The sequence below is a fragment of the Enhydra lutris genome, unplaced genomic scaffold (genome assembly GCF_002288905.1).
Source record: "Enhydra lutris kenyoni isolate GAN:26980312 unplaced genomic scaffold, ASM228890v2 scaffoldscaffold63, whole genome shotgun sequence".
Lineage (NCBI taxonomy): Eukaryota > Metazoa > Chordata > Mammalia > Carnivora > Mustelidae > Enhydra > Enhydra lutris.
Window position 1 is genome coordinate 8,279,278 of NW_019154147.1, and position 72,089 is coordinate 8,351,366.

At 41.0% G+C, this 72,089-nt stretch overlaps 1 protein-coding gene across 1 annotated transcript; it reads left to right on the forward strand.

The window, feature by feature from the left end:
- Nucleotides 1–29,265: 29,265 nt before the first annotated feature.
- On the forward strand, nucleotides 29,266–56,469 carry LOC111158827 (tektin 3). Its single transcript, XM_022521108.1, has 7 exons — nucleotides 29,266–29,844; nucleotides 32,349–32,432; nucleotides 37,940–38,010; nucleotides 42,062–42,205; nucleotides 44,967–45,189; nucleotides 48,046–48,200; nucleotides 56,147–56,469. Exons 1-7 carry the CDS (start codon nucleotides 29,266–29,268, stop codon nucleotides 56,361–56,363), a joined length of 1,473 nt encoding a protein of 490 aa, XP_022376816.1. The 3' UTR covers nucleotides 56,364–56,469.
- Nucleotides 56,470–72,089: the final 15,620 nt, after the last annotated feature.

The following is a 72,089-nucleotide window of genomic DNA, read 5'->3' on the forward strand; positions in this document are numbered from 1 at the left end:
TCAAAGATTTAGACTTGCTCATCTTTGTGGTGATTGGCTAGAGTCTGACCTTGAGACAAACCAGGGTTAATTTTCACAAAGAAATAAACCTGCAGAATTATGTATTTTTAGAGTGATAAATAAAACTCAGACACGAATTAGTTTTTTCTTCTTTGTGAAGATGAAGAAATTAAGGCCCTGTCACCCACTGGGCCCCACCAGCTGGTGCATGAGGAAATCTCAGGTCTAGATCCCATGACTTCCATTCAGGATTTCCATTAGCATACTGTCTCCCTAGAGCTGATGGAACAAATCCTACCTTCTTGGAAAAAAAGAAAGCTAGGGTGTCCTAGCTAGGGCAGACATGAAGACAGTAGGTTGTCCCCCATCCATCTTCTCTACTCTCCCCAGAGGTGGTCAGCATTTAAGACATCTAAGCTTGGTGAATGCCTGAGTGGCCAAACAATGCACCATTAATCTAGCCAACCACCTTCTGAATGCTTGAGATTAGTACCAAATGAGACTAAAAATGTATGCCTCAGTGCAAATCCTTCCAAGCTGGAAGAATCTTTCAAAGCATATCTCCCTGATCTGGGATAGGTTCTTACTCTGTGGCCCTTGAAGTAATTAAAATACGTCCATTTACTGATTACTAAGTACCAGGTACTGTGCTGAGTATGCCACATTTCCCATCATTTAGTGCTACTGAAGTTCTATGATTGCAACACTATCAGCATCCTGCCGTATAGTTGAGGAAAGTAAAGCACAGGGATGCGTTCATCTTGTAGCTGATGGGTGATTAAAGAGGGCAAATTTGGAGACAGGTGACACACTGCTGTGCCAGTATTTCCTTTCAGCAGCATGGTGTTCTGGATCTGGTATCCAGGAATGTAGGTAGATGAATCTGGCCTTGTAGTTAAACCTCATCTAGCTACTTAACCTCTTGGATCTTCAGTATTCTCTTGGGGATAATAATACCTACCCAGAGAGCAAGCTGTGCCAGGTATGTCTGTAATTAGAACCGTGTAACACAGTTTTAGGATTACCTAGTGGTGAATCAAAATGGTCCAACACTTATTTCTATGTGTGCATGAGGGAACTGGAGGTGGGCATGGGGCGGAGGGAAGAGAGGAAAGATGTCTTTGGGTGGCTGCATGTATATGCTATTAATGAAATAACCCTCCCAGCTTTCTAGAGATCGAGTGATCGTAAGTCCTTGATCATAAAGTCAACTCTTCTGAAAGTGGCACCTTTTCTTGAGAGGGTGTTTGCTTTCCTCCTCCTTTGACAGACCACGCTCCATGAATTCCCAGAATAGTTTCACTATAAAAGCCAAGATCTGGGACATCTACAATCGACTTTCTGGACTGTGCCTGCGTCCACTCCCACTGGCTGGAATTTTTTATGGGGAGTTGGGACAAAGGCCATTTTGTGGCGACTCCCTCTGCCCCCTGCCCAGAACTGGCTCTCCCGGAATGTACTAATTGCTGCTGAACAAAAGGACGCCTATGTCCCTCTCTACTCGGCGGCAGTGCATTGATTCTTTATGGTGTTGGTATCAAAACAGCCAGTGTTTCCACTCCAGGGGCTTTTCGCAGCGGCAGAACACAGCACCTTGGTATCCTGCGCTCCCAGGGAAGTGAGTGTGAGGCTGTTGTGGGCAAGAAACGACAGGCTCCGTTTACCTACCAGCCGGTGGAGAAAAACACCTTTGGCTGGTCACAAGGGTCTCTTTTGTCTCTATGGGCATGGGTAGCTGTGACAGACTCTGCGGCCCAACCCTGGTGTGGAAAATCTGTCAAACGTACTATTGAAACGTATTAAAACCATTCAAACATATCAAATCCGCCAGATGGATGTGGACCTATGAAAGAAACATGGGTCTCCCCAGGGAGGCTTTTAAAAAGAAGAACAAATGAAGGGCATGGAAACGGGGTAGACTGAACTCCTTCGTGAAAGTTTCTTGAAGTCGTAACTCCGTAACAGCACGCAAAAAAGAAGATTGCGTTCCATTAGTCAGTAAGGATGGAGGGCTGTTCTTGAAGACGGAGGGCAAGACGAAACAGCAGAAAAGCCACCCAGAGGATATTCTGGTGAAAGGCTGCAGATGTACCGAAGGGTGGAAGCCCTGTGCCCGGTCTTCTATTAAAAACTCAGGCACAGATAGGACTCCTGGGCTCTCTTTGGGGGCATAACTTGAGAGCTGCCTTTGGAAGGCGAGGCAGCCCCTTCACCCAACTCCTACTTCCAGAAGCAATGACTCTTGCATCCTGACTCAGATAGTGAGAGTGAGCACTGGGTGCTAAGAGAGAAGGAGGTGCCCCCAGAGGCTATTGAAACTGAAAAAGAGGGGCGCCTGGGTGGCTCAGTGGGTTAAAGCCTCTGCCTTTGGCTCAGGTCATGATCCTAGGGTCCTGGGATTGGCCAGCATCGGGCTCTCTGCTCAGCAGGGAGCCTGCTTCCCTTCCTCTCTCTGCCTACCTCTCTGCCTGCTTGTGATCTCTGTCAAATAAATAAATAAAATCTTAAAAAAAAAAAAAAAAAAGAAACTGAAAAAGAATGGAGACCTGCCCACAGCAGAAAACCCTACCTTATAATCACCAAGAGCAAAGTGAAGTGAAAGTAAGCCCCATCCACAGACAGACACGGAGGGAATCCTCAGTATGAAAAGAAGCATAAGAATGACCATTCCAGACAGACAAACTTCAGAAGGAGAACCACTGAGCATAACAGGATGTGTGTGTGGGGGAAATCATCCTCCAAGGAAATTGTGAAAAACAGAAAAATACTTCAAGATGAAGATTAATTAATTAATGTCTGATGATGGGTTAATTGGATGGTCAGTAGAAGAATAGCTGATATAAAAAAAGACCTGAGTAGAAATCCTATAAATTTGAAAGATGATTTTTAAAACTTTTATACTTAGAATAAATATGTGAAAAATAAATCTATGATTCAAACGGTTGAACCAAGAAATTCTCCTGATTTAAAAGAATTTGGGGGACACCAGGGTGGCTCAGTTGGTTAAGCATCTGACTCCTGATTTCAGCTCAGGTCTTCATCTCAGGGTGGTGAAATTGAGCCTTGCATCAGCCTCTGTAGTCAGCACAGAGCATGCTTGAAATTCTCTCTCTCCTTCTCCTTTCCCCCCTCTCATGCACATGCTCTCACTCTCTGAAATAAAATAAATAAAATCTTAAAAAAATAAAATCTTAAAAAAATAATTAAATTTAAAAAATATGGTAAAAACATATTCAGCGGGGTTGGGAAATGTTTCCTGGGGTCAGAGCACCTTAGTTCCCGTCCAGGTTCTTCCAGCAGTATGACTTTGGCCAACTCACTGAAACTCCCTGGGCTTCATTTTGATTTCCTTGTTTGTGAAGAAATGAGACCGAACTGTATAATTTTTGAGTTTCCTTAGATTTCTAATATTCTTTGCAGAGTGAGAGGAAGAGGTCAGTGATGAACTTTTTCCAGAAGAAAAGTACAAGTATATATACTTTTCACTTCCTGTGGAACAAAATGTTGGTTCCAGAATAAGATAGAAAGAAAAATAGAGCCACTTGACATTTCTTCGAGTCCTAAATTCTACTATTTCTTTATTTGTGTAACCGTCGAAGTTAAATTTGGGGTAGTCTATATGTGTGGCTACTGTGAAACTGAAGTAAGCCAAGTAAAAATGCACTAATTGTCACCTTTCTTGAGGTCTTGTGTTGGCCTGAGCCCCTTCTGGTGGACCTAGGAGAGCCTGAGGCATCTCTAACAAACATACCACTCATTAAATATTAGCTTATATTTTAGTTTATATTTAAACCCAAGAACACATTCTTAAATCTCACAGTTATTTTTAATTAAACAAACATCTGAGTGGAAAACAGGTAAAGCCTCCCCTTTGACCCAGTAGCTTCAAGCTCTGGGTTATGTGATATTTCATAATATACCCTAGTCCTTCTTGACTGCTGTCATCACTTGAAGTCCCATGTAAAGAGTCCACAATAATCCATATTGGCTGTTCTGGTTTCCAGACAGAGGATGATGGCGTGCTTTCTCTTGCCACACCTGATGTCATGCCTGATGGATCGCACCAAGATTTAAGAGCCAAGCATCCCCAGACAGCTAACACTAAGTAAAAACCAGGTTTCTTATGAAGAAGCAAACCGGTAAGTATCCGAGAAGGATAGAATCAAATTCTAGCATCATCATATAGTAACTGCTTTACTCTGTACAGACTAATTTAGCTCTAAAATATCATTTTTTCCCTCCTCTTTAAAATGGGGTTAATAATACTGCCCCTTTGTACAGGGTCTTTGAATTTCAGTGACATAATAGAGGTGAAGTACACCGTCCTGTGTGGGACATAGGACCACTCAATATATACTTGCTATTTTGTAGCATTTGTCTTAAGCAAATTCAAGTTTCTTAAGGGACTCAGTAAAATTTTATAGATGGAAAATTTTGCAGTCAGTGTGCAAACAAAGTAATTCTCTCATCCATTGCCAAATCCAAGGTTGTAAAAATTTACTACTATGCTTTCTTCTAAGAGGCTTATGGTTTTGCTTTTGTATTTAGGTCGTTGGACCATTTTGGTTAATTTTTGTATACGAAATGAGGTAGGTGTCCAACTTCATTCTTTTGCCTGTAGATACCCAGTGGACCCAGGACAGTTTGTGGAGGAGACTGTTTTCTTTCCCATCAAATGATCTTGGCACACCTGTTGAAAATCCACTGCCCATAGATATCTGAGATTATTTCTGGACTCCCAGTTCTATTTCATAGAGTGTATTTTTCCTTATGTCTTGATTACTGTTGCTATGCAGTAAGTTTTGAAATCGAGGAGTGTGAGTCTTCTAAAGTTCTGCATTTTTACTTTTATTTGGCTATTTTGGGCTCCTGGGAATTCCACGTAAATTTGAGGACTGGCTTTTGCATTTCTGCAAAAAAGACCATTGGAATTTTGAAAGGGATTGCATTGACTCTGTAAATCACTTTGGATAGTGCTGCCATCTTAACAATAACCAGTCCAGGAATGTGTTTGCTTTCTATTCATTTAGGTCTTGTTTCATTTCTTTCAGTAATACTTAGCGGCTTTCAACTCACAGCTCTTCCACCTCCTTGGTTAAAATTATGCCTATGTATTTTATATTTTTGGGTGCTGTTGTAAATGGAATTATTTTATTAATTATCTTTTCAGGTTGTTCATTGTTGGTGTATGAAATCACAAACGATTTTTGGGTGTTGATCTTGTGCCCTACAACTTTGCTGACTTCATTTGTTGCTCTAGAAGTTTTTCTTTGGGTTCTTTGGGATTTTCTGAATATAGGGTCATGTCACTTGTGAATAGAGGTAGTTTTACTTCTTCCTCTCTTATCTGGACACATTTTATCTCTTTTTATTGCCTACCTGCTCTGGTTAGAACTTCTAGTACAATGTTGTGTAGCAACAGTGAAAGTGGACATCCTTGTCTTGTACTCTATATTAAGAGGAAAACATGCAGTCTTTCACCATTGAGTGTGATGTTAGTTACAGTAAATGCTCTTTATCCTGTTGAGAAAGTTACTTTCTACTACCAGTTTTCTCAGTGTTTTTTTTTTTTCTTTTTAACCAGTGCAGGGTGTTAGATTTTGTCAAATATTTTTATGCATCAATGGAGATGATCATGTGTTTTTCCCCCCTTTGTTCTATTAATGTAGTGATTTACATCAGTTGCTTCTTAAATATTGAATCACACTTGAATTTCAGGGATGAATTTCTCGATCATGCCGTATAGTATTTTTGATAAGCTGTCACATTTGGATTGCTAGCATTTTGTTGAGGAACCTTGCATCTATATTCATAAGGGATATTGGTGTGTGGTTTCCTTTTCTTGTGTTGTGCCCATACATCATACTCTTACAGTTTACCAAAAATCCAAGCTGTCCAGACACTAGAAACAAAATTTTTGTCCAATTGGTATATTATTATGCAAAACCCCAGGAAAGATGACAGCCAAGATCTGGTTTCCCTGATCACTGTTGTTTCTCAGTGACAATTCTCAAGAAAGATACTGGTTTGTGCAGTGAACATCAAGCATTCAACCCTCATCTCGTCTATTGAGTTATGTTGAGAATAGCTGTACCATGTTGTCAAGTGCTTCTCAAACTTTAGTGCACATACAGCTCACCTAGATGTTCCGTAAAACTTCGGATTCTGTCCATCTGTCATAAAGGCATACTCTTAGGCTCTGCATTTCTTATAACCTCTCAGGGGATACTGTAGCTGGTGGTCTACAGACCACACTTGGAGCAGCAAGTCTGCGGCCATGGGTTAGGTGGGGGTGAGCCCATGCTTGCTTTGATTACTAATTACCTGTGAACAAAATCCTCCCATCATGAAGGCAGCCATGCTAAAGCAAAAATTCTTCAGAGGGTGCTCCAGGACTATGCCTGTGTAAGAAGAGCAAGGATTTTGTAATGTGGTATACTTGTGACATTCACATGATCTAAGCCATTGGTCTGTACAGTTCTATTTGTTTCTTCTAGCCCATTGACAACAAACAAGATCAGGCCATAGCAGCACTGTGCAGCTGATGAAGCCTTCCTACAACATGTTTAGCTTCTGCTTCTGGTGGTCTATTTTGGAAAATCAAGGCCCCTCCCTGATCTCATGGGGCTCAGTGCCTCCTGCTGCTACTTCCTGCTCATATCTCAACATTGGGATGAATCTGTTACAAGTCAGTTGCATTCACTCCAATGTCCACTTTTGGTAGGAGCTAATCAGGTTGACTCATGGTGACACTGGTAAGGGGCAGGCTCATCTGCAAGTCCTGAGAACCCTGAGCATGGGTAGGAGAGGGATTTGTGCTTAGCAGCTGTCCTGGCATGTTTCCCTTCATATCCTTTCTCTGCTCTCTCCCTTCTAGTTCCTGCCCAAGCACAGGCGGGGGCCACCATGCCTCCCCCTTCTTCCAGAGTAATCTTTCCTTCCATCCCAGTTGTAGTTTGTGTTTATCAGGAGCTGCTCTTACTGTAGCTAGTTTTGGATAACACTTTTGTCACTTCCTTTATCTCAAGGTTAGGTCCTGAAAAGGGTACCACAACCTTTCATATTATTTCTACGTTTTGTAGAAAAATATCGACTAAAAAGTAGAATACCAGAATGTGTCTTCTTCATGAACAGATCATTACAAGCCTATCCCTGGGTGACAGGACAGTGATGAGCAACTTTGGGTTTGAATGCTAAAATGTGGGCAGGAATTCCTTGGGAGGAAGGGATAGGAGAAGACAAATCAACACCATCTGGGCACATTAGAGCCACAGTCTTCAAAATATGGAGCTCATGTAAACTTAAACATTTTTTGGAAAAACTTTGTACTCTCTTGCACTTTTTAAAGTTGATGTGCAAAAAACCCCTATAAGTTTAAGTAGTTTCAAAGAAATAATTTTTACATACTGTCAGTATTGATAAAGTTGTTATATCATTGTTTTTATTTTATTTATTTATTTTTTTTAAAGATTTTATTTATTTGACAGAGAGAGATCACAAGTAGACGGAGGCAGGCAGAGAGAGAGAGAGAGGGAAGCAGGCACCCTGCTGAGCAGAGAGCCCGATGCGGGACTCGATCCCAGAACCCTGAGATCATGACCTGAGCCGAAGGCAGCGGCTTAATCCACTGAGCCACCCAGGTGCCCCTATATCACTGTTTTTAATATATCCTTAAATACATAATGAATGATATCCACCATCACCCATTTAAAAATAAACAAGATTATCTTTTTTTAAAAAAGATTTAATTTGAGAACAAGCTTATCTTAATGGTCAGAAATTTTACATCAATTCTTTGAGATCATGTTCCTATTCCACTTCCTTCACAGAAATGGATTTTAATGTAATGTGTATTTAGGCTTGAAAAATCTCCCATTGACCACCCTCTTGTGTGTCTCTCCCAAAATTTGTATATAAATGAAACAAAAAGAAAATATAAACAAAATAGAAATATGTATATAAGTGAAATTTAATGATTTTTAAATCTTTATAACTTATTAAATAAGGCTCCAAATAGAAAAATGTCAAACTTTTAATTACTGGTGTACTATTCACCTAAAAAACAGAAATTTATCCCATTATTAGACTCTCAAAGCAACATTTTACTGGAAATGCACACTTCCATGAGATGGATGGGACATGATTTACTTATTTTACTATTAGCACACATAGCACAGCTAAACTGAGCTGAATTTCACTGTTATTTCTGTGCTAATGTCTCATTTTTAATGGATGCGGATATTGAGAAATTTTGTTCACACAAATTAGATGGGACTATAAGGAGAATGCTTATATCAGTGTTACTCAATTTAAAATATAACTCCTTCTGAGTGATATGTCCCAATTAACAAGGTCATCAATCATCAAAAATTATTTGATGGATAGACAACTGTTTAGTTCTTCCTTCAATTTTGTAGGAAATGAACTAAAAACCACTAGATTGGCAAAATTATTCATTATCTAATTATTACAGTGATATGTTTTCTGAACCACTGCCAAGTCTTTGGGATTTACCTTCATTTGGTACCCTGGATTGTTTCACACCTGAGGCCAATACACTATTGAAAGTAAGAAGGGTCTTAGTGAAAGGGTGAGGGAACCAGGAGGACCCCTTGACCCTGCTCCCCTCAAGGCAATCAGTTGTAGGAATTAGTTGTAGGAAGCCAAAGACTGGAAATTGATGCTTAGTGCTGACATGCCCCCTTGGAAAGTATCCCAATGCCTCCAGTAGGCTTGTCTACTAGTCTAGAAGTCTCCACTCGGCTGGAGAAAGCTGCTGTGTTGCACCTCAGCTGGTGACCCAGACCCAGCAGACACTCCTGTCCTTCTCAATTCTCTGCGTTTTCTGAGAATGACCCTCACACTCACTGTGACCCCGTCCTCTGCAGTCTCTTCTTGGCTCTCTTAGATAGCCTCCCCAAAAGAGTGCAGCACCCAATGAGTTATTTAAACTTCCTGGAAGTGCGCTTCAGTTATATATTTCCATTGTTATTTCTAAGTTGTGTGCTTGGAAGTGCACAAGAACTCCAGGGATAGAGAACCAGGGAAGAAAGATCAGCTCTAGCACTCATAAGAAACCCTGATCTAAATTAGGCCTTGGGCCAATCTGCCTTAAACTGAGAGGAGAGAGAAAACATTTTTTTAAGAAAGTCTAGTTATTTAAAAATAGTTGTCACCTTTCAAGAAGCCTTGGTCATTTTCTGTAAGAACTGATGACTTCATCCAATGTTGTGGCTAACTTGCAGCCACATATAATTAAATTCTGTCTTGCCATGTTTCTGCTGCAAGATAATGCGATGCTTCTTTTCCTGCTAAGCTGCTGTGGGAGGGGGAGGCCAGGAGAAAATAGCCACCATGTGTGGCTCTGGAGGTTCAGGAATCTTCCACTGTCACACTTCCCTTGTTCTGCAGGAACAGTGATGTACTCCTCTGAGGAAAAGGGGAGCTCTTATTTCACCTGTGTTCCCCTTTATTTTGCATAACCATCTGTGAAGGTGGTTATGACTTGGTCATTGTCATGCACCAGTGGAGGGCAAAACCAAGACTGCTTGTTGGGTCTGTCTTATTACCGGGGCTGTATTCTTACCAAGAGGGATGGGGCCACCTTAGGTAGAAAACATCTCCCTAACTGTGCTCACTGCCCTGGATGGGGGTGTGGGAAGCCACCATGGTAGATGATTGTGGTCTTCAGAAATGCCTAGCAGATGTGTGTCTAGAGCAGTGTTTCCCAACCATTTCTGCACCACAGCCTGTAGAGAAGAGGAAAGCAGGCATTTGGGTTACACAGAAGCATTCCAAGCTAGAGGCAAAAGGCCAAACATCCTCCCAGCTGCTGAAGGCAGCACATTTCTGACCCATCTAGAGCATGGCTGTCTGACCCACAGTGCACAAGTGCAACTCAAACGCTGTCCTTGAGGACCAGCCACCATGGCAGTGGGGTCTCTGTGGAGCTGCATTCCTTCACAGGATAAGCAATAGATGATCCCTTTTTGAATTCATGGTCACAGCCTTGTGTTCTCAGAGCATTGGCGATTTTGAATGGTAGGGTGGAAGAAAACAGGAGGACACGTGTTTCTTGGGCCGCTGTAATACCTCTTGTCCCTGAGGGAGGACAGGTGGCCTGAGACAGGTGGCCCGAGACCGCTCACAGATCATAAAGTTGCTCACTGTCTTTCTCCTTTTCTTTTAACTGATTGGCAATTCAATCAATTGAAAGAAAAGGAGAATGTTGTTCTGAATGAAGTGAGAAGAAATAATACAGTGTAGAGTTGATGATTCTCACTTTAGACTCAAATGATTCCTAACGGAGTAGAGAATACATAGGTGTATGTATGTATATGTGTAGGTATGTGCACACACACATATGACAGACAGACAGAGATAGAGAGATAAGAGAGAATATACAGGTATATATTCTCAGCAGATGTGTGTAAGCAGGCTCCAGGTATTTATGCAAATGAGAATATATCAGAGTATCTTGAGCCATGATGAAATTTGTTTTTTGGTTCTAACTATTATCTTGAAAATTCTTTTGTAGGGAAACCTTAAAGCAGTGAGGGATGGATGCTTTGTAGCCAGGGTCTGATCAAGCAGAGGGAAGATGGAACTACCTAGGTAGGCTTTGTTGAGAGGTAATATGTCCATCCCTGCTCAGTTTGCCTGGATGAACTATTTGCAGAAGACTAGAAATAAAACTCCAGGGAGAATGCTCATACCAGGCCTCTTGGGCGTAGGGGAGACATTCAAGGACGTTGGTGATGGTTCTCCCAAATCTGGGGAGGGAGAAACAGAAGAGACATAAAAATTCTTCCTGTGGTGGGAATGCAAGCTGGTGCAGCCACTCTGGAAAACAGCATGGAGTTTCCTCAAAAAGTTGAAAATAGAGTTACCCTACAACCCAGCAATCACACTACTGGGTGTTTACCCTAAAGATAAAAATATAGTCATCTGAAGGGGCACATGCACCCAAATGTTTATAGCAGCAATGTCCACAATAGCCAAACTATGGAAAGAAGCCAGATATCCATCAACAGATGAGTAGATAAATAAGATGTGGTATATATACACAATGGAATACTATGCAGCCATCAAAAGAAATGAAATCTTGCCATTTGCAATGACATGGATGGAACTAAAGGGTGTTATGTTGAGCAAAGTAAGTCAATCAGAGAAAGACAATTATCATATGCTCTCCCGGATATGAGGAATTTGAGAGGCAAGGTGGGGGACTTAGGGGGTAGGGAAGGAAGAAATGAAACAAGATGGGATCAGGAGGGAGACAAGCCATAAGAGACTCCTAATCTTGCAAAACAAACTGAGGGTTGCTGGGGGGAGGGTGTATGAAGAGGGTGGTTGGGTTATGGACATTGGGGAGGGTATGTGATATGGTGAGTGCTGTGAAATGCATAAGCCTGATGATTCACAGATCTGTACCCTGGGGCAAATAATACATTATATGTTAATAAAAATAATAAAAAAATTCCTCCTGGATATACTTAAGAAAAAAATCAAACTTAATTTGAATTAGAAATATAAGTAAATATTTTTAAAAATCCCATTCACAAGCAGGAAAAGCAATAACTTATTTACCATGTAGGTTAAGTTTAGAAATACCTATGTCAAACAAAGGAAATCAAAAGACAGAATGTGTTCTTCGCCTTTAAAAATCCCCTGATTATACCGTACACCCGAAACTAATAAAACACTATACGTTAGTTGTACTTCAATTAAAAAAGATCCCCAAGATTAAAATAAGGGTCATTTAAACAAAATTTTTTTATTGCTCAAATCCAGGCAAACTCCTTTGCAGTAAAGTTTGTATGGATTCCCAGACCCCACCCTAGATTTACTGAATCAGATCCTCTTGGGATGAGACCCTGAAATCTGCATTTTAAAAGCTCTCTGGGCAATTCTGATGTGTCATGCTCAGTACTTGGGAATGTTCTAGCAGAGGAAAGACGTCTATGCATTGTGACTCAGATGAGCTAATTATCGGCTTATGAAGAGCATTGGTATTTTTATGAGCACTCTAGAGAAGTGTGGGGTGGGGGAGGAGAGAGAATGTTGATTCCAGGCAAGCTTGAATTCTGTTGGTTTGCATTTGGTTGCATCTGTAAAATTCTGGCCTTCCATTCTGACATGAAAGGCTGTAGTGTAGGTACCACTCATCTCCATGTCCTACCTGGCCTGATACGTCAAAGGTCATCCAACTTCCATTTCTGAACAAAGATGTCTGCCCAGTTCATCTCCATGTCCTATCTGGCCTGACACCTCAAAGGTCATTCAACTTCCATTTCTGAACAAAGATGTCTTCCCTGTGTCCTGTTTCTTTTTTGGGCCCTGGTGAGCTGGGCTGGATCAGAAGCTCCTTTCTAATCTAGTTATACAGCAAACATGGAGCAAGTCCCAGAGAACACACCTCAGTTTCCATTCTAGTCAGATCCCTTCATCACTGAACCAAAGGCATCCAAAGGCTCAAGAGTTGCCTCTAAACCAAAGGGCTCCACATTCATGGTCTTTATGGTTCCTTCCACACTCCTCGTTGGTAGACTTTTGACTCTTTCTTTCCCCTCTCTGTCTCCTCCCGAGCTTGGGAACTTCATCTTGGCTGCTGCAAGGGACAGAAAGAGTTATGCAAGTCTGAAAGGGGTACAAATGCTTTTCTACCTCAAGCATGGGCGCTCGTCTGCCTCCTTTCGGCTTTTCAATATCTCAAACAGATTTCCTTCCATCTTCGTTATTCAACTTATTTGCATACTAATTTGGCTTGTTTCTATTCAAATCATCATAGCCTTCTAGATAATTCTCAGGAAACTTTCCCTGAAGAATTTGGCAGTGAGTGGCCAAAAAATTGGGGCCATCCATGAGGTGATTCCTAGCCTGTGTTTTAGGCTCTTTGGAAAACAGAGATACCCAATTAACTTGAATAATGAGGGCTATGGGAAGGAGAATGTACAAATAAGAAATCTCATGGAAATGGGAAAATATTTTCAAACTGGAGAGTCACTGAGGATGCAATAGGACCTCGATGACAAGGTCTTACTGCTCCCTAGCAGGTCCAAATCTATGAATCTAGAATTTTGCACCATCAAATATGCTGACTCAGCTACTCTCGATATGACACAAAATCAAACATTCCAAGAGAGAGGATCTAGTTAGGTTGGCTTTTGTGCTAGGTCCCCTCAGTCTGCTGCCAGACTACAGATTGGCTACCTTTGAGCTAAGTGCCCACCTGTGGTCTAATCAGCTGTAGCTGGGGAGTGCTGGATGGGGGTGAATAGGATATCACAGGAAGTGTGGCCACCGTTATAGGATGGGTTCCCAAGAAACCCCCCCTGAGGATTAGTGTGAAAATCATTGATCAGAAAGTGTTCCCCTGGAAAAACTAGTAGGGAAATGAGGAAGTGAGATCTGGATATCTAGATGGGAAGTCAGGGGAAGCAGGAGTATCAAGTATTGGTATCAAGCCAAATCCCAGGACGGTAGGTTTGGTTTAACCCCAGAGGGGGAGCTCTGGAGACAGGGTGGGTCACTTCTCAGAGTTGTCCCAATGAGGGCAAGGGAACTGGGGTATTTATAACCCTGAACTCATTTGTCTTTGGGCAAGGGTTGGCTCAAGGCACAAATTCCTAGACACTTCCAGCTTTTCTTAAGTTGGCAAAGTAGATGCTGTTAGCCAAAGGCAGTCCTTCTTCAAGGAGACGTAGAGTCCACAGTTATAGGGGAAAGCACACTAACAGGCTGTGCTTAAGAAATGGTCAAAGCAGGAGTGCCTGGGTGACTCAGTCAGTTAAGCATCCACTTTCCACTCAGGTCATGATCTCAGGGTCCTGGGATCGAGTCCCACATTGGGCTCTCTGCTCAGGGGGGAGTCTGCTTCTCCCTCTGCCCCTCCCCACTGCTCATGCTTTCTTTCATGTGCTCTCTTTCTCAAATAAATAAATAAAATCTTAAAAAAAAAAGAAATGGTCAAAGCATGTGAGGGAATGTGGACTGTAGCACTAACAGCATCTGCTACAGCCAGCTCCATTTTTATTTTCACAACCTCTCCTCAGTTTAAAGAGCTACATGATATTCCATGTTACCTATACACTAACCTTTTAGGAATCTCTGGCTGGAAGTCCTCTTTTGGGGACTCTCACCACACTGGAGCCTGCCCCATGGGGCTTTCCCATGTCGTAGACAGTAATTTCTTTAAAGATGGGAACAAGGACCCACTTATAGCCATACAAACATTTAACCACTTGCTCTCTAGGAAAAAGGTATTCATATATACATACACAACTTTATTATATGTTTTAATGATATAAAGGATGTAGAGCACACAATTTGTAAATAATAATAAGCTATACAATACTCTGTGTTGTGAGTTCCACATAGCCAATTGATTTTCACAGAGTGCTTTTATTGATTTTTGCTAAACTCTTCTATCTCTGGTCAACCTATAGTTGTAGTTGATGAACAAGGGGAGTTCCAACCTGAGTGCTGGCTGATACATCCCTTTATGTTAACAGGTAAGACAAAAATGAAGATGTGTGTTGGAACTTCACTTAACACCATGAATGACTTCCAAAATGATTCTTGTGACTAAGGTTGGAGACACATTGTTCTTGTCCACATAGGACTCATAGTCTCATGGGAGAGAAGACATATAAAGACCTATGACAATGGGATAATGACTCTGATGGAAACACAAGGAAAGGGAGCCCTGTGGGAGCCTATCATTTCCCACTTGATCAGGAAGGCACAGCAAAAATGTAATGCTGGGCATGTCATTTAACCTCTAGAATCACAGTTCTTCATCTGCTAAACAAGTGAGTAGAAGATGGTATTTAAACTTGGCTGAGTCTATGTACCTTTGGATCTCTGGAGGTACTCCCAACAAGACATACCCTGCAATATCATGCTATGAGAAAGTCTATTCAGTTAAAAAAGCTGACGGTGATACACACCCTACAAATAGCTTAGTAACAAAAGCAAAACATAACAGTGACAGCTGATATCACCTTACTAGGGTTGTAAATGATAAAATTCTCAACGGATGCATCACACGCTCAATCAAGTTTCCCTATCAGTCCTCTGTGAAGCACTCTTCTGTAAATATGAGTGTTGTATTCTGTACATTAAGTCAACATGGATCCCATTTCCAGTTCATAGGTTAACATTGCTGCTTCCAAAAGTACTGATAATCAGCACGGCACTCAAGGAAAATATAGCTATTGACATGGATGGCATGAATTTGAACGAAATGATGTGCATCTGTTTCTAAGTAATTTCTGAGAACCAAAGATAAAGAATACATTTTAAGAATTTACATTATTCTCTAATTTTAGACTGCAATTTAGAGCTTACATTATTCTATAATTTAGAGTCTCACATTTTTACAATGCAATATTTCCAGTTTCCCCATATAAATTGCCATAAAACAGAATTATGGAATTAAAAGGCCTTAGAAAGAGTGGGCAGATTAGAGACAGCTGACTATAAAGGCAATGCTTTCTATTTTATTTTCCTAAACATTTTCCCTCTACTCCCCCTACTCTCATACTCCTGTATCCCTATTTTACCTCTCCTCCTCCGTCCTTCTTTCATCAGTTTTCCAAGAGCTACCCTTTGACTCCTCCTTCCCATTCCCCACACTCCTAGCAGGATACTTAGATGGGAAGCTGTCATTCTCCCTTCTTGGTGGTATCAAAATTATTTTGCCAGCCTTATTAAAGGTGTGATCCTAGAAAAACTGACTTTAATGCCTCCCAACAGGGAACCTGTGCCCCAGGTAATCCTTCAAAGCTACTTCTTAGTGGTTGGTCTTGTGTTTCTGATACATGACTTACTTTAAGCTTATTTGTTTATCATATAGAGGCGAAGAGCATAGAAATTAAAACCAGACAGACACGGATTCCGAGTGTGGCTCTTCCTCTTGCTGTCTGTGTGGCCTCGGGCAAGCCACCCAACATCTCCAAACCTACATTGCTCCCTCTAGAAAACAGAAATGAAAATAATCTATTCCTTACTGCTAGGAAGAGAAATGAATGAGTTTATGCATGTAAAGCCCTACCTAGCATAAGATAAGGTATATGGCACAGAGTGAGAGGTCATTAAATATTAACTATGATTATTACTGCAGCCTAATAGTGGTGTGTGTGTGTGTGTGTGTGTGTGTGTGTGTGCGCGCGCGCGTGTGTGTGTGCAGATACAAGGCATACCAGGGAGTGAGGCCAAAACATTAGTAAATGAATATAGCATCAAGTGGATTCTACCATACTTGCCACACAAACTAACAAGATAGAGAAGAAAAGATCAGTTCTGATGAGCAAAATGTATGTTTTGGAGGTAGCGTTTTCCCTTAGCATCAAACAATGAGTGGCACTTATATAGGCAAAGATGGGAAGAAGGGAGCTCTGGATTGAGGGGACAGTCTGAGCACATCATGGATGCAGAAAAATTACAGGGTGTTCTTGGAGGCCCACTTGGAGAAGGGGAAGCTGGGGCAGAGGTTGTGTGGTCACCTGTGTTTGGGGTCATGGAGGGGAGAGGGAGGGTTGGAGAGCTCCCCCATATTCCTTCTTTCCCAACTTGGTGCTGCTTTAGGGCAGAGACCTTGTGTTATTTGTTCCCTGCTATTCAGTGCCTGGCACATAGTAGCAAGCACTTACTAAGTAATGGTTGAATGAATTAATGAGAGATTTCTAGGCTGTGCTTTTATCACAGCTGGAAATGGGGAAGTAGAGGGACAAAGGGGCATCAATATTTTACTTTAAACATTGGGTCCCTGCTCCACATAAAGAGATTTTGCTGAAGATTATGGAACATAATTTGGACAGGCAAGGTGCTTGTCAAGTCCAAGAATGTCACCCTGGAAGGTGGTAGCAGCAGGCTGTCCTGCACAGAGCATGTCAAACCAGGCTGGAACACTGGGTCAGAGATGTAGACATGGGAGCTAACAACACAGATATGGAACTTGACTCCTTGGACTCGGCACAAGAAAAATCTATGCAGAAGTCATGGTCATATCCCAGTTATTAGGGACTTGACAGGATAAGGAAGAGAGGTAGAGGTCAATGACTTGACGATGCAGGAAAGCTTAGTGCCTTAATTCACTAACAACAATGGACGAAGTATGTGGGGAGATGGAGGGGAAGTTCTCTAGGGAGTAAGAGAAGTGAAAGATGCTGGAGAGTAAAGGAAATATTTTAGTTATCTGAATGGTGGGATGCAATGTGGTTCTGAGTGAGCATTAATGGGAAAATCCCCTTTGTCTAAGGATGAAGACATGAGTGAGAGAAGAGATGGGAGGTAGTCAGGTGTGGAGGAGAGACAGTATAGTGAGGGGTAGACGGGGTGGTCAGGTGTGGAGGGGGGATGGGATGGTCAGGTTTGAAGGAGGAGACAAGGTAGTCAGCTATGGAAGGTGATGACTTGGTCTTCATAGAGCTGGAGGCTAAGTTTTCCACGCACCACGAGTCTTGGGCATTTAGGTTGAAATGGGAGTCTTAGGAGGGATGGTCTTTTGTGAACTAAGGAGATGCATAGAGCTCAGCAAAGAGATTTCTGAGGAGTATCATCAAAGCTTAGACTTGGTTGCTGAAAGGTTAGACTTAGAATGTGAATGGCATTGCTGTGTCGTGAGCAGCATGGGCTAACCTGCTGGTACCACTTATAGTCTGGGAGGAGGCACGGAGGAGGCAGACTGTGTGCATGAGTCCGCCCTGTGGATGGAGCTGGAGGGTGGGGGTTGGGGGCCAAAGATGGATAGGGCTACGCTGGTTTCTCATGAGGAAGACAAAGTGGGAAGGGGCTGATAGCATCCTGAATAAGGACTGATGGAAGCCCCAAAGAGATTGGAGAGGAGGTTTGGTGAAATAGGGCGGGGAAATGAAAATATAGCTCATACAAATTATAAAAGAGGCAAACTCTGTTTTGTGGTTTCTGTACTTCATACACTTGATGATCTTCTATCCCATCAATCATCACAGATTCTCTCCTTTATTTAACAAACATCGATCATGCCCCTCTCTTGCAGCAGATACAGAGATGGACAGAAACAGACTCGTCCCTGAACTCATGAAGCTACTGACGACTGTGAGGTTGATTAGCAGTGTGTACAATGTTTTGCTATATTCTCTTTATAAAGAGGGACAAATAAGCATTATAGGAGCTCTCCATTGTAAAATAAAGCTGATGGGGGTGGGGGACAACTAACCTCTTCATTCTGTCAAAGACTCGATGATCACGTAACAATTTTAGGGGGAGAGCATCTGGATTATTTTTTTAAATCATGAAATTCTTTCTGTGGAGACCAGAGCTGACCAATGTAACCAGAAATTTTGATCAGAAGGTTTTAAAATTTCATTGGCTCTATGGGTCATTCAAAGGACCAAATTGTGCTATAATTTCATCTATTTATTTGTAGATAGGACATTGAATGAATATGATATTCAGTAAGCGGTGATATTGGGCATTTTGACATGTGCCAAGCACAAAGACACACAAAGTATGTCATCTCTAACAGGCAGTTAAATTTGTTCTAGGACTGTTGAAGACCTTTTGGCTGGTAGCATTTTCAGGTAGGGCTCCCTCCCACCCCAGTCAAAGCATAGCTGACATACAGTGTTATGTTAGTTTTAGGTGTATAACATGGCAAATGGACAATTCTACATATTATGCAATGCTCACCATGTGAAGTGTAGATACCATCTGTCATCTCTACCAAGTTACTACGATACAAAGCATATATATTGTCAATGCCGTACTTTACACTCCTGTGACTCATTTATTTTGGAACTGGAAGATTGTACCTCTGAATCCCCTTCACATTTTACCCATTTCCTTACCCCCTCTCCTCTGGTAACCACCAGTCTGTTCTCTGCATTTATGAGTCTGTTTTTGTTGGTTTGGAAATAAGTCAGACGGAGAAAGACAAATGCCATATGATTTCACTTACATGTGAAATCTAAAAACCAAAACAGTGAATTCAAAATGAACCAGTACCATTTTAGACCCATGGTAGCATTTACCAAGTCTACAGCCTACAGCCCCATCCAGAATTCTGAGAATTAATACAAAATATACACTGTGCATGAGAAGAAGGAATTTTAAAAAAGGTATCTGAAGGTAAAATGTTTGCAAGGCCAGAAATAGAGTTGCTGGTAAGGAGCATAGGAGAACAGAAGGACAGGGTTGGGGAGCCCTGGTGCCCTGGTGGGGTCTGTGAGCCTACTTGGCCTGTTTAGTCCTGTGGCCAGGCTAATGAGCAGCTTCTGATAATCGGATATTGTCTGCGGTTTTCCAGCATGGGGAAAATATTCTGGGCTTGTCTCCATTGCTGAGGTGCCATGTTGCTTAAAATAAACTCTTGTGGTGGCACCCCATCCCTGCTTTTCTAGTTCAGGTTCCTATGAGTTCAGTTAATGTGAGTTAGCCTCTAATAAACTTGGAAAGAAGACGGAAACACTTTTCTGCATTGACAAAGCTGAGGTCCCTAACCTTTAGTCACATCACTAAGGTCTACTAGGGGCCAATCTTATGGTGCTTTATCCTGCTATCACCCTTTATCCTGCTATCATCCTTTGGTCTCCCAGACCACCCAAGACTGACCAACTGAGGGCTGTATTTTCTTTAGCGCTAAGAGTAACTCCATGGTCTCCCTGTTCACCCATTAAGACTGTTGCCTTGTTTCGGAAAGAGTGCCTTGAAGCCGGACAGATCTAAATTTTAGTAGTGGTTCTGCCACTTACTGTTTGGGTGACCTTGCCTATGCCAGTTAACTTATCCAAACTTGCATTTTTTTTCCGTGTAAATAATAAATTCCTACCACACGGTTGTGAGGAAATTGCAAGGGTGAACAGTGATGTATGGGAGACAGGTGACCCAGTCCCCGGATGAACCAGTGGAGGCCTCTGTTTACGGAAATATTTGCCAAAAAAAGAGAGTGAGGGAAACCCCAAATCTTTTCTTTAGAGTGAGGAAGGAGGGGAGGGTCACTAGACAATGCCACCATGGGAGAAGTCCAGCTGGGCAGAAGAAAGGTGTAGATGTGGAGGCTTGCCTGCTGTCCTGCACCTAGAATGGGCCACCAAGCCCTCTGCCACTGAAGTTCCCATTCAGGTGCCGCAGGAGAGGCGGGGTATCACCGCGGGCCCTCCCTTGGGTTGCACTCCCCTCCCCCCCCCCCCCCGCCCCCCCCGCCCCTCACCTCCGCGACCAAGCAGGTCTCCCCCGGAGCCATAGTTACTAGACGCGAGAGCGTCCATGGCAACCGCCTGCCGCTGGGGTTCCCTCCGTTCCTCCCACTCCCGCCTCCCGCCTCCCACCGGCCAATGGGCTCCCGGCGAGCCGGCAGGGGCGGTCGTTGAGTGGTCCACGGGAGCTGACGTCACAGGTGGGGAAGGCGGGGCCAGGACCGGACGGGTTGGGGTCCCAGCCACCAAGGGCGGTAGGTGGGGGACTGCCACCCTTCCCGCTCACCGCCCCTTCCCCGTCCCTCGCCCGCAGCCGCTGACAGGTGAGTGGTCTGGTGGGCTCCTGCCTGCCGCTGGGACGACACCTACAGCGTCCCCTTCCCCAGTGAAGCCCCAACGTCTGACCTCAGAATTCGGGGTGAAGTCGTGGTAACCCTGGAATTCCTCTCCCCAATCTGCACTTCCCTGCCCCTACCCTTCAAAATAGAAACCACACAGACCCACGGGCACCTGCTACCCCCCCCCCCATGCCTGATGCTTGTCAAGGACTGAGAAGTTATTTCCAAATGCGGAACCAGCAAAGGGGCGTCCGACCCCTCGACCCTGTGCTCACTCGTGTAATTTCTTATACGGGTGAGCGGTGCTGTGCTTTGTCACTGCAGCGCTGGGTCCGGCCTCCAACGCTGGGTTTTCAAGGGCCGCCCGGGGGAGGGCCTTCCAACCGCCTGGCTGTTCCCGGAGAGTTCCCAAGATTCTGATCAGGGCAGGTGCTCCCTCTTGGCCTGCGGCCAATTCTGTTCTACTCTGACCCTGAAGCTCTTAACTTGTGTTTGGACCTTTTAGATCAAACCCCTTTATGTTTCCTCCCTGGATGCTTATGATGGTGTAGATAAATATTTCAGAAATGCATAATATTACTTGTTTGGCCACCGTGAAAACGAGCAAATTGTTTCACTAATAGACAAAGTGTTCCGAGGTTTCTGATAAAATATTCTACTCTTTTTTTAAATTAAGATTTTATTTACTTATTTGACAGAGATCACAAGTAGGCAGAGAGGTAGGCAGAGAGACAGGGGGAAGCAGGCTCCCCGCTGAGCCGAGAGCCTGATGTGGGTGGGGCTCGATCTCAGGACCCTGAGATCATGACCTGAGCCAAGGCAGAGGCTTAACCCACTGAGCCACCCAGCCCCCCCCCAACTCTTTTCTTTTTAAAGTGAAATATTTTCTGCAATAAGTAGAGTGTTCAAGCATCCATGCCTCACTTAAACAAACAAGCTAACAACTTTACAGTCGTGGATGAGACCTCCCTCCTATGCATCCCTTGGGAATCCCATTCCCCTTCTTTCCCAGCAATACGCACCTACCAGAACTTGCTGTTTACTTACATTCTGTATATTCGTAGACCGTTTCTACTTACGTATTTGTTCAAAAATGAATATACAGTGTTGTTTTCAAAGTTTATATAATGGTATCATGCTGTAGGTCATTCATTTTAACTGCTATGTGATAATGATTGTATGAACTTAACACAAATGATATATGCCTACTCCTCTTGATAGACTTTTAGACTGTTTCCTTTTAAAAACTGTTAGAAACATTCTTGTACATTCTTCTACATTCTTCGGTATGTACTTGAGTTTCTCTAGGTATATCAAAAGGTTGCATTGCTGAGTGATAGGGAATGTGCTTTTTCAGCTTTTTTTGTTAGATGCTGCCACATAGATCTCCAATGTATGTTAATTTATATTTCCAGTCTCAGTGAAGAGGGTTCTGTATTATACATTTTTTTGGAAGAAAGGGATTAACTTAATGACCCAAAATATAAGATGTTGCCATGCTATTGTCTTCTAATCAGTCTTTCTGAATGACTTATAAGATGGCTGGCTGGAGCGTCTTATTTATTTATTTATTTATTCATATTTAGTATATGCATAAAGATAAATTGCTTAAATGTTGAAATCTGATATAATTTTTTAAAAAGTCAGCTGCTCGTTAATGCAGTGGGGGCAGTGTTTCATTTTTGCCCCAGTTTGGAAGTGTGAGTAATTAGATGGATACAACCAAAGCAGCTAAGGGGGTTTATATGTGATCAGTTAAGCCTATCCTGGTCACTTATCTGAGGCAGAATGTGGAGAAATTCATGGAAATCTGTTCTTGTCCTGTCTTCTGTACAAAATAATCCACAGGTTTTTATGCCTTAAAATATTTATGATTTTAAAATCTTGACTAAATATGCTAATAAAATATGTTTATCCTACTTGAGGTCATCTTCTGGATTATAAGTGAGGCTTCTCAGTACCTATAGTCTTTGTGTTATTGATTATATTTTTAGCATGTTAATATTTATAGAAGACAATTATAGCATTTTTTTCCAGTAGGTAAGTAACTATTGACTCCACATTAAATAAATACACTGTATTTGACTTCATTTCTTAAAATGTTTTTTGGTTCATGCCGAAAGTATAATAGAAAAACAATTGCATAATTTAGGGTATGAATTTTTCCACAGCTATTTTCAGTCATTTTTCCAAAGAATTTGTTCAGTTTGCTTGCATTTATAGCATCAGTTAATGATCTTAGTATGTGCTTCATGAGCCCTGTTAAGATGTGACTGAGTTAGAATTTAGAGAATGATTTAAACGTTGTAAAAGTCACATCATCAAAGTAAGCCATAGGCTTTTAAAAAAACTCCTCCTTAAAACTTTGGTAGAATTCATGAACAAACCCATTTAGGCCTGAAGTTTTCTTTGAGGGAAGATTTTAAACTAGAGACTCAGCTTCTTTAAGTACTACAGGGTTATTCAAGTGATCAATTTCTTCTTTAGTCAGTTTTGGGTGTTTGTCTTTTTAAAGCATTTTGTACATTTCGTCCCTGTTGTCAAATTTCTTGGAGTAAAGTTGTTAGTAACATTGTTTTATTAACTGTTTAATGTTTGTGGGGGGGGGGTCTGTGTCAATATCTCTTTTTCTTTCCTGATATTAGTAATTTATCTCCTCTCTTTTTATCTTGATCAGTCTGGTGAGAGGTCTATCAGTTTTATTGTTAGAGTCTCACTGCTTTTTCCCCCCGTTTGTCCATTTTCTATTTCATTGACTTTTCTCTTTTTATTATTTATTTCCTTCTACTTCGGCCTTACTTTGTTGCCCCCACCCTCCGCTCCACACCTTGCCATCAAGAATAAAGTGGAGGACATTGATTTTATTTTATTTTAAAAATTTTTAAAATATTTTATTTATTTATTTGAGAGAGAGAGAGAGAGTAGAATGACACAGAGAGCATGAGCAGGGTTGGAAGGGCAGAGAGAGATGGAGAATCAGGCTCCTTGCTGAGCAATGATGTGGGACTTGATCCCAGGATCCTGGGATCATGACCTTAGCTGAAGGTAGATGCTAACCAACTGAGCCACCCAGGTGTCCCAAGATCATTGATTTTAGCTAATTTTCTAGTGTAAGCATTGAAAGCTATACGCTTCTGCCTAAACACTATTTTAGCTGCATATCACAATTTTGATATGCTCTGTTTTTATTCTCATTCAGTTCCAAATGTTTTCTAATTTTTCTTCATTGACCTAGAGGATATTTAGAAGTGTGTTGTTTAGGGGTGCATGGGTGGCTCAGTCATTTGAGCATTCTACTTTTTTTTTTTTTTTTAAGATTTTACTTATTTATTTGACAGACAGCGAGAGAGAGAGAACACAAACAGGTGGAGTGAGAGAGGGAGAAGCAGGCTTCCCATTGAGCAGGGAGCTCTATCCCAGGACCCTGAGATCATGACCTGAGCTGAAGGCAGACGCTTACTGCTGAACCACCCCAGCACCCCTAGCATTCTACTCCTGATGTCGGCTCAGATTTTGATCTCAGGATCATGAGTTCAAGCCCCGCATTGGGATTCATGCTGGGTGTGGAGCCTACTTAGAAAAAAGTGTGTTGTTTAATTTCTTGCTATTTGAGAATTTTCCAAATATCTTTCTATTTTTGATTTCTAATTTAGTTTGATATAGTCAGTGAACATATTCTGTATCATTTCAGTATTTTATGTTTATTGAGAACTTGTTTAAGGGTCAGTATATGGTTTACCTTGTTAAATATTCTCAGTGTAGTTGGAAATTGTATGCAATTGCTGTTTAAATATATTTTTTCTTTCAGTTTTATTGAGATAAATTGACATATAACATGTATGAGTTTAAGATGTACAGCATAATATCTTACATATATTGTGAAATGGCTACCGCAATCAGTTTAGTTAACATCTGTCATCTCATATAGATACAAAAGAATCTGCTGTTTTGAGTGGTGTGTAGATATAAATTAGGTCCAGTTAGTTGTATTTTTCAAATAGCCTATTTATTACCAATTTTGTATTTGTTCTAACAATTACTGACAGAGGTGTGTTGAAATATCTGCTATAGCTATGGGTCTATTTCTCATTTTAGTTCTCCCAGTTTTTGCTTTATGTGTTTAATATTCTATTGGTGGTTACCTAGACATTGAATATCATTAAAGCTCCTTGATTAAACCTTTTATCCCTATTTCCCTCTTTATTTGTGATGGTATTTATTGTCCTGAAATCTGTTTGGTTTGTTATTAATATAGCCACTTCAATATTCTTTTGATTTGTATTTACATGGTGTGCCTTTTACCATTCTTTTATTTTTAACTTATCTATGTTTTACATTTAAAATGGATTTTTTGAGATGGCATATCGTTCAATATTGCTTTTTAAAAACAAGCTTAAAAATCTGTGCCTTTTAATTTGACTGTTTAAACCATTTATTATAAATATAATTATCAGTGTGATTTGGTTTGTGTCTACCATCTTGCTACTTGATTCTGTCTTACTTTTGTCTCTTTTCTCTTGGATTATGTATCTTTGTCAGTCTTCTATTTTTCCCTTCCCCTTTTAGCTGATTAGCTTTAATTCTGTTTTGAATCTTTTTGGTCTCAGGACCCCTTTGTACTCAAACAACCTCATGTTGAGTATCTCAAAGAACTTTATGTGGATTGCATCCACTGATATTTATTATATTAGAAATTAAAATCGAACAGTTAGAATATCAATTCTTTTAAAAATAAGCATTACAACCCATTATATAGTAACATAAAATGTTTTATTAAAAGCTATGTTTTTGAAAAAAAGAATATCTAGTGTATTTTTGTTCTGACTTTAAGTTTTTCTCTTTATTGCTGATTTTCAGCAGTTTGATTATGATGATCCTTGAGGTGATGGTGGTGATGGTGATGATAGTGGAAGTAGTGTGAGCACACATGTGTGTTTGGGTATGTGTTTATCTTCTTGGAGTGTTTGGAGCTTCTAAGACCTAGAGATTTGTAGTTTTCATCAAATTTGGAAACTATGCAGCCATTATTTCTTCAAATATTTTTGTCTCCCTCCCCTTTCTATATGACTGACACCCCAAATATGTGATGTTAGTTTATTTGATATTGTGCCTGTATTACTGAGGATTTTTTCTCTCTCTCTCTTTTTCCTTTAAAGAAAGTCTGTGCTTTGGTTTAGTTAGATTTAAACTCACTAATCTTTATTTCTCTGGTGTCTATCCTGCAGTTAATCTCATCTAGTAAAATTGTTCTAGTATATACTGTATAAGTATATGTTGTATGTTTTATTCCTAAAGTTACATTGGTTCTTTTTTAAAGATCTTGCTCTTGTTTTACCTTCATTATGTTCTTGTTTTCCTTTAAATACTTGTACATTGTTTGCTTGTTCTATCAAATCTTTGTTCTATCAAATCTTTCCTGTTGCAGTCAACAATTTTTCCTAATTATGTGTCAGAATTTTTTCTGCTACTTGGCATGTCTGGTAATATTGATTGAATGCTGGACATTGTGATATTACATATTTGAATGTCTTGATGTTGTCAGGCAATTATATTACTTGTGGATTAATTTGATCTCTTTGAGGCCTCTTTTTAAGCTTTGATGGGATGAATCTTTAGTACTTTCACTCTGGAGATAGGTCAGCCTTATCTCTAATGTGTGACTCCTCTGGGGTCTCCATGGGATGCTCTAGGTAATCACCAACAACTTTCCACTCTGACTGCTCTGAGTTCAAAATGTCTCTCCACTGACTCTAGAAATTGAACCCTGCTGTCACTCCACTCTGACTGGTCTGAGTTCAAAATGTCTCTCCACCCACTCTAGAAATAGAACCCTGCCATCATTCTTTGCCAAAGTTCATGTAGTGTCCCTTGATCTACGTACAGCCTATTGCACAGCAAAGATGCAAGTGGACCCCTATATAGATTTAGGGAGCTATTTTTCTACATAGTTTGCTTTATTCTGGAATCCTGCTTCACAACTTCCAACTGTCCCAGCTTCCTAAAATTCTGATCTCCTCCTCAACTCACAAAGTTGCCAGGATCTGTTCAGTTTTCACCTGTTTTTCCCGTAATCTGGAAATTGCCTCCAGACAGAATGCCAGGACAATCAGATGGCTTGCCTTATTTGTTTCTCTTTTCTCAGAGATCAGAGTCTTGTCCTGCTTGTTTTCCAAGACAGGTGTTTCATATATTTTGTCTAGTGTTTTAGATGTAAGAGGCTAAGTCTAGTTTTTATTACTCTATCATGGTTGGAGTCAGAAGTCTATTTTGATTTTTTAAGTATTTCTTAGGCCATGATACTCTCGGTTTCCTTGACCAATAATGACCCAAAATATAAGATGTTGCTGTGCTATTGTCTTCTAATCAGCCTTCCTGAACGACTTATAAGATGGCTGGCTGCAGCTAGAACTTCCATTGTGCAACATATAGAACATTGTGTCTTGTGTAGAATATTGTCTCCATGTGAAACTTATGGCCACACTCCAGGAGCTCTACATCTGAGAGATGTATCTGGAGCTTTATGCTTCAGATTCCAGATTTTAAATTATATCCCATCCCTAATTAAAAGATATATCACTGGAAACTTTTTAAAGCTATATTGAATTTCTCAATCCGTCTGTCTCCTCTGGCTTATGAACTTCTGCGTTTCATAAATCACCACTCATAGTAGATGACTCATGATTTGATAAACATGGGTTTAGATGCCTCAAGACTTCAACATAATAGGTGTTGGGTAAACATATGTGGTAACTCTACACTTAGAATTCCTTGGTTGAAGGACCAAATGATTCGCTAGCTTTTACTGTCAAGAATTAAGAAAATCCAAGTAAGAGTGGCCCAAAGCCCACTTGAAGTTTCTTGCCGAAAGAAAACTGACAAGATTATTTCCAGATTTGACTGGAGAAGAGGTTAGAACTGAAAGTAGCCATGAAGACCCTAAGGTCTCAAGTTGCTTTGAATTTACTTTTTCAAAAAACAGTGTTTAACTTTCAAACTGAGGGGAAGAACTGCAAGTGATTATTAAGGTTTCTCTTTTACCACCATACTCCTAAGCTTGGCCAGTACAAGGTATCTGGGGACTGAAGGAGGGAAGAATTAGGAAGAGGTGAGGAGCTAGGGTTGTGTGGGCCACCACCATGGCGTGGGCAGTTGTCCCACCGCATGTGAAATGAGTGTTTCAATCTAACCACAGTTCTACAAATAGATTATTTTGTGGTTTGGGGACCAAAGGCCTCAAGACATAGCTATTTAAATAATCATCAAATGATTTTTTTTTCCTGAGGTGGTTATAGAATTGGATCTGATTTATTTTTCCTTTTCAGTAAATGGATCCATAGACATTAACAACCAAACAGAATGATGTTTACATGCTGAAAAGTATGTCATAGGCTGTGGCATCTTGACTTTCTGGGTAATAATAACCAAAAGTTCCAGACAATAGAATACCTTTCAACTGGTAAAAAAGATGAAGTGGATCTGTATGTTCTAACAAGGGGAGAGATCAGAAATATATATTTAAAGAATGCATGTTCTAAATAATACCTATAATATTAAGATAATTCAATATTTGTATCTAAAAAATCTCTGTTCATACGTATAAATGGTATATAAGTAGCATTTTTAAGATAGCCTTAAAAATGATACATATGTTGGTATATAATAGGAGATATCTGGACAGAAACAACTACTAATGAATAGTTCCGTGTTCAAAGGGTTCACTTTTTGGGAGATGTATATTTATCTTTTATTTTGTATATACTTTTGGCCTCGTAGTTTATTTATTATTATTTTTTAAAGATTTTATTTATTTGACAGAGAGAGATCAGGCAGAGAGAGAGGGGGAAGAGAGAGAGGGGGAAGCAGGCTCCCCACTGAGCAGAGAGCCTGATGCAAGGCTACATCCCAGGACCCTGGGATCATGACCTGGGTGGAAGGCAGAGTTTTAACCCACAGAGCCACCCAGGGGCCCCTGGCCTAGTAGTTTAAAAAGCTCATATTTATTGAACATGTATTTTGAGCCCAGAACTATGATAAGCATTCCAAATATGTAGCATTATCTTATTTAGCCCTCCTAACTGCCCTAAAGTGTCTATACTGGAGGTGCCTAGAGGTGGCAAGTTGCCAAGAGAAGGGAGCCAAGTATTTGCCTTGAGGTATGTTTGCATACCAAGCACACTGTTGTTATACCAGTTTGGTGCTCATTTAGGATGACTTGGTAGGGGAAATGCTGCCAAGTAACACCTTGCTATTACTACCTCTCATAATAATCCAGAGAAGTAAGTACTACTATTATTCCCAATTTAGAGATGAGAAAATTGAGGCACAAATAGGTTAACTAATTTGCCCAATGCCTCACAGCTAGTAAATAGCAGAGGCAAGATTTGTATCCCTGTTAAAATGCATACTTGAGGCTCTTAATTTAGATTTGTTACAAGATAATAATAACTTGAATTTAAGTAATGATTTTTAAAAAATTCAGAAATTCAAGTGGCCAATTTAAAAAAAATGTAATTTTTAGTATATTCTGGAAACAGAGATGGGAAAAAATATTTTTGGAACATATTATCACTGGTAAAGGTGGATATCAAATTAGAACAAATTCCTAATATGTTAGGGAGTACTGCTACTAAAAGTCAAATGTGGCTTTCATTTGTACATTTTTACCAAAGATTAATTTATGTGACTGTTTGTTTTTATACACTCCCCCCCCCCCAACAGGAGAGATTTACAAATAGTGTTTGAGCATCATGGAGCCTTTAGGTTCTACATTAACGGCAACTTATGCCCACCCTAGACCAACACCAACCAACTTTCTACCAGCCATCAGTACTATGGCATCAAGCTATAGGGACCGCTTCCCCCACTACAATTTAACCCATACCTTGAGCCTTCCTTGGAGACCAAGCACATACTACAAAGTAGCCTCCAACTTGCCGACCTTGGGTCCGTACTGCACCAGATCTCAGAAGGTGTGCGAGAGTGCCATGCTTCCCTTTGTTTCCAATAGAACCACTCTCTTCACAAGGTATACTCCTGATGATTGGTACAGGTCCAACTTGACCAACTATCTAGAATCCAACACTTCCCGACATAATTCAGAGAGACTAAGGGTAGATACATCTCGCCTGATTCAAGACAAATATCAGCAAACAAGAAAAACTCAAGCAGACTCCACCCAGAATTTGGGAGAACGAGTCAATGACATAGGATTTTGGAAATCTGAAATCACTCATGAGTTGGATGCAATGATTGGAGAGACAAATGAACTCACTGATGTTAAGAAAAAATTGGAGAGGGCTTTGATGGAGACAGAAGCCCCTCTTCAGGTAAATATAAGACCTTATGATAAAAGACACTGGATATTTATATGATTATAATCCACTGGCTGAATTACTGTGGTTATTATCCGTCGAATTATGTTTCACTTCACCTATAGAAGCCAACATCCTATCAGTATATCTGTAACTACTTCCAGGAGTTGGTAAAACCATGACGAGCTTTATACATCCTACAGAACAACCATTTAAGTAGAATGAATTCTGAGTGCAAAGCAAAAAAGGTTAAACAGAGAGACACCCTTATAGTGAGAATGGCATCTTTCCATTTATTTAAAAGGCTGCTTGGGCATTGCTGTCCCTGGATTATTGTATATAATATTTGAGGGGAAAAAAGTGCTAGTCTTTTAATCTTTTAATCTGTGTCATGAAATGCCTCCTGTGTATATGTTATGATATCTTTTTAGAGCACAGTGAAATGATCAAGGAGACCACTTTAGGAGGTGGGGTGAGTTTGATTGAATAGAGTAATGGGCCTGAGGTTAAGCCAGATGTTGCAGTCGTGGAGGTAGCATGTTAGTTTGTTGCTGGCCTCTGGCCACCTCTCATCCCACTGAGTGTGTGATGCCTGGGGGGAGCTCCAACACCACTCTACCCACCACCATAAAAAGAAGACATTCTGTAGTTGAAGATACACAAATTACAGAAATTATTTCAGAAGGTATCTATATATTGATGAGGCAAACACCATTTTTCTTCATGTTTGTATGATATTTTCCATGTGATAAGCATTTGCAGTAGGTCTTCATTATGACATCTGTAGCAGAAGAGTTTAGAGAATTAAGCAGCTAGAAGTCTAGCGGGTTGAAGAGTTTGTTGGAGACCCTGCACATTGTTACTTCTTATTGTGCACACCCACCTCTTCCCCCCACAAAACACAATCACACGCAAGTACACACAACCACCAGAAATTCCAAGAAAGGACTTCTCAAATGATGTCCTTTTAAATTAACTCATCATGAGATGTTTTTCAGGATCAGAAACCCTTCCATACTTTCTTCATGCTCTGGCTTATATTGAGGAATCCTGGGCTGATCTGCACCCCACCTTACCCAGCCCACTTTAGAGTATCCTTAAAATGATAGCCACTTACCTTCTGAATTTTGGGGGGACATCATGTTTCTTCCTTTCATTATTCCTTTCAGTGAGACGGGTCTAATTTGTATTTTTTTCTGCAATTTTTGTCCAAATATTCTTCTGTGTTCAAATATTTACTATCAGCACAGTGTAGGAAGGTCCTGATTAAAATTTGAATTAGTCACATAAACAGATATATCTCAAGAGGGAAAATAAAGGTGATCAACTAATATGAGAAAAAAAGTGTTAAAATTCCCTAATAAAAATGAGAAATCAAGGAAATATCCATCTTTGGCCTAACATATTTGCAACGGTGGAAACTGATGACATCTAGAGTGGCCAAAGTGAAGAAGATGGATGCCTTTCTATGTTACTGGTAAGATGAGTAGAATCCTACTAGACCTTGGGTAAGTAGGAATTTGCAAAAAGCAGTTTAGGAATATACATGAAAATAATCAGAGTTCCCGTCAACCTATTAATTCATTTTCTTGTAAATGTGAATTTTTACTATTAAAAAATATACATTCATTCAAAGCTTTTGTTCAATAATATGATGTCCAGATTACAGTGTATGTACTATTACATTTTAGGCTGAAAACATTAACATTATCTGGTCACTCCAAGTCATGAAATAGTCTTTGAAAAAAGTATTTTAACTTTTGCATCATGTTCTTTCATAATCTATTGTTAGCCATCCAAGCTGTTTTCCACTTGAGTCATTAGCATATTTTGTCTCAGGGAATATTTTACGACTGGAGCCTACCATTTAATGTCAATCCTAAAAAACATAATATAAAATTGTAAAGGACATTATAACCTCTGTTTTGTTATAAACAACAAACAAAACAGTGATAGGACTATGGTTAAATCATTTTCTACTTTTCTATGTTTTTTTCTTTTTAATGGATAAAGCACATTATTTTTGTAATTAGGAAAATAATAAATGGTACTTAAAAGTAATCACTTGGATTTTTGGCTACACTAATATTTCGGCTTCTTTAAGGATAATAATTTGTTTCTTCCTCACTCTTCTCAGTAGAAAATGTTTGAAAATAATATCCTGGAGACCGTGTTTCAGGATATTATTTCTGTAGCAGAAATTAATGCTAAGTAATTTTCTCAGAAGTTAATTTGTAGGAATTAAGTCGATGCCAAATGCCTGATTTTGTCACCTTTCCAAATTAGATTTTTTTCCCAAACCACTTTGAAGGGTGAACTCTACCTCTTAACTAGCAATTAGGATTTACTTAGTTGTTTTGGTGGATCTCATGCTGGATTTTGGACAAAATGGCTTGAAAAGTTGGTAAGTTGGTATTGGGACTATCTATTGACTTGTTTTAGGAACAGATCCTTAGCACTGCTCATCACTGATTTTAGTTACTTTGTATTAGTGCTTTCCATTATTTGTGTATCTGTAGGTAGCCCGAGAATGTCTATTTCATCGAGAGAAGAGAATGGGGATCGATCTAGTTCACGATGAAGTAGAAACTGAATTGTTGACGGTAAGTACGGTCAACAACAAGAAATGTAGTTGCAAACATATGCTTAATGTATAGAAACAAACAAACGAAATTTGTGTTAGATGAAGCCATTTATAAGTAAGAAGTTTCAGTATAGTATCAATATGTTTATATTCATACAATATAGTATCAAATGTTTATAGCATTTAGAAAAGATTTTTTTGGGTTATAAAAGTAATAGATGTTCATTGAGAGAATTCAAAAGATACAGACTAGGATGACGAAAGATAAAAATCACCTGAATTTCAGTTGGACAGAAATCACTGTTAACTTTGGAGAATTTCAGTTTATTCAGAGAATTTCAGAGAATTTCTTTTTATTAATCATACTTACACACCACCCAACGTAAAGACACACAAATATGTCTTCAAGATTAGAATTATACTGTATACATAATTTGAGTGGTGCTTTTTTTGATGGGTAAATGCTCAATGAGGTTTATTCTTAAATACAGTTGTAGGGAAGACAGCCCCATTCCTTTTTAAACATTTTTTTTAAAGATTTATTTATTTATTTATTTATTTGACAGACAGAGGCCACAAGTAGGCAGAGAGGCAGGCAGAGACAGAGAGAGAGGGAAGCAGGGTTCCTGCTGAGCAGAGAGCCCGATGTGGGGCTCGATCCCAGGACCCCGGGATCATGACCTGAGCTGAAGGCAGAGGCTTTAACCCACTGAGCCACCCAGGCGCCCCCCCATTCCTTTTTAAAGAATTAATTTTTTTAGAGCAGTTTTAGAATCACAACAAAATTGAGGGTAAGGCATAGAGATTTGCCATATAGCCCCTACTATATGGGAACATATAGCCTCCCCCATGACCAACACCCCCCATCATTGATGAATCTACATTGGTACGTCATTGTCATCAAATCTGGAATGGGGATTAGGTATTGGTATTAAAAATATTCCCCAGATAATTTTAGTGAACAACTGGAGTTCAGAACCACTATAAAATATTGTTGGTAGGAATTAATGAAGACATCAATGAAAGGACAAATCATGTGTGTATATTTGAAGGCTTACATAGTGTTATGGTAGCAGTACTTCTCAACATGGACCATATATCCAACAGAATCCTTGTCAAACTCCCAGCTGACTTCTTTGTAAAAATTGACAAGCTGATCCTGAAATTGGTGTGGAAATTCAAGGGATTCAGAATAGCCAAAATAATACTGAAAAAGAAGAAATTCAGAGGACCCACACTTCTTTATTTAAAAACTTACTACAAAGCTACAATACATGAGACAGTAGTACTGGCAATAAAGATAGGCATATAGATCGATGGAATAGAATTTGAGAATCCAGAAATAAACCCTCCCTTTTACAATCAATTCGTCTTCAACAAGGGTGCCGAGATGAGTCAATGGGAAAGAAATGCTTTCATGAACAAACGGTGATGGGACAGTTGCATGTCTGTGTGCAAGAGATTGAAGTTGGACTTCGACATCCCACCCTATCTAAAAAATTGAATAAAAGTGGATCAAGGATTTAAATGTAAGAGCTACAATTGTAAGACTCTTAGAAGAAAACATAGGCATAAATACTGGTGACACTGGAGTCGGCAATCATTTCTTAAATCTGACACCAAAACACACAACGTAAGAAAAAAGAGATCAATTGATCATCATCAAAAGGACAAACTTTGATGCTTTAAAGAACGTCATCAACAAAGTGAAAAGACAGTCCATAGAATAGAAGGAAAATCTCAAATTATATATCTGATAAGGTTATCTATAATATATAAATAACTCTAAAAATTAAAGATAAAAAACCCCAAATAACCCAACAAAAACTAGGCAAAGGATCTGAACAGACAGTTCTCCAAAGTGAATATGCACATGGCTGATAAACACATTAAAAAAATGCTCATCATTAGTTCATCAGGGAGATGCAAATAAAGCCACAATGGAATACTACCTCACACCCCCACCCCTACCCAGGATGTCTATACTCAGAAACACAATAATAACAGGTGTTGGTGAGGATGTGCTGGTGTAGAGGTAAAATGATACACCTGTTTTGGAAAATCGTTAAAGATAGAGTGGCCATATGATTCAGTAGTTCTACTCCTATGTATCTGCCCAAGAGAAAAAAAAAAAAAGGACATGCCTGCACAAGAACTTATACACGAATGTCCATAGCATTATCCATAACAGCCATTTAGAAACAACGCAAATGTCTGTCAGCTGCTGAGTGATACATAAAATGTGGTATAGCCATACAATAGAATGTTATTTAACCATAAAAAGATGCTAAAACATTCTACTACATGGATGATCCTTGAAAATTTATGCTAAGTGAAGAAGTCAGCCACAAAGGACTGCACATTGCAGGATTCCATGTCCATGAAATGTCTGTATTAGGGAAGTCTATAGAGACTGAGAGTAGATTCGTGGTAGCCTAGGAGAATCAGGCTCCAGAGATTGGGAACTGGTTAACAGTGTAGGGGTATGTTGTTTCTTTGGGGTGTAATGAGGATGTTCTACCATTGGTTCTGGTGATGGTTTTATATACTAAAAAACCATTGAATTGTACAGTCAAATACATGAGCTCTATCATATATGAATTATATCTTAATAAATCTATTTTTTAAACAACCACCACCACCACTGCTTTAGAGGTTTAATATTTTTCTAGACCAGTAGCAGAGGTTACTTTATCTCAAAATAACTAAATCTACAGTTAAAGTAATAGTTTGTTAACTGAAAGGTACCTTGATCATTGCCAATTAATTCAAGTAATGAGTGTATCCTTAGCTTACTCAAAGTAGTGATATTAGCATATCTTTTTATTTAAACAATACTGGTCTAATTTTTTGGAATAACTAAATAAACATTGGCAAAGAAAGGAAGTAGCCTTAAAAGGCCTATTGTTGAAGAAGGTGGCCGCATTGAAATATTTTCTCATGAATTCTGTTGGCTTTCACATTCAATCAGTGATATTGCACCAAATTCTCACAGAATGGCTTCTCTTGGGGAATTGATCAGGGTACCCTCTTTTTTGGTCCTCCTAGACCAGGCTAACTCCTTGAACTTTTTTTTTTTTTAAAGATTTTTTATTTATTTATTTGACAGACAGAGATCACAAGCAGGCAGAGAGGCAGGCAGAGAGAGAGGAGGAAGCAGGTTCCCTGCTGAGCAGAGAGCCCGATGCGGGGCTCGATCCCAGGACCCTGAGATCATGACCTGAGCTGAAGGCAGTGGCTTAACCCACTGAGCCACCCAGGCGCCCCCTCCTTGAACTTTTTAAAGCCAAATGAATCTTGCATACAGATTAATAGATAGATTATTGTTGGAGACAATTCCAAAGGTCTTTGGTTGTAGGCATTCCCTATTTCCATGAACCCTTCTGCCCCTAACCATCTGACATTTATTCCATGGCATCATTTAAATTCAAATATAGTAATCATTGATCAATATTTTTAATCAATATTTTTTATAGCAAGAGTTTCATTAAATGCATTTCCCCCCCCCCCCCTACTAGTCCCAGAAATTCCCACTACATGCATTGTGTATGTGTAGTATAAAAGCTCACTAGGATTTTGGGTGTTAAGTAGTATTTTCCAAGCAGTATTCCACTCATCCTTTGGCAACACCTTAGTGAACTAGGTACACACACACACCCCCAAGCCGTAGAGAAAGACGAAGACTGAACAACACTAAAAGACTGATTGCACAGCTCACTATGAAAATGTGCAAAAAACCTTTGCTACCTGTAAGGGCAGGTGGAACCTTGATGACAACACGAGGTGGGAATGTGGTTTTTCACTTCATTAATTCAGAGGATCAAAGAATGAGTCAGTAGAGTTATCACTGAAATGAATTCCAGGCATATTTAATATTTTTATGTGAAGCAATAAAAGAATAAGAAGACTATATAGTTGAGCAGTAATTGATATTGGAGTGGAGAAGACCTTTATAATCAAATTAGCAAAAGTGGAGGTCAAAAGGGGATACTTAATAAATTTGACAGCATAGAGATTTTGGCTGTCTAAATATCAAACTCATGATGCAAAAATATAAAGGCAAGGTAGAAACTGGTTAAAAATGTACATATATTTTTATATTGTATATATTTATATCTACATTGATGACATCCATGATGGAAAAGATTGAATTTTAAATATAAGAATCCTTATAAAGTAGTAAGAAAAAAAACAACAGAAAAAGTGAAGAAGCAGGTAATTCACAAAAGAAGAAAGTCAAATGAGGAGCCAATACACAGTTAAAATATTAACCTGCAAATTTCAGGAGGTTTGTTGTTTGGGGGAGGGGTTCTATCACACTGGCAAAAATGGAGAGGATTTGGTAGTGATCGCTTAGTAGGTGAGGAGAGGAAGTGTACTCTCATTTATTGTTGTAAATGGGTACAACTTCTCTGAAGGACATTTGGCCGTATTTGTCAAAACCTTGGAAAAAAAACCATGCCTTTGGGTGGCATCTAAACATTTACTGAGGTGGTTCATCATGGTGTGTTTTAATGTCATGGGAAAATGTTCAGGTTTAAAATGAAAAGGTGGGGGCCCCTGGTTAAACGTCCCACTCTTGATCTCAGCTCCGGTCATGATCTCAGGGTTGGGAGATCGAGCCTGGATGGGCTTGCACTCAGCAGGGAGTCTGCTTGAGGTTCTCTTTCTCCCTTTCCTTCGGCCCCTGCCCCTGCACTCTTTAAATAAATAAATAAATAAAATCTTAAATAAAAATAAACAAGATGAAAAGGCAGGCCACAAAACCGTATGCATAGTGTGATCGCTCTGTGTTTGAAAAGTGAAAACAGTGACCATGTGCTCTTTCTAAACATCAGAGGGAAGTGAAGAGTGTTTACTTAAAACGTCTCTGACACAACACATGCTATGTAATAGTATATATCCTGGAGGCATCAGAATGCCCCGTGTGTGGTCGAGTAGAGGGGTACACAGCGGGGTTTGTGAGGGTAGGAGCTGAGCTGTCAGGCACAGGCAACAGAGGGAGGGCTGGCCTCCCAGTGTGGAAGTCAAGTTTCCATTTGGACCAAAGAGCTGGGTCTGTTGATATATGCATTGCCAGAGGGAAGTCCCTTTTTGGCTGCCCCCTTTCCTCCCCAGGGAAACTTTGTCTTGGAAGAATCGTTATTATAAAAAAAGCTTGCATCAAGTTCAGCCTTGCACATCACCAGAATTTATTTATTACCTTATTGTTATACTGTTTTTGTTAAGGGTCAGAGATCAAAACAAATCCTACAGTTTTACTCCTGTCCCAACTTGTTCCATAATATAATTTTCTTATAGCCCTAGAAAGGGGTGAACCTCAGTCTAATGTTTAGATTGCAGGACCATGAGGGTATAGAGGTAAGTAAGTGGGTGTAAAAATTGTTTTATTGTCTTACTTGACGTTTTTTTCCAGAAAGAGTTTTCCTTTGCTGATGTTTTGTTACATTGTTGGCTTTGGATGTTATACCTAATGATGAAAACATTAATGTGTGTGTGTGTGTGTTTTTTTTTTCAATCGAGTAGGAGGTTGATATTATTCTGTGTTGTCAAGAAAGGATGAAGCTGCATTTGGATAAGGCCATTGCTCAACTTGCGTAAGACCTTTCAATGTTTATACAATTTAAAATCTGTCTCAAAATTGTGTTTTTGTGCCTCCCACTCAAATTTCTCTTAGCTTCCTAGGTAAGGATTTCTTATATATAGATACACATACACACTCACACACACACACGTGCACATACACATTTTTATTTGGAGGTTAAGATGAGTACTTGGAGTGCTTGCTTTAACTTTTTAGCTAGAGAAGTAGTTTTGAGGGGTGCCTGGGTGGCTCAGTCGGTTAAGCATCAGACTCTTGGTTTCAGCTCAGGTCGCAATCTCAGTGTCGTAAGATCGAGCCCCAACGGGGGCTTCGTGCTCAGCATGGAGTCTGCTTGTGATTCCCTTGCCTTCTGCCTCGCCCCCGAATTGCGTGTGCACACATGTGTGCACACACTCTTTCTCAAATCAATCAGTAAATAAAATCTTAAAAAATAATTTTGAGCTGCTACAGAATTTCTGCCCTAACTTGCAGTATGGCTAAGATTAATTTCTTTTCTTTTTTTTTTAAGATTTTAATTTGAGAGCAAGAGTGAGAGGAGAGAGAGAGTGAGCATGCATGGGGGGAAGGAGTAGAGGGAGTGGGGAGAAACATACTCCCTGCTGAGCAAGGAGCCCAACACAGGACTCCATCCCAAGACCCTGGGATCATGACCCGAGCTGAAGGCAGATGCTTAACTGAATGAACCACCCAGGTGCCCTGGCTAAGATTTCTTTTAAACTCAAAAGACTTTCATTCTTTGAGGAGAGATTGACTTGTGTATATTCAGTCCAATAGCTGGAAAAGTAATGGGTTGTGGCTCACTTTTACGATTATTTCCATAACTCCTTAAAGACTCAGCCTTCTCTGATTTCCTAGGGACCCTGGTACCTGCTCCCTGGTGCTTTAGTTACACCAGTGCAGTACTGTAACTCTTCACCCATCCTACTCTCTCCCAAAATACAGATCCTTCTTTCCTTGGCAATAGTAGATAGTAGGCACTTAATATTTGTGATGGGGATTGGGGCGGGGAAGAATAATAATCAAAGGAAGGTCTTAGGCAATGATAACAGCTGTCAGCATCGAAAACACATTGGTCGAACCTCTTTCCCAACATGACTGGAAAGGTGAATGTTCATCTGGTTATGGCCATGGGAAGCAGCATCAAAATGTCACCGGAAGGAAAGCTCATACTGACACTGTCAAGGATAAGTTGTGAGAGAGACCCTGAAAGGAATAAATGTTACAGAGGTATCAGTTCTGCTTGCTTTGCCCACTGTGCCCATTGGATTGATGCTCTGCAGGTTGGTGAGGTTTAGCTGGCTGGGACCTCTCCCTCACTGTGATTGGAAGGGCTCTTTACTCTAGAAATGTTGAGGATAGGTAGAAGATTAGATAAGGATGACCGACTACACATGGTTTGGTTAACTACGATTTACCTGAGCTATAAATACAAGGCAGTGTTGTTCTGGCATTACTTTTTGGCTTCTGCTCCCTAGAAATCACAGAACCACAGTTAAGCGTGGTTCACAGAATGGTGTCTGTTCTATTTTCTTTGGGTCCAGTTCCCAATCTTATTTTCTTGTGTAACTTAAAATCTGCAACTCATCCTCCACGTTCTTCACTCTTCTTGCCCAGATTGTTCCATTGTGGAACAGCCACATCCTCATATCAGTCTCTGCTACAAACTGCCTCATTTTCTGCCCTATTTAGGTCTTTGCAGAAAGTTCTCACTCCACGTATGCACTTGTGTGGAACCTTTGTTGGTGAGCCTTTAAAGACCTGGGTTTTCATTTAATACATAGTCGATAAAATGCCTACCTCATTTCCTGGGGTGGTTTCTCCAGAATTTATGGGATCCTTAACATGGTCATTGAGCTTGGTCCAATGAAGGTGATGGGAGGAGGTTGTTCAATGCTATTTGCTTTGGAACACACAACGAAGGCCTCAGTTTGGACCACAGCTGAAAATAGAATGTCATTAGGCACCAACATGGTAGCCAAGATTTTTCCCATTTTGGGCTCTAAGACAGGCAGGTGGGGTACTGCCTCAAGCACCTTCTTTAAGGAAGTTCTGAGGTTAGGTCAGAGGACGTCTTGTGTCAGCCCAAGAGAGGAAGGGTAGGGGGCATCTTGGTCCTAGACCAGAAGTGAGAAAGGCCTTTAATCCCAGAGTTTCAACACAATAACCTGAGTTGGGAGACTGAACACAGAATGGCAAGGGGAGGCAGCTTTCTCATCTTTCATCTCTTGCATGTGTTTTAGAATTCACAAAAATTGTTTTTCAAGATTCACAAAACACAGGCTACTGGCATGCTGCTGCCCTCATTTCTATTTCACACAAAAAGATGAGCTCTGATAGGGCAAGTACTTACCTAAATGTATGAGCTAAGCTAAGGGGAAGCTGCAGCTAGAATTAATCTATTCAATTCAACGTAGGCTTTACCAAGTGGCTCCTGTATGCCAAGACCATTTTGGGTGCCAGGAACACTGAAATGATGATCATCTGGTTGTCCTGATTTTTCAAATACTATCTATATGCTAATGATCCCCCAGTTTTTATTTCCATCCCAGACCTGTCTCCCAAATTCCAGCAACCTCCTTGGTATCTGCACTTGGATGTTTAATGAATGTTCAAGCTCAGTGTGTTGGCTGCACTTCTGTCTTCTCCCCGGCCTACTTGCTCACCTCTGTTGATGGAATTCTGTTATTTCAATTACTCAGCTTCACCTCTCCTCCACCCTTTCATGTTTAATCTCCTAGAGATGTCTCTTGGCTCTCTTAAAACTTACTGGATCTGAATACTTGCTACCTCCTTCATTGTTACTCTCTCGGTCCAAGCCACTATTATCTCTCACCTGGGTAACTGTACCCATCTGCTAATGGGTCTCCCTGTCCCCTGCAATCTATTCTAAACCCAGCACCAAATGATCTTTTAAAACTGTAAATCAGTGGTCTCTCACTTCACTCGGAGGAAAACTTGACTCCTTCCAATGTCCTCCAATGAGGCCCAGCATGATCTGCTACTTCCTCCTGCAAGTCTTGGCTCAAACATTTCCTCCTTACGGAGTCCTATTCTGACCATCTTATTTAAATCATCACTCACAGTCTTGCTTCCTTTTCTGCTTTGTTTTTGCATTGTTCTGCTAGCCACACGATTTGCTTATTTGTTAGGGGTATTGCCTGTCTCCTCCCTCTAGAATGTAAACTTCTTTAGAGAAGAGATGCTTACTTTGTCCATTGATGCATTGGGGTTGAACAGTGCCCGACAGGTAGTAGATACTCAGTAATTATTTGTTGAATCAACCACCACATGAGGAAAGATATGGGTCACCTGTCACCCATGCCCACCCCATGGGCCTATCTTTTTGGTAGTGAGGTGCCAGGTCTCCTCTCTGTTTGGCAGGGGAGGGAACACCATGCATCTCAGAGCCCCTTCCTTCCCAGGAGAGTGGCTACTGGAGGAGATGAGCCTGGGGGCCCCAATTCCTCATGTCCTTTCAGGCACTCTGTCTCTGGCCCCAGAGCTCAATATTGACACTTGGTTTCTATCTCCTGGAAAACTTCTTAGGCCTCACTTGACCACAAACTGAGGTTAGCTATGGAAGGAAGGAGGCTGGATATAAATGTCTCAGAACTTCTTGGCGGAACTGCACTCAAAGAATGGAGGAATTAGGGTATAGAAGTAGAAAAAGAAGAAGGAAAGAGAGGCACCGATGTGGATAGATCACTTTAAATCAGGGTCCAGCCTGGAACAGTGCTTGTGTTAGGAAGACAGATCTCAGCCTTGGGGCTCCAGATACCTGCCCTCTGTTTATCTACACCTCTTCTCCCTCAAATCCCACCACACACGATGGGAGGGGCAGTGTGGACAGTGTTCTAATTAATCACATGTATGGACATCTCCAGGGAAGGCTCCTTTTAATTAGGAAGCTGGACATTGTGTGAAAAGAGGAGAGACCCAGACAGCAGTAGTAGGTCAGTCCCAGCACAGAAGGGCCAATTACTCTTCCTCATATCAAATTATTTCCTAAACCTGAAGCTCCATTTCCCCACTCTCTGTTACAGAGCTAACAGAGCTTCCCAGCACGAGCTGGAGAAGGACCTGAGTGATAAGCAGGCAGCTTTCAGAATCGATGATAAATGCCACCATCTGCGAAACACATCGGATGGTGTCAGCTACTTTCGCGGTGTGGAGAGGGTTGATGCGACGTAAGTTGGGCTCCAACTACCTCTATGATTTCGATGTCATTTAATTCATTCTCTCTCCCTTCAAAATGACACAGCTTACATGTTAAAATGGAAAATGTGGGAAGATGTGGGGAAGATGAAAGACATACCCTACTTTGGATCAGTCTTCAGTAAGCATGTGTACTCCTCAGCCAGGCCTTGGCACTTGCCTTCTCTATTGTTTTGTAGAAGAATATTTGCTGTTTACACTTATTGTGGGGAGCACTGAGTAATGTACAGAATTGTGGAATCATTGTGTACAAAGTAATAGGACGTTGTAAGTCAAACTTACCCCCAAAATAAATATTTTAAAAAGCTCAAAAAAAAAAAAAAGGGTGAAAATTTGTTGCTTGTATTTCTAACTATGAAGATAACAGCTACTTGAAACAGAAAAGCCTAGAAAACACAAATAAATGTAAAGAAAAGAAGGCGTTGCCAATGGGCTGGATGCCCTGGATTCCATGGGGTAAAAGTTGAAAAACAACTTCATGTTTTATTACCACTGCTTGTTAAACCAGTGGTTTCTTTGCTAGGCCCCTGGATGCAGTCTTGAGTTAATGGTCTTTTTCCAGCCATTCCCTTAAAAAAGTCAACTTGCTTGATTGAGGTGAAATTCACCTACACACTAAAATGCATTTGGTCCAAGCATACATTTTGGTGAGTTTTGACAAATTTCTGTGCCCATGTAACCATGACCAGGGTCAAGATAAAGAATACTTTTGTCACCTCAAAGAGTTCCCTTGTTCTCCTTCCCAAGCTGACCCCCCCTCCCCCTTTTCAAGTGACCCCCACATGGATTCCCTGTTGTGGGGCTGGTCACCCCCAAAGCAGCCCCATCTCTTAGTGCTCCTGTACTAGGAGCAGCATGTGTCAACTTTGATTTTTAGATTCTTCAAGTGTGAATCAGATTCAAACCCTATGTCCTAAGCGGTCTGCTTGAAATGCCCCTTACTTGGGTTGAGGTGAGCAGGAATCATCTTCTTCTCCTTCTGGGGAAGGAGATGTGCTGAAATCAAACCAGACACTCTGAGCACCTTGCCCTCCATCAAGGGCCTTCTCTATTTCCAGCATGAATTTTTAGCCATTCTTCATGGAATGTCAAGGTATGGAGCATGTAGTGTGTTATTTTGGGTCATTGTGGCCTGAGCTAACACCTTTAGTCAACAGTAAGATTCTTCTTCGATATTCCATCATGTCAACAAAGAAATGCCACCTGTAAACCCACCATGCCCAATGTTAACTATTAGTCCTTCCAATATGGTTCCACACACATAGAGATTTTTATTTTTATTTATTTTTATTTTTTAAAGATTTTATTTATTTATTTGACAGAGATCACAAGTAGGCAGAGAGGCAGGCAGAGAGGGAGGAGGAAGCAAGTTCTTTGCTGAGCAGAGAGCCTGACGTGGGGCTTGATCCCAGGACCCTGGGATCATGACCTGAGCTGAAGGAGGAGGCCTTAACCCACTGAGCCACCCAGGTGCCTGAGATTTGTATTTTTAAAGAGTGGCATTACAGACATACTGTTTTTATAGTCTGTGTGGCTTTTCATTTCCTGATATATCAAAAACACTGTGAAAATACTCTACAACACAAGTTTGCATGCTATATGAATTACCTTATTTAAATGTACCATAACCTATCGCTTCTCAGTCTTTTGGCTAAGATCAAGTGAAATGTACCATAATCTACTCAACTTTTTCTTTACTTTTAGACAGTTAGACTGTTTTAAGTTTTTTAATGATAGTCCTAAATATTGCTGAAAATTAATATCCTCATGTATACATTTTGGCTGCATTAATTCCTTATGATAAATTTCTATATTACTTGCTTTGGCAGCTCCATATACTAACATCAGAATGATGCAGAGAAGATGAGCATGGGTCTTGGGCAAGGATGTCACACAAATTCACAAAACACTCCTTATTTTTAGTCCTAGAGATGTAAAGTAGAACTTTGTGACAATAGTTAATGATACCATGTTGTAAATTCGAAAGTTATTAAGAGAGTAGAACTTAACAGTTTTCATCTGAAGAAAAAATAACTAACTCTGTATGGTGATGGATGTTAATGAAATTTATTCTGATAATCAATTCACAATGTAGACACGTATCAAATTATTACATTGTGCACCTACCTGAAATTAATGCAATGTTATATGTCAATCATATTTCAGTAAAAAATTTCCGTAAATGGAATTTCTGGGTTATACACATGTATTAGCGTCTTGGAGTATGTTGTCCTCCAGCATGGTTCTACCAATCCCACATTCCTGCCTGCAGGAGAGAAACCTTTTAAAAATATGCTCACCAGAAAATTATCATTCTCGACAGTCTTTGCTATTCCGATGAAGGGTCCTTAGTATGTTGCTATTTTTGTCAGTACTCCTTTGATTACTCCTGAGTTTGGATATTTTCTCATATGCTTCTCAGGCCAGTAAGACACATTTCTTATGAGCCACAATACCCATATCCTTCACCCATTCTCCCCCACCCTTGCTTCCCTCCCTACCAATTGGGCAGGGGACTTAGTGTGTGCCCAGGATTTACAGAAACTAAGCAGAAATATAAGGAACAATTAAGAAAAGTTTTAAATAAGCTTTCCTCTGATGTTTACATTTTATTCAATAAACTAGGATTCAGTGATAGGGGGTTTCCCCTTTCACAAAATGAATGATCACCTAGAGACTGTCTAGGCTGATTCATCATTGTCACCATTGTATGGTTCTACTTTTTCTTCTCAGGGTCTCAGTGCCCGAGTCCTGGGCCAAATTTACAGATGACAATATTCTCCGTTCCCAAAGTGAACGAGCAGCCTCTGCCAAGCTAAGAGACGACATTCAAAACCTCTTGGTTGTGACTGCCAATGAGATGTGGAATCAGTTCAACAAAGTGAACTTGTCTTTCACCAATCGCATTGCTGAGACCGCAGATGCTAAAAATAAGATTCAGATTCACTTAGCGAAGGTAAATCAAGAGCCGGTGGTACCCCTTAGCTGACCCAGAGAGATAGAGCAGGGGGCTCTGGGACCACAAATCTCTCACCACTCCCAGAGAGACGCCGTAAGATGTATGGCCTCCTGACCATACAGACTAAGAAAAATTAAAAACAGTACAAAGCACACCATTTATTTTAGCCAGGTAGCCAGGTGTCAAAATGAAATTGGAATCCACTGGTTTTTGGAATACAAAGAATGCACTATGCACTGAAAGGTTCCTAGAATTTAATAGAAACAAAAATATTATGATTAAAGTTTAATGAATCACTGTATGTAGCAAGGAAGTGAATTTATTATTAGAACATATGGTAGGAGTGTTTTCTGTTAAATTATTTCAGGCCCTTTCTCTGGAATACAAAACCAAATACAGGAAACTATTAGGTGGTTCAAAGTGTTTCTGATATTGAACTTTTTAAAGTCCTCTAAGCATAAACATTTTACAATGACAATAAAATGAAGGATTTAAGCAGGATTTGAGTGTTTCAAGATAAACAAGGAGCTCTTTCTTTATTGAGCATTGGTCTTAGAGCTTTTATTATTTCTGTGGATTTATGCTACCTATAGGTTTTCACTTCTTATTTTAAGAACCTGACACAGTCGGCCATGTGTGCTGGAAGGCACCATTATTACCCAATTGAGGGAAACCTTATTTTCTCAGACTGCAGCAATTTAAGTTCCCTTCTCATGGTGTCTTCTTTGGGCAGCAAATATTTATTGGGCCAGACAGTGTGCTACCTTCTGTGAAGGGCAGAGAGAAGTATAATATGAAGTTTGGGTCCCAGGAAGCTTATATTCGTGATCTGCATATATAGGAAAAGCACATGAACAATTAATAACAATAGAAAATTACAAATTGCGATTGCCAGATAACAGATGCAGAAAGTGTCGTTGGGGTTTGGAGAAAGAGGGGAACATTCAGGTGGGGTGATATCTTGAACGAAGCCTTGGGAGGTAGCCAGTCAGAGGCTGAGTTGGGATCTGTTGTGTAGCCTGGCAGAGAAGCTTGCGAGGGGAGCCTGGAGCCACACTGTACAGGACATTGGTGGGAAGGTAATCATTGGGCAGTACGAGGCAATTTTGAAGGCCTCTAGAAGGATAACCTGATGGAGTCCCTTTGTTCAACAAATTTTTATTTAATTCTGCATTAGTTCCCTGGGGCTATCCCAACAAAGCACTGCAGACTGGGTGGCATAAACAACAAAATTCATAAAAAACAGAATTCTGGAGGCTAGAATTCCCAAGATCAAGGTGTCAGCAGGGTTGGTCTCTTCTGAGGTCTATCTCCTTGACTTGAGATGGCCATCTTCTCCCGTTGTTGTCACTTGTTCTTCCCTCCATGCATGTCTGTGTCCTAATCTCCCCTTCTTATAAGGACAACAGTCCTTTTGCACTAGGACCTACTCCAATGACCTCATTTTAGCATAATTACCTCTTTCAAAGGCTCCACCTCCAAATGCAATCACATCCTAAGATACTGGGGGTTAGGACTTCAACACAGGAACTTACTTGGGGGTGGGGAAGAAGATAGAATTCAGGCCAGAACTGCTACATTTGAAGTACAGTGCTGGGTGGCTTTGGGGTAAGCACACGGAACAACACACTGGCCTTGCCATCTTGCATCTTAGAGCCAGACGGGACATGAAAGTAGAAAAGACCAGAAAGGTGCAGAAAGAACTCCTCAGATAAAACATTAAATGTAGCAGAAGGAAGCATTATGTCCACTGATGAGAGACAGGGATGGCTTCACGGGACAGGAAATCCTGAGGGCGGCTTTGGTGAAAGGAGCAGTGTAATGATCTTCAACAGGTTGTTGAACGCTTGGGAGGGAGGTCAAAACTTAAGCGACAGATTTCAGGGCTCCTGGATTGCACAAGTGCTGAATCTGTGAGGTTCCATGAGAGCTCTGCAGGGGAGAAAGGACAGAGCAGAGAAGTGGCTCAAGACAGAGCCTTGCTCTGGGAAGTGGTGAGGGGCAGCTATAGGGAGATGCAAGGAATTAGGACAGTGGTTGGCCAGAGAAGACAAACAGGGCAAGGGTTTCAAGGAGAGGGAGACATTGGGGAGGGTTATTGTCAACTTTGAGAGTACAGTTTCACGAGGGCCACTGGGTCTTGGAGTACAGGGGTCACCTCAAGGTGAGCTGGTCAAAGTGGAGGGAGTGAGCAGGACCACTGTGCAATGTACATAGTTGGGCCTGTGAGCCGGGGGTAGGAGGGTACCAAGGTCGCAGAATAAACAAGAGTTGTCCGAGCATGGGTGAGGAGACCAGGGAGGGATCCAGGTTTATGCAGTTTGGGGGACCCTCCTTTAAGAAAAAAGAACATAAAAGGAGGACTCCAAATCTGCCTGTGGTCTTTCCTTGCAAGTGAGACCCTCAGAAACTTGAACTTGATTTGCTTCAAGGCAAGTCCTCCACTAGCAGGAAAACATCTCTGTGACACTTGTAAGAAGATGAAGAGGCAGAACATACCAATGTGAGGAGGGATGCAAGGGCCACTCGAATCTCAGGGCCTCCCCATTTTTCAGAGTTACGCACACATGTGTACTGGTAAATATTTAATAATCGGCGATCTGGGGGTTGTGGGTGGGAAGAAGACTCCAATTTGTTGAATTTGCTCATTTCTGTGGTGTGACTACTCTCCGCCTGGCAGATTTCACCTGGAGTTAGGAAGAGACACACACAGTCAGCTCTCCAGAGATTCCTGGGGACAGGGCTGGGAGGGAGCAAGGCCCTCAGAGAATCCACCTCCCCCCAGGAGAGGGCAAAGCAAGCCTCAGTCCTCAAATTGCAAGAGGCCTCAAGCATTTACTTCTCTTCCTACAGACCCTGCAGGAGATCTTCCAGACTGAAATGACCATAGAATCCATCAAGAAGGCCATCAAGGACAAGTCTGCCTTCCTGAAGGTGGCTCAGACCAGATTGGACGAGCGCACAAGGAGACCCAACATAGAGCTCTGCCGGGACATGGCTCAGCTACGGTGAGACGGCAGTGGGCCCTGGGCAGGAGGGGCAAGCTTGGGGCGCTCCTTGGGGCCACCCACCAGCCCCATGGTGGCTCCATGCTCTTTATGAAGGTCCTTCTTTCTGCTTTCACACCGGTCATATGGAAGAACCCAGTAACAGTCATTGTGTAGGATCCTTCTTCGGAAGTGTTAATAATTATTAATAACGGGCATGGACTTTTGGTTGGGGAGGACAGTTAAGTTCTGGAGATGGATGCTGGTGATAGGCGCACCACACTTCGAAGGTACTTAATGTCACCGAACTGCACACTTAAAAACAGTTGAGGTGGTAAATTTTTTGTGTTATGTACATTTTACCACAATAAAAAAAAAAAAAGGAAATGATATCAATACTAGATACAAAAAAAAGTGATAATGAATGTGAAGCTTCACTCCGGGGGGCCACTCACAATCTGCCCTTCCCTGGGGTCTGGAGTTTCCAGAATGTCTCTTAAAGGCAGCAGCGTGCATTGCTTGCTGTGTGGTTTTCAAGGCCTGGGACTCAGTCTCAGATAAGGGACTCCTGGTACTAGTTCCACAGGCCCCTTTCTATTTGTTCTCACCCATTGGTTCCCATTGGCCTTTTTGGCATTTAGTATCTACTCTCCCCATTAAGACCACCCTCGTGGTTCCCTAGTCACTTCAGTTTGTTCTGTTCTCAGTATAAGTAGAAAAGAACTGGGCTTCATCAAGCACATCCCCCATATACAAGACTGGCAAAACTCTCATGCTGCCATTTATCTACCCAACACTAGGCGTCTTTTCTTATGATGATGATTTAAACTTTTAGGATGGGCTCATCAGGAACCGGGCAAAGTTCTTTTCCCCCTCCTACGTTCTGGCTGCATTTCCAATTTCCCAATACCTACCAGCTTGCCTTTACTTTGTGGAGTTCTCCCTGGCTTTTCTCAGGTCATGAAATGGTCTCTGCAGAATCAAATCAAATTTATAGCAACTGGAGGAACAAAGGGGCCGCACTTGAACTCCAAATTCTTTTCTGGTGCTGTGGGGAGATGCCACTAGTCTCATCTCCTGCCTGGTTCCTTGATGGGACTCTATCATCACAAGGGGTTGATCCTGGGGATTAAATGGCTTTGAGCCCTGCCAAGGAAGCAAGTGTGGATTTCTTGGAGGGTAAGGAAGATGGTTGTGAGGCCAACAATGATGAAGACAAGAAAGACAGTGAAATGGCAAAAGAAGAGTAGGTGATTATGTATGGCTCTCATTCTGGGCTGAGCCCTGTCCTCAGCCCCTTACACTACCTCATTCAGTATCTGCATTTCACAAATAAGGAAGTGGAGGCAGAAGCGGGTTGCATGATGTGGTAGGTAAAGGCACCGTTTGAGCCCTTGCCTGCCTCACTGCAGAGCCCTATTCAACCAATCAGCTTCTGTGTGGGAAGTTTCTGCTTCCCCATCTTTATACACATATGGTCCTTTTATCATCCCCCCCATCGGGCGGCCGATCTCATCCCACTTCCTCAATGCCCTAACGGAGCGAGTCAGCAAAGCAGGTACTGTATCCCCCATCTCTCTCTCATAGAGGATGAAACTGAGGGTCACAGAGGTGATCTTTACAGCAACCCCCCCACCTGTACCCATGCATGTTGTCTGTGTTGCATGCTAAGAAGCATGTTTGAGCATATATGCCAATGGATTAGCTGCCTTTCTCCTGGTAGATCTGCTGTCTGGGCCATAGCCATATGCGTGTGCACCCAGGCTGGCCACACATTTCCCCAAGTGGGTTCCACAGCACTCCTCTTCCTACCCAGTCCGTTCATTGTTTAGGATTACCTCTCCTCCCCTCCAGAGGCCCATCTGCGGTGTCCACGTGCTTCTGAAGATTGTGGCAGTGAGTACCCAGCCATCTGGCCGGTTAGGATTAGATTACGAATTGTGGCTTTCTGCAAATCTTACGAGGGGTAGCTGAGCAAAGCTTCATTCTCTGAAAGTTTCCGAGGAATCCCCAGAAGTAGGGACAGAAATCTATCAATTGTTCAGCCTGGCATCAGACAAGCCCAGGGCTGCTTTTTAAAAGGGTTTTGAGCAGTGGTCTAATTTGACGTTGGAGTTATCAGACAACGAGGCATTGAAGGTTGCTGCACAGAAACTGAATGATTTTTACTTTTCTCCCCCCTTCAGAGCTACACAGAATTTACTTTCCCTTTGCTTCCCATAGAATCCGTACTATGTCCGTTTCCTCTGCTCCTTTATTGACTTTAGCACAAAAGCGTCCTTTTGTTTCCGTAAGGATTTCTCATCCAAGTATCGTTGCCAAAAAGACCACAGACTCAGGGGAGCGAGGACAGAGAAAAACGGCAGTTTTCATTTTGAGACTTTTATTTTCATTTACAGTGTTCCGAACGGGTTCTTTCAAAAGTAACTCTCAACTTTTTTGGCTCTTGGTGACAGACCAGGCCAGGTTCTGCTTTGCTTCAATAATCTTGGTGCATTTAGAAAAACAAAAAAATGACGGTAGCTTTATTTGTGTTTGAATGCAAAATGTTTTTTCAGTTCTGCAATTCCCCCCCAAAATGAGCGGTTTCAGCAGAACGGCTCTCTGTGATCTGCCAAGAACAAGGAAGCCGAGGCAGAGGGGTGGCCTTAAAAGATGGGTGAGAGTGTGTTTCTAAAGGCACAAACGGAGGGAAGTCCAGGACCTCCCAGGCCTATTCACGCAGCAACGGGAGGCAAGGGAACTAGCTGCCTGAATTTTCTGGATCTTGAATTCCCTTTCCAAAAATAAAATAAAATAAAATAAAATAAAATAAAATAAAATTAAATTAAATTAAATTAAAAATAATCATTGATCTTTCAACATCTGTATTGTCAAAAGTTCCCTCCCAGATAAATTTTCCACTAGGCTAGTGTTTGTCAGCTAGGAGTAAGGACTCATAGATCATTGTGCTCTGTTTCCTGTCTCTGGATTTGGGGCTCCTTCTAAAGCCTTCTTACCAGCGCAGGGGAAAGTGAGAGGGGGGCGGGGTGCGGTTATACACCCCCTCCCCCCACCCTCGGTCAACCCTATCCCCCGCACGGTTGCCACAACCTCCCCACTATTTTATACCCTGGGATCTTTCCAAGAGACTTTTCTTTTTAATCCACCTTGAAGGAAGCAACAACAGAAAGGAGCTTTTAGATCGGTTCTCAGATTTTGTGTTTACCCATCCGAGACCAAAGGGAAATTCGGGCACAGTAGGTTTCAGTTCCTTCCATCGCCCCATGGAAAGCCTTTGTATTTTCCTCGCAGTACAGGTTCTAAGATGAAGGGAGATGCGCTATGTGTTGTTGCTTCTGTGAGTCTTTTGTGAGCGCCTTGCCCCTTGGGGGTTGCGTGCAGGTGTCTTGAGCAAGGACCCCTCCAGCAGGTGTATCTCCTGAGGAGGGCACGCCCAGAGGTGGGCTCTGCAGAGCAGTCCATATTATCTAGACCATAATAGTCTGATCGCTGCGTTGTCCAAGCCAGATATGTTGGCCCTGTTGCCCTGTTACGGTGTTGGTCACTAAAGGTCAAAGGGAGCTTAAGTCCCTCCGAACTGTGTTTCCTTTTTGTAAAATATTTACCTCATTCTCCCTGATTTTAAAAGTAGCATCTGTTCATGATAGGAAAAAACAAAGCAAAACAGAACAGGAAAAATAAAAAATAAAACCCATCTTCCATTCGTTGTGCCATGGAGGGATAATGGAGGTTAGCATTTTGTTGTACTTGACACCAGGCATGTTAACAAAATTGTGATCACGCTGCCTTTGTGATTTTCTAACCTCACTTTGCCTTCCTGCCGTCCTTCCCTACCTTCTCCTTCCCTCCCGCCTTTCCTTCCTTCCTTTCTCTCTCTCTTCCTTCCTCAGCCTCTCTATTTCTTTCTTTTTTAAAAATTATTTATTTATTTGAGGAAGAGAGAATGAGACAGCATGGGCGCATGAGCAGGGGAGGGGAGTGGAGGGGAGGACAGGGGAGGAGCAGTGGGACAAGCAGATCCCTGCTGAGCAGGAAGCCCTACTGGGGCTCACTCCCAGGACCCTGAGATCATGAGCTGAGATGAAGTCAGACACTCAGCTGGCTGAGGCACCCAGGCACCCCTATCTTGACGTTTTCAGTCAACATCATATTGTGAGTTTCTTCTCCCACCTCAAGTACAAATTCTCTTTTTTCCAAAGTGTTGCTTGCCTGGTTTCCATCATGTGGCTAGAGCATACATTATCATGGGGTATGAATGCTGTTTCCTCTTGTTTTCTCATACTACGACGCAACACAAGGTAACACTGCGAAGAAATTATTCCTTTATTCTTTGGTGTCAAGCGTTCCACCGTATTTCCCCCTGCAAGTTGTCTTGTTCAGTTTCACAAGATCGAGATGCAGTCTGATGTTAAAATGAATTCAAGGAATTTATAGATCTCTATGGAGTCCAAAATGAGAACCCCCTTCTCTACCCTCTAGTCTCCACTCCACTCAGCCTAAGCTGCGGCTTGTGAATTGGTGCATCTCCTTAAAATTGTGTCTTTAGGGGGCGCCTGGGTGGCTCAGCGGTTAGATTCTCTGCCTTCAGCTCAGGTCATGATCTCGGGGTCCTGGGATCGAGTCCCGCATCGGGCTCTCTGCTCAGCGGGGAGCCTGCCTCCGCCTCCTCTCTCTCTCTCTGACTGCCTCTCTGCCTACTTGTGATCTGTCTGTCAAATAAATAAAAAAAAAAATCTTTAAAAAAAAAATTGTGTCTTTAGGAAGAAGAGAGCACGGAGGGTTTGGGGTAGAAAAATTTCTCTTTGGTGCCACTTTAATATTGCGTGAGAGCCCACTTTGTGCTGGGCACTACACGGGCCTTGTGGTGGGGTTGCCTGATTTTGCAACCAGGGATGTCCAGTAAAATTTGAGTTTCAGGTAAACAGTGAATGATTTTCAATACAGATATATCCCAAATATCCAGAGAGACGGAGAGTAGAATGGTTATTGCCGGGGGCAATGGGGTATTAGTTTTTCATGAGGACTGAGTTTCAGTTTTGCAAGATAAGTTTTGTGGATGGATGGTGGTGGTGATTGCACAACAGTGTGAACGGAGGGAAGGCTGTGGGAACTGTTTGCCCAAAAATGTTTAAGACAGTAAATTCTCTGTTGTCTGTCTTTGATCACAATTAAAAAATACTTATACTAAAACAATTGCACATGGATCTGAAATTCAAATTTAACTGGGCTTCCTGTGTGTTAATCTGGCCTCCTTACACGGTGGGGATTACAATTAGAAATGGTCTTACCCAAGGGGGTCCTGGATGCTGACGCCAACATGCTGGGTCTCTGCTTCTACCCTTTGCTTGCAGGGAGCTGACATGGTAGGGGCAGTAAATGGGACCCAGATCCTTATTATGGCCAGTGAGACTCCTTATTTCCTTCTTAGCTTCCTGGATAACCATGCAAAGCTTATAAACACATGTGGGCCGCGTGCCTGTGGAGACGGCAGGCAGCTCATGGGTCTCTTGGCTCAGTTTCCTTGTCTGCGAAACAAGGAAGCTGGGCCTGATGACCTCTCACATTTATTTTCCAGCTGCAGAGTTCTGTGAAGCCAGACAGTTGCCTGGGTATAATAATGATTTTAACATGACTTGGAAATTTTTCTATAATGGTGAAATCCCTTTCTATCCTTAGGGACCCACATATCTTTATGTGGTCATCGTTGCTATTCTCTTTACATTACTGTATGCTTTATTTTTTTTATTTTTATTTTTTTTAAGTAGGCTCCATGCCCATTGTGGGCCTTGAACTCATGACCCTGAGATTCAGAGTTTCATGCTCTACTGAATGAGCTGGCCAGGAGCCCCTGTATTACTGTATATTTTAATTAATTCCATGCACCTCCAGTCTGTTGATAAATGAATTCCCAAATAAAATAACTTAATAGGGCGCCTGGGCGGCACAGTGGGTTAAGCTGCTGCCTTCGGCTCAGGTCATGATCTCAGGGTCCTGAGATCAAGGCCCGCATCGGGCTCTCTGCTCAGCAGGGAACCTGCTTCCTCCTCTCTGCCTACCTGTGATCTCTCTCTCTCTCTGTCAAAAAAAAAAAAAAAATCTTTAAAAATAACCTTAATATTGAGTCAATTTGATAAATTTGGAGTTGTGTTTTCGGTTGACTGGAGTTAGGTAGGGGAGCAGCGTGGTAATTAAAAGCAGCCGATGGGTAGTTCCATGCAAAACTCTAAATTCCTTATACCTCAGTTTTGTCATCTGTAAAATGGGGATAATCATAATATCTACTTCATGGTGTTATTATGAGGATTAAATTGTCTGATCATGTAAAGTACTGAGGATAGTAAATACGTACATATTTATATATATACTACATGTATAATGTGTATATATATAATAAAGTAGTTAATAAGTGTGTTGCTGTTATTACTATTATTATTGTCTTTTTATATACTGTTTCCTAATTTTTTTCTCAAGTGACAACATAGTTATCTCTCCACAATATATTTGGTCAAATCAGTGGGTAAAGGAGAACCTGCTTAATTGCTCCCTAGGAAGGGAAGGCTTTCTAAATATAAACACAATGGAAGAAATCACAAAGAAAAAGAAAGATTTAGCTTACTGTAAAAAATTGAAATCTTACATATAATAAAAACATAATAACTACATTTAAAAAGGCAAAAAACAAATTAAGGAAAACATTTGCCAGAAGCAAAACAGAGGCCCCCCCCCCAAATCAATATGCCTAATATGGAAAGAGCTCTTTGCAAATGAGTCAGATAAATAGTAATAAATCAGTAGAAAGGAAGCAAAGGAGAGAAGCAGTTCACAGAAGAAATGACGCAAGCAACAAGACCAATAGACACTTAGGAAAGGTTTGCTAATAATCAGAGAAATGAAAATTGAAACCATATTGACTAATATAATTGGAGGAGATGCTATACGTTTTTCCATGAAATGAATTTTTTCTTTTGTCTTCATGAAAAAATGTGCCATTTAAAAAAAAAATCATCACAAGGTAATTAGAACTACAACCCGTTACACCCTCTATGGAGCTGATTTCAAGCCTTATCCTATTCTATTACATTTTCGACAATTACAAATATATTCAGTCTGGGAACTTGAGGCATTGCCTTAGGAGGTTCCTGGGGGATAGGGGCATTAAAATTTCAGGAATGTCCCATTTGATAACCCTTCCCACTGCCATTGTGCTGAACTCTAGCCCCTGAGTAAACTTGGGTGTCCCCTTCTTCCTAACAATGAAAACAGTTTTGATGATAAAAAAATGTAAGGAAATCCAGCAAAACTTTGATTTTTCTGATTTGTACTATTTTTTAAAAAGTCACATTTATAAGTTTTTCCTTTTTATTTTTATTTTTTAATTATTTTAATTTTTTTTAAAAAGATTTTATTTATTTATTTGACAGAGATCCACAAGTATGCAGAGAGGCAGGCAGAGAGAGAGGAGGAAGCAGGCTCCCTACTGAGCAGAAAGCCTGATGCGGGGCTCAATCCCAGGGCCCTGGGATCATGACCTGAGCCAAAAGCAGAGGCTTTAACCCACTGAGCCACCCAGGCGCCCAAGTTTTCCCTTTAAAAAAAATATATATATAATAATTTAAGTGTGTGTGTGTGTGTGTGTGTGTGTGTGTGTGTGTATGACAACTTGGTGGTAAATTTGATGGTGTCCCTAAAATATGCTTAGCTTGCCTTTTGGATTCTGGGCGTTGTTATTGGGAGTGGCGCTGGCCTGATTCTAGAACACCAAGGAAGCCCAAGTATTGCTTCCTCTGCTCATTTGTTCTGACACTGGGATGACCCCTGTGCCGCTGGGGGCTCCCTGTGCACTCAGCCCAGCAGCCACCTTCCGGCAGGAATTCAGTAACCCTGCAGGCCCTTAATTCAGCCCATAACCAGCCTCCAGAGTGTGATTTCCACTAACCTAACCTGGTGCTTCTTTCCTCACGCAGCCTTGTTAACGAGGTGTACGAGGTAGACGACACCATCCAGACCTTGCAGCAGCGTCTGAGGGACGCGGAGGACACCCTGCAGTCGCTGGTCCACACCAAGGCCACCTTGGAGCATGACCTGGCGGTCAAAGCCAACTCCCTCTACATTGACCAGGAAAAATGCATGAGCATGCGCAAGACCTTCCCCAACACCCTCCGGCTGGTGGGCTTCTGTTAGGGGCCCCGCCTGGAGCCGGCAAAGTGGAACCACAGCCCTGTTGCAGTTAATTTAAACAGAGTGCTAATATAGTCACTTATTAAAGGATAGTGTTGATAGAAATGTACCGGTGTGCTGTCTCAGAGAATCTGTTGTTTACATCCAAACCTTCATTTTCTACTATGTACTAGACTTCTGAGCTGTGGGAAGAATATAAAGAAATATAATCAATCTGATAGAGAAGGTAAAAAAAAAAAAAGATTATCTGTATTATTCTTGTTGTCGCCTCTGTAACATGAATGGGCTGGAAAGGAGAAATGTATTTCTTCTAGGTAGGTGGTGGGGGCAGGCATCACGAATAAGGTGGATTTTCAGCTCTGTCTGTAAGGAAACCCAGAGGAAAGGAGAAAGGCCCTTGGGTATGTGGTGGTTGGGGTAGTCTGAGCAAAAACAAGGGTGGAAAAGCGCACAGGGGATTTGGAACGATAGTAAGGAGACTGGTTTGACTGTGATTCATAATTCCAAGGGTATAATGTGGGGAGGTCTTTATCTCCAGGTCAAGGAGTTGAGGGGAGCTGACAGACTTCTCTGAGCAGGGAAATGACTGTATGAAATTGTGATCAGGCAACGATATTAGAGTGATAGCAGTAGAAACAAAGAAAGGAGAAATGCAAAACATATTCTAACCAATCAACAGGGCTTGGTAACTCTTTCCAAGGGAACCGAGTGCAAAGGGGTCCAGGATGGCAGAGGCGTTGACCCTAGATGAGTTGCAAAATGGGGCATTGCTTAAATTCCAGGAGGTCCTGTGGTATCCCAGGCGTTTTTGTTTAAAATAACTTTTTCTTTATTATAAATGAAAAACATTTGCATGACATATTTTGGAAATGAAAACACACACACACCAACTCCTAAGATGCACAAGTTATCACAACACCCAGAAATGATCACTGAGGTCTGTCAACATTTTCTTTTCTGTGCTCTCAATTCCTTTGCTTTGACTCTCTGTGTATACGTATAATATTTATCTACACATGTGGGTAATAGGTAATGTTTATGGTTATTTCCATATATAAATATGTCACTGGCTGTTTATCCACAGCATCATTTTTGAAAATCTTTCCTTTCCACCTCCAAAACCCAATATGTTTTGCTTGTGGGAGCTTGAGAAAATACAGACAGAAAAAAAAGAAAAAAAAAAAAAGAAGAAAATAAATGTCTTCTATTTTTCTAAACTAGGTACTTTGATATGTATAGATTTTTATTTCTGTACTTATACACTGGTGTTCCTCTCAAAAATCGGAATCATTCCAAATAAAGTAGCTAGTACTTATAAAACACCTAGTATGTGTCTGATACCGTTCTCAGTACCTTATTCACCTCAGCCCATTTATGCTTCTGTGCTGAATCCTCCTTACACTTTTCATGTCATTAAATAGCTTTTCACAACTTCATTTTAATGGCTTTTTGACGTACCATTGTAAGGAAGTTCTAGAATGTTCTATAACCAATTTTTTGGGAAAAAAGCCTTTATGGAGTGTTGTCATTTTGCCCTCCTGAGAGTTGTGTTACTCTGCACTCCTACCAATAGTCTATGAGAGGGTGAGTCTTTCTGCATTTTTGATAACTTGTGTGTGTGTGTTTTTTTTAACCATTTAATAGTATAAAAATGGTCTTAACTGCTTTAACATCTTGTTCTTTGGACACCATTGATGTAGAGCACTGTTCCCTGGGTCCTTGAATTTTTTCTGCTAATTGCTTGTTTTTGTTATTTTCCTATTTCCCCCAAACAGGAAGGGGAATTTTCTTTTTTTTTTCTTAATCTTTTTTTTCCCATTTATTTGTGAGAGTTCTCCATATATCAATCATAGGACACTTTCGCCATAGGTACTGAACATGGGTTCTTTATACGACACTCACTTTTACATTTTGTTTATGGTTTTTAATGTACAGAGGGTGAAGTGTACAAATGTTTCCATTATGATTTATTGCCTTTGGAGTTACGCCGAGAAAGCGCTTCCTCATCTCAAGATTATTTACTTGTAATTTCTTTTAATTCCTCTAATGTTTTCTGAACCATCTGGAATTCAACCTGATAGGATGTCGACAGCATTTTGACTTTGAATCCTTTGATGCAGAAATCCCGAGATGGGAAGTTGGGATTACCGGAGGGAAAGACTCTCTGCCTGTCTCCTACTTGTCACTTAGGTGCAGCCCCCTCTCACCCATTAGCTAGTTCGCATCTCTCTGTCTGTCCTCTTTACTCCCATCTAACTGCTGTTGATTAACCCCAAACCCCATCTCTCTCTCTCTCTCTTTCTCTCTCTCTCTCTTTCTGTTTCTTAAAAGTTTCTCAGACCTTGATTAGGTCTTCATGAAACTTCATGAAACATCTCAAAATGCTAGAAAAGTTGACTTAAACATGGTGAGCTTGGACTGGAGATAGTTTTGCCGTCTCAATATATCATTTTAGAAATCAAATTGTAGGTTTTTGTCCTCCCGTCGCTTCTAATGGAAACAAAGATCTTTAAGTGCCACTCGAGCACTTAGGCAATAGGGGCAATTAAGCGTTGATGGTCATCACTTTTAGATGACAGTAAGAATAAACAAATTCCACACGTCTCTAAGTTGTTATATGTTTCGGGGAAAATCTTGCTGACTTTTTCCATGAATTGTTACTTTTTTTAAAGACTGTATGCCTGCGGAGTTTATTCCCTTAAACATATGTTGCTGGCATTGCAAGAATGTGATGGGAAGAAAACGCAGTTCAGACACAGAAAAAGCCAGTTTTCTTGTTATTTCGGTAACCCGTGGGCAAGACTAAGTTCCACAAATAAACATTCGGTTGCTCGTCTTAAATGTTGTGGCCGCTTCACGAGGGTAAATATTCTAATGCTGAAATCCACGAACAGCTAAAAAACACAAAGCGTGATCTTGTTTGAGAATCACACGACTGCAAATATCAACACGGGATGTGGCTTTATATACTCAATCCCCAAGTATCTTTAATAGTATGTGGCTTTAAGAAGGGCTGCTGGACCGTCAAAGGCTTCCACCTCCCCAAGCATCATTCAGATTTAGAAATGCGCGTAACTGCCCCAAATAGCCAAGTCACCTATAATTTTAGTAATGTCCATTTATGCTTCCGGGGAAGTGTTTTCATAAACATCTCACCTGGCACTTTTGAGTCTTGAGTTCATGCTGTAAATAGCTGAGGTGGGGTCTGGTTTGAGGTTATAATTTTTGCTTTGCTCCGAAAGCAGGGTTGGAGTCCTTCCCTTTGTACGTCAGGGCTGGCTCAAGGCACACAGGAGGGGGCGGGATGGCTGGTCATTGTCAGCGTCCACTCTACTAGCCCTGACCTTTCAACTGTTTCCAGCAATGCTGGGTTCACCCTTGGCGTGATTGCCAAGACCAGCCTTCTGTGCAGAGTGCTCTGATGGTATTTTTGGAACCCTATATATTCATGCATTTATGGGGAAAAGAGACAATATTTAATTTCTTCACCAGAGCTGGACAATCGATTTCACCTTGCAGACCAGCTCTAGACCTTGGTAGTGTGTATTTATTGAGTGTCGAGTTGAGAAGGATTTGAGGCCCTGAGTGAGCTTGGACAGGTAAGAATCTAGAGGTGCCCTAGAAGACTGTTGTCTGCAAGGGGTCCAGGGCAGAGAAGAGGCAGCACAAATACAGTTAGCTTTTCTCTAAGTTGTTCTGAATCCTGTTCAGCTCAAATCTTTCTCTGTCAACATCTAGAAGTTTCTGCTTTGTGATCCATAGCTCATTCCCTCCGGATCCTGTTATTGCTAATTTTGCTGGGAGCTAATAGAAGTCCCTTTCTTCGCCAACTTTTTCCTTTTAGAAAAAGGACCTTCTAAAGAGCTCCCCAGGACCAAAATGCAACTCTGGTGTCTTCATGGCACAGTGAGGAGGGAGCTTGTTGGGGAAGAGGGAGCCTTTTACTGCTGTTATGAATGCTATCTCATTGTGTATGGATGGACAGAGCTGTGGGAACCAAACAAATTCTTTCTTTTTCTCAGTTACTTTTTCCTCCTCCCTGTAAGGTGAAGTGATAACTTTGAACTAAGTTTCAAGGCTCTCGTCTCGGGTATTTTAGGTCTTCAGTCACTCAGACATAAGGAATGCTTTTCCTACTCCCCCGACCCCCATCAAACGGTCCTCTGCTTGCCTGAGAACCTGCTCTTTATGGAAACCTATGCCTTCACTGATAACAAAAATTGTTATATGTTTTAGGGGGTATCCAATTTATTTGCAATAAGCTGATCCTTTCCACCTTTCAAACCCAGGCCACTTGATGTGTGTCACAAAGATGGAGGCTCTTTAAGAGAGATGAGGTCAGGCAACCTGAGGGGAAAATAATAAGCCAGGGCCACAGACAAGACTTAAAAGCACCATCTATATCACAGAATGAAAGATTAAAGCATTGACACATTTATTTATTTATTTATTTATTTATTATTTATAAAGATTTATTTGTTTATTTGAGAGAGAGAGAACATGTACATGAGGAGAGGGAGAGACAGGGAGAGACAGAGAGAGAAGGAGAGAGAAATCCTCAAACAGACTCCCCTCTGAGTGCAGAGCCCGACACGGGACTCAACCCCAGGACCCTGAGATCATGGATCATGACCTGAGCTGAAACCAAGAGTCAGATGCTCAACTGACTGTGTCACCTAGGCACCCCAAAGCATTGACACTTTAAAATAATGCTGGTAGGGGCAACCAACTTTCTCATTTTCTTAAAAAGTAGATGTAGTAGATATTCTCAGGATCTTGGGAGAAAATAACCATACCTCCAAGTAGTCATGACATTGCAAAGTCCTCTCATTTCCTTGACTATGGGCTGACTTTCTGATCACTTGACCCAACAGACTGCAGTGTAAAACTGTGCCAATTCTTGGCCAAGCCTTGAGAAGGCCTGGAAGCTTCTGCTTTTACGCTCCTGAGACTTAGTTGCCATATAAGAAGTGGGACTGCCCTGAGATCACCATGCAGTGAAGGAGCCCAAACAGCCACATGGCGAGGCTCCTGTGGAAAAGGACTTCAGCCAATAGCTGCAGATGGGCTCCTGGGGAGGCGACATGAGCTGCCAGTCATATGAATGAGACCATTTGGAATCTTCCTGCCTTCCCAGTGCCTCTGCTGACCCCAGAGGAGGCAGGACTGCCCAACCAACCTACAGAATCATAAGAAATAATAAACTGTTGCCTTGAACTACTAAGTTCTTGGATAATTTTAATGACTCAAGTTTCTTGAGTTGCTCATTACTATGTTCTTATCATAATCGCAACAATCTCATGAGACAGTTGTTATTGCAGGTGGGGAAACTGAGACTCAGAGAGGTTGCATAACCCCACAGTTGTTAAGCAACTAGTCAGAGGTTACCCAGATAGAAATGTTGGATTGAGTGTTCAATCCCTTTATGTGACACTGGGATATGAGCTCTTAACCACTATTTTATACTGTTAGAGGGTCTCCAGATTGTTCTTCTCAGCAATAACAACAACAACAACAACAACAAAATGTTTAAAATGATGGCACTGTTGGATTTAGAATTGAGGACAGAGGCATTGAAGAAGCTTTAATTTTGGAAAGTTTGCTTAAAAGTAAAGCATGAGTGACATCTGGCCTCTGGGCTGATGATCATCTCTTATTGACACATGTAATGATAATGGTGATAATAAACTCATGCTGTGTAGAAGAACTTTATAAATATTATTTCACAATCACAGCTGTTCTCTAAGGTGCACACATTTAACTATCCACATTAAAAAAATGAGAAAATTGAGACTGAGGCAAGTGGAATAATCCAGAGTCAAGCCACTCGTAAGTTTGAGAGTCAGGATTTGAACTCAGATAGGTTCTCTTCTAAATATCACTAGGCGTCAGGGAAATACAAATCAAAACCACAATAAGATACCACTTCACACCAGTCAGAATGGCTAAAATAAGCAACTCAGGAAACAACAGATGCTGGTGAGAATGGGGAGAAAGGAGAGCCCTCTTACACTGTTAGTAGGAATGCAGACTGGTGCAGCCACTCTGGAAAACAATATGGAGTTTCCTCAAAAAGTTAAAAATAGAGCTACCCTATGACCCAGCAATTGCACTATTAGGTAATTATCCAAAGGATACCAACAGTGATTTGAAGGGGCACCTGCATTCCAATGTTTATAGCAGCAATGTCCACAATAGCCAAACTGTGGAAAGAGCTCAGATGTGCATTGACAAAGAAATGGATAAAGAAGATGTGGCGCCATATATATATATGGCGCCACATCTTCTTTATCTATATATATATGACATAAAATACATAGTTGTATATAACAAATGGAATATTACTCAGCCATCAAAAAGAATTAAATCTTTCCTACAGATGTAGTGAAAAGAAGGGCCATATGTACCCCAGTGTTCATAGCAGCAATGGCCATGGTCGCCAAACTGTGGAAAGAACCAAGATGCCCTTCAACAGACGAATGGATAAGGAAGATGTGGTCCACATACACTATGGAGTATTATGCCTCCATCAGAAAGGATGAATACCCAACTTTTGTAGCAACATGGACGGGACTGGAAGAGATTATGCTGAGTGAAATAAGTCAAGCAGAAAGAGTCAATTATCATATGGTTTCACTTATTTGTGGAGCATAACAAATAGCATGGAGGACAAGGGGAGTTAGAGAGGAGAAGGGAGTTGGGGGCAATTGGAAGGGGAGGTGAACCATGAGAGACTATGGACTCTGAAAAACAATCTGAGGGGTTTGAAGCAGCGGGGGGTGGGAGGTTGGGGGAACCAGGTGGTGGGTATTAGAGAGGCACGGATTGCATGGAGCACTGGGTGTGGTGCAAAAATAATGAATACAGTTATGCTGAAAATAAAAAAAAAAGAAAGAAAGTATAAAAAAAAGAATTAAATCTTTCCATTAACAATTGACATGGATGGAATTAGAGGGTATTATGCTTGGTGAAATCAGGCAATCAGAGAAAGACAAATATGATTTCACTCATATGTGGAATTTAAGAAACAAAACAGATGAACATAGGGTAAGGGAAGGAAAAATAAAATAAGATGAAAACAGAGAGGTAGACAAATCATAAAAGACTCTTAACTATTGGAAAGAAACTGAGGGCTGGAGGGAGGTGGGTAGGGAGATGGGGTAACTGGGTGATGGGCATTAAGGAGGGTACTTGATGTAATGAGTACTGTTATATGCAACTGATGAATTACTGAATTTTTACCCCTGAAACTAATAATACAGATATGTTAACTAAATTGAATTTAAATAAAAAATTGAAAAAAAAATCACCGATACATTACTACATTGCCTCTTTCTAAATGCTTTAGAATGAATAAGATGTTCTCAAAGTTGTGGGTTTTTTAAAAAAATATTTTACAACCAATGTGCTATTTTTCCCCAAAGATGTTCATGGGGATATATTTTGAGCAGTCTCATAAACACAATAGATTAATTTTACCATAGTCTTTCAAAGTCTTAGCTCTAAGCTTCCTTGATTCTATCTTTAAGTAGAATTTAAGGATGATAACTGGGTGTATACTCTGTTTTTTTCAGATAGAAGGAAAAAAATATCCGACAGTTCAATAGAAGGTACTCAGTTTTAGAAATCAAATTCTCCTTGACTCAACCTCTCTTGGAACTCTGTCAGCAATAACCATAGACCCTGATGGATTGTAGGATTGTCTTCTATGTGCTGGGTCTTGCCAGCATATTTTTCTTAAAGAACATTCAGTCCCAGATGGGAATTTATTGTGTTTAGTGACCACATACACCAGCATTTTGGTGCTAGTTAACTAAAATAAGTTCTTTCCCATATGTGTGCATTTTATGTTTTCATCTGAGGTTGAGTTATAGCTACAAAAATAGCTCCCTAACTTCCTCTAGAGAGAAAAGAGAGTTCAGGACTAGATCTCTTCTGTTTTTAGGTTGGTTTGGACTCTCTTCATCCCACCATAGTTCTCAACATATTCGTTTGCTCATATGGGGCTCAGGAGATACAGGAACATATTAATAAGATGAGTAGTAAGTATTGCGGTGTGATAATGTTAGGTAATGTAGAAAGGAGTCTAATTATGACATATAGAGAGTAATTGATGAAAAGTCTCAATCTAGAAACACAGAGATATCTAGTGATATTTCCAGAATCTTCCTTGTTCTGGTTAATTGGTACTCAGGATGAGTAACTACCAACATATTGGGTAGAAGTTCTGAGGTGTTTATTGTTCATGCTTCAAGAAGAGAAGGATAATGTTTATCTCTTGAGGAGGAGAATGCTCAAAGGCTCTGGGATGAGAGAGACCTATCAAGGTAAAATAATGACTATTCCTATTAGACAGTTTCATGAGAGGATGATCTCCTCCAGCTACATTAGACAGAAAGAAACACAGAACCTTCTCAACTTATGATGGGTTTACATCCTGATAACCCATCATAAGTTGAAAATATTGTCAGAAAAGGCATACACCTAACCTACCATGCACCATAGCTTAGCCTATCCTACCTTAAATGTGTTTAGAACATTTACATTAACTTACAGTTGGGCAGAATCATCTAATGCAAAGCCTATTTTGTAATAAAATGTTGAATATCTCATGTAATTAATTGAATACTCTACTGAAAGTGAAACACAGAATGGATACATGGGTACAGAATGGTTGCAAGAATGGTTGCCTGACTGGGACCTTCAGGTTGTCACTGCTCAGCATCACGAGAGAGGATTGTACCACATATCACTACCTTGGGAAAAGACCCAAATTCAAAATTTGAAATATGATTTCTCCCAAATGCTTATTGCACCATCATAAAATTGAAAAATCCTAAGTCAAACCGTCTTAAGTAGGAGACAATCTGTATAGGATATTGAAAGTTTTCTAGGGTCACTGGTAAAGCTAAAGAAACAGATTCTTGGCTGATTTTCTGAATTACTCCTAAACCACGTCGCTAAACTAGGCCACCAAAGAAGATGCCTTTTATGGGTTGGGAAATCTCCCATTGAGTTGAGAAGCCACCACTAACTACTACTATATCCAGCACTATTTCTGTTGGGATCAGAAAGGCACCTCTGCTAAATCAGGAAGTGGTAAACACAGCTACCAACTCCAAAAACATGACATCTGTCATCCACAGGAAAAAATCTCGTGCCTTGAGTCCTTCCTCTCTTCCTATGGAGCTGAATTCCAAAGGCCAGTCTCACACTTCAGCCTGTTCAACATGACCCCAATCACATCCAGAGCCTGGTCTGGGAAATGGAGTTTTTTGTTGTTTGTTTTGTTTTTTCAAAAAAGACTTTGGCCTCTACAGTATGGTAGGGAATATTTTCAGAAGGTTTGCGTAGGTATCGAGGGAGTCAAACCCACCATCCGAACTAAAATTGTGCAAGGATGGCAAGAGATTGTTTGACCTGTAACAACTGACTCTGATTAGGAGTTTGGACTTGGTTTTGAAGAGAGCTCACATTCAAATATTAAAAATCGTAAATTCATTCAAATGCATAGTGGTTTTGAATGAATGCAATTGTTAAAGAAGAAGAGAAAGGGAGCCACTTGCTGAAGGTATGACTAGACATACAGGAGAGTTCCCTTTGATTTGCTTTTTGCTTAAAACTTGCATATTACACTCATTTGAGGTTCTTCACATTATAAAGTGATTACTGGTAGGAGTTTTGTCCCTGCTTTACAGAAGAAAATACTGAGGACCAATCACCCACCCGGGGCATGCTTCTGAGCTAATGTCAAATAGCTATCTGACTTGTTTTATCATCTACTTACATGAAGAGTGTTTTGAAAACAGAGAAATCATTAGTTTCCATAAGAAAGTATTCTAGCAAGAATTAGGCTAAGATAGAGCTTCTGTATTGGGGAAACAACAGAGAACTAGCCTGGAACTCGAGAGTTAGCCTGGAGTAAACTGCAGAGTGCATGCTCAGTCTAAAAGAGGGTGCCACTGTCCTGTTCTGCCTCATTATTGCCATGCAGGAAGGTGGCCTCATGGAGCTGGAGATTCTGCACCTCTCTGTTGCAGTGATTCAAACCCTAGCAAGAGTTGGGAGTATTTCTTTTGGAGAGATGAGATAGGGCAAGCCTACAATAATACTATACCTTCCGATGCTTATTTACAAAACAACCGAACAATAAGGTGTGGGGTGGGGTGGGAACTCTGATTTAGAACTGGAGCTTAGGTTTATTATTCATACTATAAATTATAGTGCTGATGACCACAGTGAGATGAACCAAAGCCTTGAAATGCAAGAATGCGCCAGTGGGGACAGGTAACCTCAAGTAGTTTTAGTTTATCATACCAGTATACAGTCCAGTAGAAAAATAGGAGATTGTGTTGAAGACCATTTAGGGGAACCAAGACCTAGAAAGTAACTTTAAGTGTACGGAGCTATCATAAATCAAGAGACAGGACCTAACTTAGAGTGCAACATGCAAATACACATATTTCCACGTCTGCACAAGCGGTATAATGGTATATAGTTTAATTCCATTTATGAAAAATAAAAGGAGCTTGACATTCTCTAGTGTTAAGTTTGAGATGGCAACAGGGCAAGCAGAGGGAGAGGCACATATGGGCTACACATAGTCGAAGGACTTTGTACACGTTCCAGCCTGATCACTTTGAAGGATCTGGTAGCAAATATTCTTGCATGACCTTAGGAATTAAACTAGTCAACGAAATCAATCCAGTGACGAAAAGCTAGGTAAAGTCAGTTATGACTGATATAATGAAGGCAGCTGGCTATTTTTAACACTTAAACTATATATATATATATAACAATTTATATTTATATAACTACATATGTATTTAGATATAGATTTTTTTAAAGATTTTATTTATTTATTTGACAGAGAGACATCACAAGCAGGCAGAGAGGCAGGCAGAGAGAGAGAGGGGGGAAGCAGGCTCACTGCCGAGCAGAGAGCCTGATGCGGGGCTCGATCCCAGGACCCTGAGACCATGACCTGAGCCGAAGGCAGAGGATTTAACCCACTGAGCCACCCAGGTGCCCCTAGATATAGTTTTATAGATATACTTATGTTATATATTTTTATTATATATATGTGTTTATTTGTTTTGGCTAGGACATTCTAATCTTTAAGGATTTAAGTTCTGAATTCTGTATAGCCAGGGCAATGCAGCACAGGATTTATATTTTATATTTTAATATTCACAAAATTATATGATAACATAGAAATATGTTATCCTTTTAAAATAATGAAACATTACTAGTGAGGCTAAATTCTCCTTTGACCACTGCGTCTAGTCCCAGCCTCTCTCTTCTTAGAGGCAAATACTGTGATTGGTTTGGTAAGATAGTGTCATGTTTTTAACTGTAAAGACTATGTAGTTTGGCTCTTTGGAAACCATTACTATGTTCCTTCGATGCAGAGGTTAAAACCCATTGGGACTCTTTTTTAAAACCCCATAGGACCTTAAGAAATATGCTAATTAATTCTCCTTCTGAAACTAAAAATACACTATATATTAATTAATTGAATTTAAATTAAAAAAGAAATATGCTAATTATGTATTTTATGTAATCAATTAAGTCCCTAAACAAAATATAAGTCCAATCTAGTGGGAAGTGAGAAGACGCTGAGACCCAAGATGGTTCAATAACAAGTAATTGGAGCCGTGGCCTTGTGCTCGCTTCGGCAGCACATATACTAAAATTGGAGCCGTGGCCTTACTCTAGGTCCCTGCTCGCTGGCTGGTTGATTCCTCAGCAGAGAGCAGAGCAAGGCATATGGAAGGAAGCTAATCTAGGAACTGGAAAATAGACCGGGAACTCTGATATGCTCTTCTGCGGAGTCCTCTTCCTCTTCTCACTGACCAAATCTCTGAAGAAATGGTATGTGGAAAATTGCAATTCAGTCTGTTCATTCACTTAATACATGGATTTTTGCTGAGTACATTCCAGGTGCTAGGGCCTTACCTGACTCTGGAGAGAATTTGATGAACAAGATAGACACGGTCTCTGAGGTCATGGAGCTTACGGACCAATGGATTAGACTGACAATCAGATACTCATACACAGAACTAAGTTAGTTATGAGAATTTATGAGAGGACTTAGACCTTGGTAGGTTTTCTTGAAGTTGTGACGTTTAAGCAACTATCTGGAAGGTAAGAAATCAGTATGCAAAGTGGTGGGGATGAAAGAGGCCCTTCCCCCGCCCCCAGGCGTTTTCTAGGTAGAAAGAATCACCATTTATTTATTTTTAACATCTTAATTTAATTTTATTTTTTTTCAGTGTTCCAAGATTCATTGTATTAAGGAGGGCACGTGTGGTCCCACTGGGTGTGGTCCATGCAATACGTGCCCTCCTTAATACTCACCACCAGGTTCACCCATCCCTCCACCCCCTCCCCCCTAAAACTCTCAGTTTGTTTCTCAGAGTCCACAGTCTCTCATGCTTCGTCTCCTTCTCTGATTTACCCCAATTCACTTTTCCTTTCCTCCTCTGTGTTATTCCTTATGCTCCACAAGTAAGTGAAACCATATGATAATTGACTCTCTCTGCTTGACTTATTTCACTCAGCATAATCTCTTCCAGTCCTGTCCATGTTGATACAAAAGTTGGGTATTCATCCTTTCTGATGGAGGCATAATACTCCATTGCATATATGGACCATATCTTCTTTATCCATTTGTCTATTGAAGGGCATCTTGGCTCTTTCCACAGTTTGGTGATTGTGGCCATTGCTGCTATGAACACTGGGGTACATATGGCCCTTCTTTTCACTACATCTCACCTTTTAAAAACCTGGAAGGTTGAGGAGGTTATATAGAGGTGTTAGATGCCAATAGGACTGGCTTCATGGGCAAGATACCTGTCAGTCACTCAGGGCCCTAGGCTCAGGAAGGACTCATGCTTGGTTTATGCTCTCCCATCAATATTCTGAAATTCTTAAAAAGTTTTGAATGGGGAGCCCTGCATTTTCATTTTTCACCAAGACCCATAAAGTATGTAGGTAGCTGGCTGTGGGAGTTTGATCTTGATTTCACTTGTTGTATGTAACCATGGAAGGGTTTTAGGTGAAAAGAGACACATCTTGATTTTTGAAAGACAACTCTGGTTGTGATATGAAGAATGGAAGAATGGATACTATCATCGCCATTTAGGAACTTATAGTATGGCTGATAAAACCAAATATGGCCAAGGGTTATTATTAAAGGTAATATATTATAGAAATATATTGAAGAGGATCCTGGGAAGGTCATTTCCTTGGGAGGAAGGTCATTTAATAAAGTCTCTAAGTTGGGAAAAGTTATAATCTCCTACATGGCTCCTCCCAATCTTCTCTGAGCTAAACACCACCCAGTACTTTTTTGGCTCTTCACCTCGAGGCTCAATTTCCTAGTCAAGAAGCTTAATGATCTGAAAAATCACCATTTCCTATGGGGGGCCTCACAGTAGCTTTTGGAATTGTCTTGTATCTTCAGCTTAATACTAAAGACTCCCTTAGAAGGTGGGGCTTCTTTCCCTTCTTCCTTCCTATCATCCAGTGAGTCCAGATAACTCCCAGAGGATTATGATGAGGTTTTTCAGTTGTTTATCTGAATCTCCACTAATCTAATTCTTCAGATGCATGGGAGTCCATCCCAGAGACGCTTGGCTATCTCTTCCACTTAATGCAGCTGTGTTTCTGTTGTCAGTGAAGCTTCTGTTCTAGGCATTTCCCATAAATACTATTTTGTGATCTTATTGCCAGCCACACCAACTCTCTTGTGATGTTTTATCTATCAGCCCTGTGCAATAACACTTTTGACAATGATGGAAATATCCCATATCTTCTCTGTCCAAAATGGTAGCAACCAACCACATATGGCTATTGAACACTGATTAGAGTTCTACATGAAAATTTAGGCCACCAAAGCTCAGGAATGCTATTTAGTAGTGCAACTCCAGATATAAACCTGGGTCTTCTGTTTCTTGGAGATCTTTTCTGTATACCACGATGGGTGGTCTCAACAAGCACTTATTTGCAAAGTTTTATAGACCATCTGTTGAGTGTGTTAAGTATTGGGAAGACACAAATAAATAAGACAGCTCCATTCATCAAAAGGGGGTTAGCAATAAGAAGAGAGAATCACTTTGTTGACCTCTAAGAGCAAAGAAGAAGGGGGAGAGGACCTGTGTTCATCTTCAGGAGTCCAGATATGTTACCATGACTGTTGCACAAGATGGGTCGAGTTCTGTCTCTGTGCTGGATACACACGTCTCTTGATCACTGAAGGTTCTTTAGTGCTTGGCACACACAAGATACAGGAGGTCAATTTCATCTGCTAAGCCATTCCAAGGTCTTTGGGTTTGGTGACAGTGAGTCTTAGTAATTTACTTAAACCTACACAGCTACTAAGAGGCTGAGTCTGGATTGAAATCTAAATCCTTTTGACCCCAATATAAGTCAGGATAGCAGAGGGAACCAATGTTGCAAACACAGTTTGTGCACTGATTCTGGTCTTGAGTGCCAGGCTAATAAATTCGGATTTGATCCATTGACAGCAGTCATCCAGAGAATCTTTTAATGAACTTCTCAGTGGAAGCTACTGAAGAAGTAGGAAGGAAGAAGAACAAGCCAGTAGCAGTGTTAGAGGGGAAAAATGGGAGGGCTTCAATAAAAACCGTGTGTCAAGGTTTTGTGCCTTAGGGGCTGCTTTCTCTCACATCCAGATGTTTTAGAGGTGCCGAGGACAGTGATAGCATGGGAATGTCAAGGACCAGAGCTGTTCTGGAAGTCCATTGGAAGGTCAGCAGCTCATTTTTAGGTCCAGATATTGTTGACAGAAAGATCACGGACTGAGCTGCAGAAAGGTCTAGGTTGTTTCTGATGAACACAGCGCAAACCACAGCATGATCTTTGGAACCGAGAGAGAGTGAAGTTAAATAACTTGAGCAAGGCCAGTCAGCCAGTCTTGGAAGAGAAGTGTGTAGGGGAAATACAAGAAGAACAAAGAGACAGGGAAGTCACCTCAGAAAAGACAGAGGAGGTCCAGAATGTGGCAGTGGCAAGAGAGGAGAAAGGAGTCCAGGCTGTGTGTTGATTGGTGTAACATTATGTAAGGGGTTGTGGGAGGTTGATGATCAGAAATAGACCTGAAGGACATGAGGGAGGTCGCTGATAACTTTTAATAGTTCTCTTTGGGGAGCACAGTGTGGCCAGATAACACAGGAATTTAAGGGAAAGAGGACTATGTTCTATGGGTAGCAGGGGTTGACTGGCAGTGAAAGGAAGGACAGAAAAACAACAACTGGAAAAACACAAGGAAGTCAATGCAAGTCTTTTCAAGATAGAAGAAAAGCATGTTCACATTTGGGAGCAAAGGGAAAGAAGCCAGCAGAGAGAATGAGAGATTAAAGATATTGGAAGAGTCATACTGCACGTAGATCTCTCAACATGGCTTTAAAAAAAAATCTTTCAGCCATTCTTACTTGTTTATTATTCCTGAAGCAGTATTTTCTTCAAGATTTAATTATTTATTTAAAGAGAGAGAGCGTGAGTGAGCATGGGGTGGGGTGCAGGGGAAGGGAAAGAATCTTGAGAATCTCAAGCAAATTCCACCCTAAGTGTAGAGCTTATTGTGGGGCTCTATCTCATGACCTTGAGATCATGACCTGAGCCAAAATCAAGAGTCAGATGTTTAACCTACTAAGCCACCAGGTATCCCATGTTGAAGCAATATTTTTTAGCAATAGTGATTGG

Bases quoted from the DNA above. Each gene is read 5' to 3' on its own strand.
- LOC111158827 (XM_022521108.1), top strand. From the start codon at position 29,266: ATGGAGCCTTTAGGTTCTACATTAACGGCAACTTATGCCCACCCTAGA. The intron at 32,433-37,939 runs GTAAGTACGGTC...TCAATCGAGTAG, and splicing joins TAGAAACTGAATTGTTGACG to GAGGTTGATATTATTCTGTG. The intron at 45,190-48,045 runs GTAAATCAAGAG...CTCTTCCTACAG, and splicing joins TTCAGATTCACTTAGCGAAG to ACCCTGCAGGAGATCTTCCA.